Source organism: Convolutriloba macropyga, chromosome 5, assembly GCF_964194025.1.
Source record: "Convolutriloba macropyga chromosome 5, txConMacr16.3, whole genome shotgun sequence".
NCBI lineage: Eukaryota > Metazoa > Xenacoelomorpha > Acoela > Convolutidae > Convolutriloba > Convolutriloba macropyga.
This window is the reverse complement of record NC_134472.1, coordinates 53,752,949-53,825,037: the sequence shown is the minus strand read 5'-3', so window position 1 is coordinate 53,825,037 and position 72,089 is coordinate 53,752,949. Positions and strand designations below refer to the sequence as shown.

At 34.3% G+C, this 72,089-nt stretch overlaps 2 protein-coding genes and 1 non-coding gene across 8 annotated transcripts in view; 2 read left to right on the top strand and 1 right to left on the bottom strand.

Annotated features, from left to right (window-relative positions):
- The window catches only part of LOC142340093 (uncharacterized), a 5,210-nt gene extending 46 nt beyond the window's left edge, over positions 1–5,164 (bottom strand). The window contains exons 1-3 of the mRNA XM_075390512.1: positions 4,486–5,164; positions 3,425–4,152; positions 1–167 (exon numbers count right to left, since the gene is read on the bottom strand). The exon at positions 1–167 is cut by the window's left edge and continues 46 nt beyond it. Coding sequence (XP_075246627.1) covers positions 3,653–4,152; positions 4,486–5,101 — 1,116 coding nt within the window. The 5' untranslated portion in view covers positions 5,102–5,164 and the 3' untranslated portion in view covers positions 1–167; positions 3,425–3,652. The remainder of the gene's footprint in view (positions 168–3,424; positions 4,153–4,485) is intronic.
- Positions 5,165–20,604: 15,440 nt separating this feature from the next.
- On the top strand, positions 20,605–71,405 carry LOC142340092 (uncharacterized). Of its 6 annotated transcripts, none has more exons than XM_075390509.1 (5): positions 20,605–20,813; positions 53,437–54,836; positions 63,321–63,706; positions 64,225–64,388; positions 70,973–71,405. In XM_075390509.1, the coding sequence occupies exons 2-5, from the start codon at positions 54,309–54,311 to the stop codon at positions 71,167–71,169; spliced, it is 1,275 nt and encodes a 424-aa protein (XP_075246624.1). In that variant the 5' UTR covers positions 20,605–20,813; positions 53,437–54,308; the 3' UTR covers positions 71,170–71,405. The 6 variants fall into 6 exon arrangements, with proteins under 6 accessions (XP_075246624.1, XP_075246626.1, XP_075246621.1 ...); XM_075390511.1 differs by lacking the exon at positions 20,605–20,813 and adding an exon at positions 44,523–44,661; XM_075390506.1 differs by lacking the exon at positions 20,605–20,813 and adding an exon at positions 45,028–45,275.
- On the top strand, positions 40,848–40,919 carry Trnam-cau (transfer RNA methionine (anticodon CAU)). Its single transcript has one exon. It is a non-coding gene; the product is annotated as a tRNA-Met (tRNA).
- Positions 71,406–72,089: the final 684 nt, after the last annotated feature.

The following is a 72,089-nucleotide window of genomic DNA, read 5'->3' as shown; positions in this document are numbered from 1 at the left end:
TGCATTTGTTGTTCCCTCTCCTGGGCGAACAATTTCCCCAGCTGACAATCCCCCAATTGTGAAGAACCATCTGCCTCCGCCTATTCCGTAATCCGGAATGGCGGCTGAGGAGAAGAAGGTGGATGCGGCATTTACTGTGCCGGAGTCTGGGAGCTCAAAGTAAGATGCTGAAAAAATTACCAGATCTTTAAGCTAAATGGACGATATATGGTGCACCATTAAAGGAAACTATTTTTTTATAACGGATCATTTGTGGTGACCTGGAAAAATTGCTCAGACAATTAGAAATTTTAAAAAAAATTACCATAAAAGAACCCTAGTCAAGACCAGATGTTTATCTTGCAAGATCTTCCAAGATTCTTGCAAAAAATGGTTATCTTTTACGATCTTGCAAGAAAATGGTTATCTTGCAAGATCTTGCAAGACGATGGCTATCTTGCAAGATCTTGCAAGAAGAATGGTTATCTTGCAAGATTCTTGCAAGTTCTGCTATCATTGGTTGTTTTAAACGCATTATCTTTCATTTAGCGCAAATTATTACCAAAATATAGTGGAATAAGTTTTCAGAGATCATTTGAAACAAAATTTCTACCAGATATCTGTATTTTATTACAGCCGTTGGTATTAATACTGGTTAATCTCATTTGTTTACATTATTTCGTGCCTCAAACTTTTTGTTGTGCTACTATGGAAAACAATTTACTTTCTTATTCTAAAATGATTCAATTTTTAGTTTGAGCGGAAGAAAACAAAGTTGATGCTATTTTGGTTGTAATTATGTATCACAATGTAAAAAAATTGATGGGAAGCAATGTTCGCGTCTCATTTTGATCTTGTTCGATCATGTTCCATTTATTTGCATATTTGCAAGACGAATGGTTATCTTGCAAGATTCTTGCAAGACAAAGGGTTATCTTGCAAGATCTTGCAAGATAACCATTCGTTGACGTTTGGGAAAGCCACGCATGGTACTTTACCTATATGCTACCTGACTCTAAAGAGCTGACTGAGAAAATCTGTCACATGCTGAGAACCCTTTCAGGATGTAAATCTGAATTTCCACTCGGTGTTATCAAAGTCACGAAGTTTATATTCTATTCAAATTTTAGCCCTCTATTCCCATCTATTTGATTGTATTATCATTATGTTAGCTCTCGTTGTTTTTTCTTAAAATTTTTTAATCTTTAAACTATCTGAGATCCAACACGAAACATGCATTTGATTATTTATTGCTCCTACCCCCCTTGAGGGGGGAGGAACTATATATTCAAATGGGTTTTTTTTGTTCAGACAATTTTCGCCGAACGATATATTCATCGTAGAGAGTTGTGAGTGGCATCATTAGAAAGCTCATCCAGCGTAGAATATGGGATTTAAAAGATTTTTTTGTTTTCGTGTTTTACAGGGAGTTATCGAGGTTTAAACTTCTGAGAAAAGTAGAGTGAATTATGTTGTTTTTATTCACACTTTCCCGAATTTTTGCTTAAAATTTTGCCAATTTTGCTACGAATTTATTAAAATGTTGAATAATAGTGTTGTTGATTTTGTTTTTAAAGAGATAAAAAATGTCGACTATTTTGATATCAATTTTCTGTCAAAAATTCTGGCTATATATTTCAAAATTCAGCCTTTTTCATCAAAAACTGCACGAAATAAGCTTATTTGGTTCACTTTGATTGAATTTGCACAAAATACAACCAAAACACCGCTAATTAAATCTTTGTAGAATCAAAAGGGCGCTGTTCCTACTTCAACTTCCGTTGAGAGTGCTCTGTAACTAAAACTTTGCCGTTTTGCTAACTATACTCGTTGATTATCAAAGAAGCAGCATTTATTATTGATTTTTTAACGAACAAATTATCTATATCTATAACATTCGAAAAAAGAGTTTTTCCTAAGATTCGAAAAATTAAGTGCTCTTAACTAACAAATAACACTAGTAGGACTAGTTTTGGACTAACCTTGGACTGTTACAATCAAAAAAGAATTCGGATTGTAATCAGCCAGTTTTTTTTAAAAAAAATTGATCTACTTTATATTAATTAGAGAACGGTATCAATATACGTACCAATATAAAAAACTCTTCTTAATTTCGCAATGTCGTTCTTTTTATTGTCTATTTGTTACCTCGTCAGGTTGATTACAAGTCGAATATGACATTTTTGTTGTCAAAGGAAGGTGTGAAAAGGTATTGGTGTCACAAAATCTAATGTTTCCATAGAAATCGTTTTGAATTTACCTACTGGCTTCTACAAGATTGTTGTCACAAAAAAAAACTAAATTTTGAATTTTGTCAAAATTGACGTTCTTTTTATAGAAATGAAACATATTTTGGATAATTGCAAGTTTTATTGGCTTCCTGTGGACGAATAAACCATCCTATTTAATCATTACATTTAATAATTAATGGCTTTCATGACTTTGGAAGTAATTTTGTTTCGAAAAAAAAAAACTATTTAATTTTGCCCTTTTTTCTTTTTTGCCTATTTGTTACCTAATTTCGTTACTGAAACGTCACATCCTAAATTATCTGTGATTGAATAAGGCGCAACCAAACATATTGAACATTTGAGGTCAAAATATGGCTTTACGGCTCCGACAGCGTTTTCTGGTAATTTTAATTGATTTTTTGTTTGTCGTATTTTGTTGTTTTTTTAATCATATAAACAATTCAATAAGGACAGGTCTTAATGCCATTCTATAGAAGCGTTGGTAATCGTAAACCTATGAGATATTTTAGTTGATTTCTAATGGCTTTCATTATTTTGTAATTAATTGTCTTCCAAAAAGAACTAAGAGATTTTTTTTAACTTTACTGCTTTTGTTCTTTTTGTCTAAGTGCTACCAAAAATTATTATGTACTGATCCCATAGCTTTTCTGGTGAATTGCAAGTTCTTTTGTTTAGTGTCAGTTTCATCTGACACTACGTTGAAATCAATTTTAAGTTTTGTTTTTGAAATGGACATAAAGTTTTTGATACAATAAATGTTTGCTTTATTATTATTGGCATATCTCATCAATTGCATCATAATTTACTCCACTGAGTTGTTTGCCATTGAGGCCATCTTTTTTCATACACTTTTTTTTATAAAAAATACTTGAATTTTTAGGTTTTTCTATCTGTTCCTCATTTGGTAGACAATTATGGATGAGTGTGGTCGGAACTTTATGTGCAATCTCACATTGCCAAGCCTTCTTGTCCTGATTCTAGATACAATCCCACCAAATCCAATTCCGCTCATTTGGACAGTATTTATTAGGATTATTTTTGGTAAGTAGAAACCACACCTCAAAATTTTGGACTCCACGTGCTTTTTCATATTTCAATTTAAAAAATGGTCATTTATGAGGTTATAAATGCACTAACGAATGTAGCTAGTGATTTTGTAGCTAGAGGTGATTAAAAGGGTAAAGAAATCAAACCGTTGTTTGGGGTGTTAATGCCAGCTCTAACATATTGACCAGTTGCACTATCTTGGTTCAGTGGCACAGTTGCGTATTGGTAGTACAAAATAATCTTCACGTTGCCAGTTCCTGCATAGTTTTTGTCCATCGCCAGGGCAATTCTCATCCAGTTCTCTGGACCAGTGCCCCACAGGGTAGACCAAAAACCAACGAATTGATAGTCGTCGTTGAAAAAAGGATCTACAGCTAGGATCGTTCCCTCGTAGAGACCGTTCTCACTCTCAAAAATCCATGTCCCTGGGTGAATTGCCCAGCATAGTTATCGCCTTGTCTGATCAACAGAGGGGCTATGATAGCATTGGACTGCACTTTGAAAAAGTCATCGGGATGGATTAAAATTTCGGGAGCGTGGCAACCAAGACTCATGTAACCATTGGCACACATGTAGAGAGCTGAAAAGTTCTGCCCGAACATGGGCAAAGTCTCCAAAAGGTCAATTTTTTCAGAGCATTGATCTTTGCCGATGACTACATATTGGGGAAGGTTTGGGGTTGTGTACTGAGGCGCCGCAGATGTCGTTGTGGTTGTTGTGCCTTCCCCGGGTCGGACCATTGCACCTACGGTGAGACCTCCTTCGGTGAAGAACCATCTTCCGTACCCGATTCCGTATGGTGGAACTGTACTCTTTGAGAAGAACGTTGCGACAGCTTGCGAAGTGCCAGAGTATGGCAGTTCGAAACATTGTGCTGAAACAAACAAAAAACAGATTTTTAAGAAAATGGGAAAATTTTCCTCTCCCAATATGCAGTTCTAAATTATACTGAGTTCGATAAGCTTTGAAAAGATTATCAAAACGATTTTTGAAACTCTTCACCAAAAATTTAAGCTTGTGTGCAATGCATTTTAAATGGAACAATTCAAAGTATTTTTGACCTATTGGCTATATACTGAATTTTCTTGTCTAAACAAAACAAAAGTGCAACAATGAGATCTTAATAATTGTGTGCACAGGTAATATTTACAATTTCTATACCTGACTGGACTTGAAAATTGAGGAGAAAAGCAAAAAGCCAACTCACTGTTATTTGGTGCACTGACACCAGCTCTGGCATATTGACCTGTAGTCGCATCCTGGTTTATTGGCAACGTGCCATACTGATAAATCACGTGTATTTTTTCCTTGCCAGTTCCAGCGTAATCATTGTCTTTTGTCACAATCAATCTCATCCAGTCCCCTGACGGAGTTCCAGGCAAATTGCTCCAGAAAGCGATGAATTGATAATCATCATCAAAATATGGATCCACAACCTTAATGGTGCCATCGTAAAGCCCGTTTTCACTTTCGAAAAATCCAAAGCCCTGTGAAAACTGGACAGCCATGTTTGCGGGCTGTTGCATGAGCAAAATAGCCATAATTGTGGTGGTTTGATGGGTTGAAAACTCATCAGGCTCTACAAGAATGTCGGGAGCTGCGCTACCCAAGCTTATGTAACCATTCACGCACACGTACAGGGATGAGAAAGTCTCGCCAAACATTGTCAAATTAACCAACAGATCTAGTTTTTCCGAGCACTGGTCTGTTCCCACCACTTTGTAGTTGGGGTTGTTCGGTGGGAGGGTGTAAGTTGGGGTAGATTGCGCAAAATTTGCGATTATTAGCGCAACAGTGACTGCGCAGATCATTTTGCAGCTCATTTACGAGAACTGGTTCAAAGTTATGTAACCTGAAACATACAGAAAACCTGGATACGGGTTTTAAGATGACTTTCTTTAACGGTTCTGGAAAAAACCGGCGAAAAAAAAACCCAACAAAAATTAGATAGGAAAAAAACCCACGGAAAGAAACCCCCAAGGAAAAAACCCCCGCTTTACCGTCAAAAAGATATAACATCAATCAAATTGAATTAAATCAATTATATTACAACACAATTACAGTAAATTATCAGTTCTGTTAAAGAAAAGTTACGCAACTTTTCTTCTTGCTCTCCACAATAACTAGAAAATGTCTTCAAAAGATGTTTATCAGTTAAATTGGCTTTTATGTCATCAAGTCAGTTGCAAAAAATAAGCATTGAGTTTACCATTTTCAAAAATTTTTATGCAAACTGAATTCTTGCCCTTAATTGCGTCAAGTTATTGCGAAAATTATTCAGCGCGCCATCGAAAATGGAGCTTTCATAACTTGAATTTTTAAATTTTTTTTCATTATATCTCCAATAAAGCTTTCAATAGAAGAAATTGACAGATTTTCTACTAAAATTATAAATTTAAATTGACAAAACTTTCAAACAATTCTTAGTGAAGATCTCAAAAATTGATCTCATAAAAAATGATTTCTTTCGAACTTTTGATGAAAATATTGTCATTTCTTAAGGTTAGCAAATGATCAAATGTGGTAAGCAAAATAGGTTATACTTGCACTGCGATTATGTTTTGCGGCACAGTATTGTCAAAGAACAGCTTGATTTTTTTGCGGCATAAAATAAAAATTGGCATAAAATATGAGCATTTTAAAAGCTAAAAAAACTAGTTTAGGAAAAGACTGAAACGCACTGAAAAACGCTGGCAATATGTTCAAGAAATTTCGCTTTGAGAGGCGACCGGACCAGAAATTTCACAAATGAGTAAAAATTTAAAACTCTTTTTTTTAGAATTGCTGTACTATGTACTAATATCCGGGTAACTCCTTGTCAAAAAAGTAGAAAAAGGAAACTTACCGTAAATATCCAGTACGAAAATTATAAAACTGAAACTTTACCGAAATGCTAAGCACATTTATACCAATCTATTGAGATTACCAGGCCTTTTCGTTGATACTCTAATGAAACAACACATGCGAAGCTAGCTGTGTGACGCCTCTTTAATTATGAAGTCATAAATTTTAACAGCAATTTTCATTATTGTCCCGTATCCGTATTAAATCAATCTATTAAAACTCATTATCAAACAGCTTTTTATCACAAAGAAAAGCCCACCAAGTTTTTCGGAAAGAATATATGCTCTGCTTCGTTTTAGATATCGAGTTATATGTCAATCCATTTACTTATTTGTATCTTCAAACTTTAATCGGATGAATAATGTATAATGTTTGAGCTAATATTATTGAAACCGAATTTTTGGCGAGCAACGCCAGTAACATTGACCTGATAGATGAAAACGGAGCGGTAAAAGCAAATTCTCAAGCAGTTATAATATTCATAAAAGCTTGGATGATTTGAGGACATTTTTTGTTTCAAGTATCTTAAACCTTTTAGATAAAATATAATTTACTTGCTTCAAAAAAAAACATTTTTCAATAGATGAAGGATCTGTGATGTTTGACCGAAACTGTACTCGATGCCCTCACAATAACGTGTTACTCAAATAATTGGCATTTGATTTGACTCAAATTGACAGAGATATCAACATTACGAGCCAGCGCCCCTGCCATTAATCAATATTGCGCTAATTTGAAGTATTTGGCGACAAACGTGACATACATTGTGTAATTAGCAATCAATATCATTGTTCCTTTTTCGCCACACACTGTACGGCCTTTTAGATGCATCAACAGACGCTTTGTAGAAATACAGAGGTGAATGAACCAAATGGTCAATTTATTTTGCAGGTCTTAGGGTTGACGGAGAGGCTAGTTCGAACAATGTTAAAAGACATTCAGTTCATCATGAACGTGATTTTCTAAGAAGTGATTCACAGAGTCCTATAAAAATATTTAGCATCCATGTGGTGGCTAATACACTCGTTGACAAAAGTAATTGAACAAAATACAAGTGCACAGGATAAACTACCTATTTTAGAAGCCAATTTTGGTCAAGATATCTTTGGCAATTTCTTTTGATTTTAATATCAATCGACGTATAATCAATGGAAGTTTAACAGATCTGTTTTTGGATAAACTGCCAAGACTGCCTACAGATGTTGGCATAAGCAAAATGAGGAAAAGTTAGTACTGCAAATTTCTCGACTCTAAGTTGAAATTAATTGTTCTTCTTTGCTAGAATTTCAATCCGAAATGAGTTATCGTTTATCTTTCTTTTTCGGTTACAGCAAAAGATTTGACGCAAATTAGTTGGCTTCTCTTTTTTCTATGAACAGAAAAAAAACGATCCTTTGACCAATAAAATTTCTCTGGAGGATTTTTTGGGCCTGAAATGGTCACAATATTGTGTCCAATCCGGTTTCCGATAGAGCTGTTTCGTCCAACGTTTGGTTCTTAAGTTGTTTAATTTGTTTGGTACTGATTCCCACGTATTGTGATTAGAGTATGGCCACTCGCTATTTGCGACTGGCAACCGACTAAACGCTCTTCCTTCCATTGTGAAATTAAATATAAGAAAGAGCAAAGAATTTACATTTTCAAAAGTGATTGGACAGCTTGATAACTGCTTTACATGGCTGGTTACGAAAAAAAGTTCCATGATTTTGTATCTCAGCGCATAAGAACTGCAAAAGTTCTCTGAAGTGATATCTTTTGGCGCCTCTATCAAGGAATTTGTTTTGGCTTTTACCGTCGGTTTAATAACAAATCTTTGAATTTTTGTTGACTAACTGGCAACAGCTGAGCCCTTAATTCGTTAGAAGCAATATCCTGAAGTACTTATCCAATGGTCTGAATTACCTACCGAATCAGCAACTGAGAAGCACTCGAAGTTTAACTTCTCTCCCCACTTGAAAACCAAACTCTTTGACAAAAAACCTTTGAGGTGTCGCAGAACTTTTTTCCACCTAGACTCTCAAGAAACGAGTAAACAAAAAATCATTTGGAGGAGATTTAGGTTGGAACGATTAGCAAAGAAATGTCTTACACACGCAGACTAACTGTCTGGTCTATGTCATAACTCGTCACTGAGAAACGTCCAGACCACGTCCTTTCGAATCTCAACTTTTAAACAAGATTCTATTGGTTGGGGTTTAACTTTAGTGGATTTTAGATTGCAGTAGCTTCACCAACCTAAAGGAAATCACTACATGCATCGTTTCGAATAAACAGGATACTTTATTCAAATATATCTTAATTTCACAGTATGCTTAAAATGTTGTGGGGTAGTTTAAGACTTTTGCGGCGCACTAACAGTCTGTTAGAATGGCTCTTTTCAAAAAATCTGACCCTTCTAAAATTCAAACGGTGTTTCATAAAGTTTAATTTTGTCAAAAAATCCGAACCTTGTCTGAAAATTCAATCGCGTCACATCAACAAACAACTTTTTAGTAAGGTACCTTTCTTCAAATTTAGAACACATAATGCTTTCAATCTTGGTTTGGAATTTTGCCAGCACTCAAAAGATACTGTCAAAACAAGGGATGAAATTTCGCCCAATTGATCCCTGCTATTTGTGACTCGTTATGCGTTTTCTCACCTTTTATAAGACTCGTTTTCGTTTGCTCTTTTTTGGATTCTATATCGTACCTGTCCTACTCATCTGGCTTTTTTTCTTTTGGCCTTTTGTTCCTTTTTCCCTGGTTCCTCTCTTTGACGCTGTCAGTTTTTTTGTGTTTTTGTTTGGCCGCCTTGCAAAATTCTTTTGCAGCTGTTTGCTTGGCTGGGCACAGTATCTTGACGAATTGTGTTCTTCATATGGGGGACACGTACATTCAAAGTTCCTATTGGCGGCAAGAATTGTAACAAATAAGTGCTTTTATATAGCGTTAGGTTCCCACGATCATGGCGTAAAGTATATGGCATCAAACTGGAACTAGAACTTCTTCAAATCAAAAACCTGAAGTTCTCGGAAGTCATTCCTGAGTTCCATCAGCCTCTTTCCGTTAACGGTTCTGGTGCTATTTCTTTGTAAACAAGTTGTCCTTCTTTAGATCTTTTTAGAGATCTTGTCCTGGCACTTAGTAAATTCTGCTACGAACTTTTTTACTAGGTTTATCGAGTCTGTACTCGTCAGTGACGTCGTCTCCAACTTTCTTGCTTCCAATGTGTCGCAAGCGTTTCTTTGTTGGTCTTTTTCCACTGAGTGAAAATTGTTGTAGCAACAAAAATTTGGATCCCGAGCCTCTACTATCTATGATTCCTATTATCTACTTCTCCGTGTTTGTTCCCTCTTCCATGCGTTCGTTCTTCGTTTTGCTCTGGTTCTGTATAGTTTTCAGGGACGGCTTTGTGCTGTTTCAGAGACACTTTGTGTTGATTCTCGTTCTTGTATGAGAAAGTTGTTACCTACAAGACATCGCATTAATGATAGGTTATCCATTTGATGATACGTTTTGACCAGTTTAACTTTGTGCGTCAAGAAGCAATGTTTTCCCTCCAAACCTTTTTGTGGATTTTGCGTAGAAGATCTGAAAAACTTCCCAGGAAACGTTTTTGTGAGCTGGTGCTTTATTTTTTTTCAGTAGGTTTGCTTCCGTTGCACTATGATGCCCTTTACTGTAAGTATGCAAGCAGTTACGAAATAACAGTTGTGTTGTTTTCCTTATAAAATTGTTTTTATTTCATTTTAACACATCGGCCGTGATCAGTTGGAGTGTTTTGGGGTTTCCATTGACGGTTTTTATATCTTTATTGGATTATAGTATCTTCAAAAAATGGGGCCGTAGAAAAAAACACTTGTTATTCCAGATTGATGTCATAAAGGGGTTCCGTTTTTCATAACTCGGTTTTTCTACGCTTTTATGCGCAATATAATATTTTCCGCCTTCTTTTCGACATCCTGTTTCTTGATTGGCATGTATTTGACTTGGTTCTTTTTCTTTCATCTTTGTTGAACCCGATATTTGTACGGTAAAAGGTTGAGAGCATTGGAGGCTCTGTGGCAGCATTATCTGATCGCTGGCTACAGCTATTCCGAGTGCAGCTCATAACTTTCTCGTACTTTGTCTTAGGCATTGAGGACTATTTTGCAGTCGTGGTCAGTTGAGGTCTAGTGCGTAATCTTCATCAGACCTGTTAAGTAGATTGTCATAAACAATCGATGTCTGATTGTCCGATCAGATTATTGACCTGATTGTGCACAATTGAATAGTTCCTCGAAGCTTCTAGAGTTTCTCTTTTTATGTCAAGTTTCGAATAATGCAAGTTTATTTGAATTCTTGCATGTAGTGTAATGTCAGGGCTGTTTCCGGTTCAGAAAATTCATCACTTGCAAAAAATGATATCCAAGAGGTTACGGATCTAGTTTTGGACATTCCTGATTTTTCACTGTTTCTTTCACATACACTGTATCGAACGAACAAATTGCCCTTTTGCGGTTGTGGGAATTTTCGACTGCGAAAAATTTACTATATGTTAAAGATTTAACAATTATTCAAGGCGGCTAAAATCTGATATGTAGATGTTGGAACTTTAGGTTTCGTATCCTTAAATTCTTTTGAGTCAACTGAACTTTATGGAATTGGATTAAGGTAAAAAGCGTTACAAATTTGTATTTTTTGTCGCTTGCTCATTTTGGTGGCAATGCCTTGTTTCAGAGTTTTCTAATTGGCTGGATTGTCCACTTCAATGTCATTGTTTTTGGTTAATTATGTGCAGGGCTTTGTGTCGTAGAAGTTTTCATCTAATTCTTGTCTCAAAATTGTGCTACTTGTTATAAAAAATCAGCGTTTTTTTAATGAAAAATCGCTAGAAATAAGATTCTTTAGTCAACTTTCCTTAAATTTACAAAAAGGGAACACCTAAAAAATGCTGACACAATTTCTAAAAGTCAAAAGAAGGCTAATTTATCTCTCCACTCTCTTTGAAAGTTTTCGTGTGATCGTGGTCCTCTAAAAACAATAAACTATCCTGATTGTAATCAGTGGCTCTCTTTTGTAGAAAAAAAAATATTGACTTTTTTACGTTCATTACAGAACAGAACAATAAAATTCAAAGCTCATTATTGACAGGTCCAATTGGCTTCATGAACAATGGCCTTCATGAATAATTTCCTGATATAATTTAGTCGTAATTTTTGGTCGTTTGGACCTAAATTCATTTGTTTTAAAAACAAACAAGAGGCTATGGAGCTTCGACACTATTTTTCACCTATATTTTGTTGACCTTGCAGCTTAATTTCAACAGAATAAAATTTCAGTTCAATTAAAATTAAATCTTTATGGTGGCTTCACCCTTTAATTAAAAGTCAAATTATTAACTATTGATGGGGCACTTATCATTTTTGTGGTTTTCAAAAAATAGACAAAATCGAACTTAATTTTTTTAAGGAATAGGTTACGATTTTACTGCTTCGACACCGTTTTCGAGAAGATTTTATTTGAATTTATTTCAACTTTGTCTTTAATTGCATTTCTTTTTGCTGTCGTATGAGCATTTCTGATTAAAAAGAAATTTAAGGGGTATGCACTCTTATTAGGAAGCAACATGTGAGCCTGTTTACTGGTTTTATTTGTTTTATTATGGTTTTCATGACTTTAAAGGCCTTTTCTCAAGAAATGTAAAAGATTTTTTAAAATTTTTCACCTTCTGTTTTTTGCCTATTTTTAACCTAGCTTAAATAATGAGAATTCACTTATCACATTTTAAAGTCGAAAGCAGACGGAATTGGGGTTAATTTTCTAGTGAAATAATTTTTGCTTTAATAGCTTCGACAAATTTTTTCGCAAAAAAATTTGTTTTTTTTTATATTTTTGTCTGTGTATTAGGTTCTTTTTCGGACGTATGACTGCTTTGTGGCAGCTCTCCCTTGCTTCTGTTAGGAATAAGCTTGAAAGAATAGATATTTAGCATTTACAGATGATAAATGTTCAAGATTTTGAAATTAAATAATTTCATAAATTTATATATCTTTTTGCTGTGGACCTTTTGTTTTTGGTCTTTTTATTACCAGGTCTTAATAAATACAGTCTGAGGAAGAACCTTGTTTGACACAGTAAGAGGGCAAATTTGAATTTGTTTTTTTAATACTGAATTTATGGTTTTAATTAAAAACCATAAATTGCCAAAAAACCATTTTAATTAAAAGCCATAAATTGCCGGTTTTTTGCCAAAAAAAATTCTTAATTTTTTGTCATTATTTGAGTTATTTCTTTAAACCTCTAACATATTTGAAATAATGAAAAGTCTTAGTGTCTTCCGTTGGTGGAATAGGAACATCTTTAATCACTTGAGTTGATAGCTGATTGTTTTCATGACTCGGAAAATTAATATTTTCAAAAAATTTAAACATATCTCAAGTTTGCGTCTCTTGTTTTTTTGTCTATTTTCACTATTTACATACTTTGCCAGTTGTAAAACAACAGATACAATATTGTCGCTACAGAAGAGCAAACTTGAATAATATATCTAAGGTTTTCAGCGAATTGATGATGGTTTTAAAGTGTTTTACTTCGTTTTTTCGATTTTTTTTATATTTAGTTTTTTAAGTTATTTTTGATAAAATTCTGATGAAATCTTCAGTTGAAAAAATATTTGAACCTGTTCAAAAAGATTAATTTTTTGCTGAGTGTCTTAATGACCCAAAAAAAATTTTTTTAAAATTATTTTTAACTCTTCATCTCATGTTCTATTTTGTCTATTTTTTACCTAATCTCATTAATTACAGGTGACATATCTTGTTGCTGTAATAAAAAGAAGTCAAAAGTGTGCATATTTAGTGATTTGTGTTCAATATCGTTCTAACGGCTCCAAAACTCGTTTTTCAAGAAAACTTATTTTTATCTTTTTTGTTTTTGTCATATTTGACGTTCTTCTTTTAAGCTTTGTACTTATTCTAATCAAACAGGTCTCAATGGTTTCGTATAGGGTATTAGCTAAACATTATTGTTTTACTTCAAAGTATAACTTATCATTTTTGTGACCTTCAAATTAATTAATTTCAAAAAATACACAACGTTGTTTTTAACTTTGCTCTTTTCTTGCCTACATGTTACCTAGTCTCAATAATGAGTAGTCAAATATCAATTTCTTGGCATGCCAAAAACGTGCAATCAAACAATTTTTAATCTTAGGGAATAGATTACGGTTTTAACGGCTTCGACCCATTGTCTCGCAAAGTTGAGTTCAGTTTCTGATTTTCTTCTGTACTTGTTGTTTTCTCTTAGTCGTATGAAAAAATCCTATTAATGCCAGGTCCCAATATCTTATTTTATGGAGTTATAAATGATTTTATCACCAATTAAAGATTTCAGTTCATACCTAACTGTTCTTTTTACTTTGAATATTTTCAAAAAAATATAAGCGTAGTTTTTCTGTTAGCCGCTTTTGTTGTTTTCTGTCTACTTGTCACCGAGTCGCGTTAAGGATGGGTTCCAATTTGTTTCTGCTGGAGAACAATGAACTAGTTATTTTGTTGAGCTTAGGTTTTAAATGCCTCTATTTATACTTTGTTATTAAGTTTTTCGGCAGATAGTCATCGAGTTTTGGATGTTTGCTGTTGTTATTTGATTTTGTTTTTCGTCTTGTCTGGTATAATCTTAATAAAGGCAAACCTCCTAAGCCTTCTAAAACGGCATTTTTTAAACACACTGGGTGATTTGAGTTGGACGCTTTTTTCAAGCAGTAGTTTTCCGAAATTTTTTTGAATTTTCAAAAGTTTTCTATTCCATCAGAAGACAATTCAGCCGAAGTGTGGATGACCAAGAATCCTCGTTGCCATTAAGTGACCCAATGAATATTCAATTTCAAATTCTTAATTGAATAATTCTTCTTTCCAACTATCGATCGAGTAAAATCTTATCTTGTTAGCCCGCTAATTAATGTATTTTGATCAGACTCTAGGTTGATTTTTTTGACATAAGAGATAGTAATTGAAAACTACTCTAATCCGTTCGCTGTTCCAGTAACTCGCTCATTTCGATTTATTTGCTGGCGTATTTGTCCTCTGCTTTTTTTCCAATTAACGGTATCGTAATTTAGTTGGTTCTCAACTGCTGCTGTGGTCGACATGCCAAAGTGCGGCGCCCATGTCGTGGGTGATTTTCTTTTTTGATCTATTCTAAGAATGTTTGTTTTCTCGGTCTTTGGCTTCATCTTGTTTTCGTTAACATAATATCCCAATAAATTGATTATTAGCTATCAAGCTGATTCAATCTCAGTCTCTGTTCTCAGATCTGTTTACTAAATTTTTGGCGGTTATATTGTCTTTGTTACACGTTTCTCGGCTGTTTTTCTTCAATTCGGTTGTGTCTACGGTAAACTTTACAGAGCCGTCTTTTCTGGGTGTTTACTACCGGTCTAGAAATGATTTCCCCTCTATACCTGCCTTTCCAAGATGAGTTTATCTTTTTGTTTTCTGTTCCTTTTATGTTCAATGTTGTAGTTAATTTGTGGCATAGCAGGTTTGCGTTTAATTTTTTTTGTGCTCATATTGTTTTGCTATCACAATTTGTGGATTTTGAGCAATTATTTGCTGTGTGTTAGTTTTACATGTCTGATACTATAAACATTAGTGCTTTGTTTCTTGTTCTAAACCATTTTATGGTGTTTTCTGAGTCTTAAAGTTTTGTTTAATATCTGCTGTGAATTTTGTTTGTTTGTTGATTCTGTTCACCTTCGAGTTTTTAGATTACGTTGATTTATTTGCAGTGAATTAAAAATACTGCGTGGTATAATTGATATCTGGCGTACCGTATCCAGATAGACGTTGAGTAGTATCCGTTCAAATTAAGTACAAGTTCTTTGATCATACCATTTTTCTCGATATCGAAATTTTCGATTAGGTTTGTTATTTTGTAGTTAGTGTTCTCCGTCTGGTACTTGTTGTAGAATACGGTTTAGTTAACTTCGTTTTGTTTCGTAGGTTTTTTCAAGACCTTCTACTTCAGATTTGTAAATTTGGGATAGCAAATCTTTGCGGTTGTTTTAAGTATTGGTTTTTATCTGACTATGGTCATTTTTTTAGGAAATCTTATTGTTGTTTCACTTGGATTTGTTTCGGGTTTCGCTTTTAGGTGATTGTTTCAAGATGCGCAAAATCCAGAAAATTTAGAAGCTGATATTAAAGATTCTCTGATACAGGACTGTTTCACCCTCGCGAATCCAAAGTTTTTTATTTTTTAAAAACTTATTCTATTTTCTTTTTCAAAAGTTTACTGGGTTTTCAAAATTTGTGTTTGTGATATCGAACAAAACTGGCACATTACCTGAACTTGATTCAAACAATTTTTGTGTTATCTATAAAAGTTCTTTAGGCCTCAGTTTGTAATATAAATTCTAAGTTTTTCTCGGCTTCCCTAGTTTAGGCCTCAACTTATGACAAAATCATGCTCGAACCAAAAGTGCTATGAAATGTTCATGCTCGACCAAATTTTTCAATAAAAATAGTTCAACTCACCTTTTGTTATCATCTCAACTGTAGCTCCACCCAGGTTGTTGCTGCTGGACTTTAGCTCAACCCTACTGTAATGCTGGACTTAAGCTCATCCGAAAACTTTTATGCTGAAATCAAAACTTTCACATGCACTATAAAAATTTGCTATTGAGTGTAGCGTACTCAACGTGCATAACCCTTCATAGTGTCCAATTTTAAAGACTATAAAGTTAATCAAGGAATATCGCTAATATTATTTCATTTATTGCTCATTGTTTGCGAAATGACGTTTATTAGAACGATACTAACTAGTTCATTTCAGCCAAATAAAAATTTGAGCCGGTCATGCTTTGAATGCGTGCGCGGTCATAGAAATGCGAACAAATCATTAAAAGTGGTGAATCAACTTTTCCCCGACCAAAGATTCTTTTGTTTTAAAGCCGGTCCAAAACGACGATGTAAGTTCAAAAAAAGCAACTTGTTGGAAAAAGAGTTCCGATTATATGGGTTTAACAAACCGTCTTCTAAAAACAATTAATCCTGTCATTAGTGGATACCTCACAGATATTTTCAACAAAATCATAGATGAATCACATTATCCCAAAAGCTTAAAAATTAGAGTTGCTCCAATTTTCAAGGATGAAGATCCAAATGAGCCTAACAATTACAGATCAATTTCTCTAATACCAATGTTCGGTAAATATTTTAAAAAAACTATTAGACGAAGACTGATGTCATTTCTGCTGAAAAACAAAGTTCTCGAGAAAATTTTTTTGGTGTTCTGAGAAAGGGATCAACGGTCGATGCCTTAACAAAAATGCTGGAAAACATTCAGAGATTGAACGAGAAAAACGTTCCGGCTCATCGTATTTTGTCTTTCGCTTGACCTCTCAAAAGCGCTTGATAATGTTGACCACAGCATATTGCTAGAAAAATGTTACAAATATGGTTTGAGAGGCAAAATCGAAGATTTACTCAAGTCTAATCTTAAAGATTGCAAACAATTCGTTCGATATAAAGGAGAATCTTCCTCAACTAAAAAAATTAAGTGCGGAGTCCCCCAAGGATCAGTATTAGGACCAGTTCTGCTGTTTCTGATATATATAAACGCTATCGTAGACATACCAGACCACAATAACATTCTGTTATACTCAGATGACGCAAACATATTTGGCAAGTATGAGCAAATTGATCATACAAATGATCTGAAATTGATCTCCAGATGGCTAGAGAGTAACAAATTGGAATCAAATAATGAAAAAAAGACACAATTACTTCTGCTAGGAGGCATAACTTTATCAGACAAAGAACCTAATTGGAAAGGGAACAAGTGGAGGAGAGCAAATGTGTTTAATATTAAGGTGTTAAAAATGACGACAAGTTCACATTTGAAGAGCAGATAGACTATGTTCAAGTGAAATATAACCAATACATTTCGATTTTATATCAAACAGAGAAATATCTGCAAAGAGAATTACTTCTGAAAATTTAAAAACAATACCATCAACAGTATCAAGAGTTCTAATATATGGCCCGGCAAACAAAAGTGTTCTTGAAGGACTACAACATCAACAAAATGTCCTAATCAGAATAGTTTTGGGCTCCCAAAACATAGAGAAGTTCGTAGTTGTAAATCAAAAAACAAAAATTCATCAGTATTTGAGCTGCACGTGTACGAACTTCTGAAACTTTTATCGAAAGTAATCAGAAGAGAACATCCAAGTGAATCTATTAACTGGTTTATGTCTGACAAGGAAGTCGACAGATCTTTCGACACTGAACGGAGAATCAAAACAATACCTCTCATAGAAAAATGAACACGCAAGAAACATAAACTAATCTCGTTGAGATTGAGAAAATTGTACAATAGCCTATCCACTCTTGGCTTTGGTATAATAAAAAGTTTGAGAATCTGCAAAGAGAAGAATCTGAAAAAACTGCTACACTCTTTTCTGGATAATTATATAATCGATTCCAATTTGGAAACTTGTACTGGTCGTATGCTCGATAACAAAGAAAGTTTTTTTCTTTAAAAAAGAAAAAATATTAAGTTAAAAACAATTATATAGTTGGGGCGTGAAATTGGCTTTTTAAGCACACTTTTTTCCTGTTCCTCTGGAATGGTCTCAATATAAGTAACTAAATGAGTTTCGAACATATAATTTAATTTTGAATAGCTCTTTAACGGCGCTGAGACAGGCAAATTTTCTCCTAGCATTCGTTCAGTACAACGCTTTCTACTCTTATCTGGTTTAATTTTTCGAAGCTTGCGTTTTTGGTGCTGAAAACAACTTTATTATTACTAAGAACATGCTCCACCTTATCATATCCTGCTATGAAAAAACGCTGGTTGTTTCCATGAAAAAAAAGATTTGACATGGACTTTAACTATGTTCTGAATCGTGCAATTCTGGTCAATATTGGACATCCTCACAAGAACATTTTTACCACTTGACAAATAATGCTGAAGCGTGTTTTGTAATGATGATTTCAAGCGTTTATCTTCAAAGAAATTTTGATTTAATTTAATCACTCCTTAAAGCAATTGACACTTGCCTGTCTTCAAATATTGTTAATCTTAACTAAACATAATTAAAATTAGTGCTCTTGAACAAGTCATAGCCCATATATTTTAGCTCAATGTTCTCTACCGAAACGCTTCCTTTAATTTGCATGAAAGGTTTCAAAAAGCGTTTATGAGGTCATTTGTCGCAAAGTGATTTTAAAATCGCACAGAGTTTTTTAAAATCACTTTGCGACAAACGGCCTCATAAACGCTTTTTGAAACTTTTCATTTCTTTTCTTTATGGATTGTACTTTTATTTGGTTTTAATTCAAAAAAGTGTTGAATTACTTTGTACAACAACCCAAGATCAATTTTTATTAATATCAAATTTTAGCCCCTTTTTCAGTTTTCTTGGTTATTTTTGGCAATGTTCACGGCAAAGTGAATTCAGAATAATGTCTGTCGAATGAAAAATGACGAGAAAAAGACAATATTTGTCATCATAATGACTTTTTTGATAATAGTGCAACACCGTTGTTTAGCCAAAATGTAAATCGAGAAAGCAATCGTAAAACAAATTTGGCTATATCGTTTTAGAATACTTTTTGATTTTTTATTTATCTATTAGATAAAAGTTTATGCTGAAGCTCATTTTTACGGTGAAATAGTTTAGAAATGATCTTTAGAAAACGTTGAAAAATGTTGCCATCATACTTCCTGTGGTTTCCTAAATTTTTTGGTTGTGTTTTCTGAGCTAAAATGTAAAATCTGTTTCTAGTCGTAAGTTTATCTTTTTTAGGTTCTGGTTTTCCCAGGATTGTTTTCAAATCAAGGTATCCAGGTCTCAAAATTTTTGTAGGCTGAAAAAAAATCTGCCTCCTGAGTAAACACATTTTCCTTTAGTTTGAGATAGTTGAAAAGATTTATGAGAAAATCTAGAAGCGTTGAGGATGAATTAGGGTGCCTGTGGTTTGAATATCATGTGGTTTATCTTTAAAAATTAAAATATGTTCCAGAATTTTCATTTCTGAAGACGTCGAAGTCGTAGAACCCTCCTTCTTGCTTAAATTGAATTTAAACTTATGATAAAGTTGAAAGCCTACCAGTTTCGTACAATTGCTACAGTTTTATCTATGACCTTAAGGATCCGTAACAGGAAAGTTCTAGGATGACATTTTTTTTGTTTCAACCAGTTTCTGATTTTTCTCGACACCAAGAGAAAACTTTTGGCAGAGTACAACGCGATTTTGAAATGATTTCCTGATTTTCAACTACGTTTTTATTGGTTCTTTGTCCAACAATTCTTTGTTTGATTAACATTAATACTGGAAAATGCAACAAATTTATTTGTTTTTTCAATATTTGTTTTGAGCTATTGTTAAATGTTGCTTCGTTTCGTCTTGAGGAACTTCAGAAGGTCTCTAAGAAAATTGTGTTTTGGTGGATTTCATTGAAATTCATTCTCAATGAATTGAATACAAAACAAGTTAATTAAAGTGCGTTGGTTGTAGCACTACAGCTCTCTTAACTACTTTGGTAGTTTTTTTGTTTTTTGTTGTTTGATATCAATTTTACTTGACTGTCTATTTCAGCTTTGTTATTTAGCTTTGTTATAAAGGAAAATTTTAGTCGCTCCAAATCTCAATTTTTTCGGAGTTGGCAACAATATGCAATCCTTATTCTGGTGATAGCAATTTTGAACCGTAAATATATTTTTTGAGGGATACAAAATGCATTAAAATCTTTTTAAAAAATTGAATCTGTTCTTGAATAGACATTTTCGGTTCTTTGTTTGATGACCAAAATATTGAATAGTTTTCACTCTCTTTAACTTTACACACCATAATATCACTCAAATTTTTCCAGATCTTTGACAATATCTTCTGTACTTCTGTTTAAACTTTTTCTATACAAAAGTGTTTGGCTACTTAACTTGTTTTTGAAGAATATCAACAGAAATCTTGCTCGAAATACTCTATCTTATCACAAAAACATCCTCTTGAAATTTTTTTTGAAAAAATAATACAAGAATTTTTCTACACCGATATATTCTGGTTATACCGATATATTATTGTCCGTAGCTCGAAATTTGAAATGATATTTCTGGACTCATGAAAAGACCAAAATGTACATGAAATTAGTTTTACTAGACCCATGAAAAGTTTTCCTTGGCTTTAAGTAGAAAGCTGGACTGTAATTTTAGCCAATAAAGCCCCTCAAAAATTTCTGATTCTTTTCATTAGTCGAATTCTGAACTCGGGTAGCCATTATTTTCGTACATTTTATTTATTCTTTCTCCATCCCGAAAGCACATGAAATTCTTTTTATGCATTGCGCGTACTTTTTATTGCCTTTGAAATGTCAATAATAATTTTGGATCCTAAAAATTTTCACTTTTCTAGTGGAATAATGCAAAGAAAACAAACGATAAAAGTTAGGAAAGAACTCTAAACAAGAATTATGTTGTTTTGCACACGACAAGCTGCCTTTTGCAACGCATAAAAAGTGGAATTATTTATAAATAGCGTTTTTACTTCATTATGTACACAAATACATCCCTTTTTGTATACTCTGTGTTAGTGGTATACCACTCGAAAACAATATGTGTTAAAACTGTTCCCTACTTTGTTCAATTGGTAACTACTAGTTCTGGTGGAAAATTGTTTTTATGTTTACTACTTGCCGTCATAGACCCGTGGCTCTCTGCTGGGTACAGTATAATATTTTCTAGTACACTATAACTAAACATAATTTACTCTAATGCATCTCAAAAAACAAAAAACCTACTTGTTTGCAGCTGTCTGTCTGTTTGATATTTTGCTTCTGAGTTGTAGTCAAATATGTATCCGAAAAAACCGACCACTTTGCTAGATATTTTTTTGCAAGATTCAAACAGGAATCTCCTGAAAATATATAAAATTCTGGAATTGTTTTGCATTTCCTGACAGTTTTTGCACTCTTGCAAAAAAACATCTCACGATTTTGCAAACAACCTAGATAGTTTTGTGGAACAACGTGTTGCACACACTAAACAAAAACATGTAATATAATTAACACATCCTAAAAGAATGAATTAATTTTCACAATGTATCTAACTATGATATACGAAAGAGTAGGTCATATTCAGTTCAATTATCAACAGAGTTGTTGTTATGAAATATGAGGAATCATTTGAGAACCAGTGGGCACGTCGATCTACTATATGTAACTCCTCCCATCTTTTTCGAGACAATAGTGGGTATGACAAATAGTCCGAATTTGCTTGGAAAAAATATGTAAGAAACACCAGATTTGAAAAAAAAACTCATTTTTGTAAAGTGTAAATAGAAATAAAACATTGTTAACTATTCAAGACCTGATTCAGTTTCTGTAGCCAAAAATGCTTTAAAAACGGGAAAAATATGAACTGAATAAATAAGGCAGATTGAATTTAGCTAAAATTGCCGTAATCTGGAAGCGTTCAATAGTTTGAATTGTTGATAAATTTGAAATAATTAAGATAACGGTGATTTTTAAGACACTGAAACGATCAATCTTCTGCGAAACCTCAACTCACTTAAAATCTTACTCTTTAGTTCATTGATCATTTCTCCAACAAAAAAAAACAACTTTATTGCAACGCTTGCTAAAGTCCCGGCAAGTTTTATTCGTCAGGTCACATTAACAAACTTTGACAAGCACTCATAGTTTTATCCACCTGCCTCATTTTGCCAATGAAAAAACATAGCCGGAAGAATTCCGGAAACGAATTGACGTAAAAAATAAAAACAACCTCTTCAAAAAAAATTGTGCCTACTCAAAACCCTCATCAGAACTTTAAAGAAATCTTTGAAATCAACTCATGAAAAAAACTCCTAAAATCAATTTAGCTAAAAGAAGTAAAATGTTTTTACATTAAAAAGGCTATTGAAAGCCAACGAAAAGTTTCTTGAAGCAATAAGAGTATCTAAAGATTCGTAAAACAAAAGGCAAGTCATAATTTGTCTACGATTATTTAAAAAATCTAAAAACTGGAAAAATTATCAAAACAGTGAAATATTTACCAATTTTTTGTCATATTTCTGGACAAAAAAATTGTAACAATAAAAGTGTACCCATTCGGCATCTAGAAGTTCTGCAATTTTAAGCGTCGTTTTAAATTCCAAACAAGACCATTAGAAAACGCTAATGAGCAAAAATTGTTTCAAAATCGAACAAATTTGGCAAGATAGATGAAAAAATCTCCCTATTAGCTTGAGACACATATTACTCAACAGAAACGTTCACAGTACTATCAAAACAACCCTCAAGTTGAAACCATATTAAAATCAAATCTCTCAACCAACAAAAAATATAGAAAAAAGCCGGACGTGATTAAAACGTTTGCTGGCTCCACACACAAATTTCTTGCGCTCTTGAAAACAGCAGAAAAAACAAAATACACTCTCTTTTGATGCTCTCGTTTCCGTTTTTTTTCGGTTTTACTCAGCAGTAGCAATATAGTGAGCTACACTCCCGGGGGGGGGGGGGTGAGGTCCCCCATGTATTAAGATAGGGTATAGCGTATTTTTCGGGATTTGGGTCCTCCCTAACGTATTAAGATAGGGAATGAATTAGCATGTATTAAGATTAGGTATAGCGATCTTAATGTATTAAGATTAGGTATAGGTTGCATGTATTAAGATTAGGGTCCATGCATTAGGATTGGGTATAGCCGCCATGTATTAAGATTAGTAATAGCCGCCGACATGTATTGAGATTAGTTATAGCCGCGGACATGTATTGATTAGGTGCCGCCATGTATTAAGATAGGGTATAGGTTTTGTGTATGTATTTGTGCATGTACATTTTCTAGTAGTATAGTCGGTGCAAATGTGGGGGGTAGGTTCGGAGACGCTCCTGATAGGCTGAAATTTTGAGGGGAAAATATCAATGTTTGTGTAGTTATTAAGTGTTTACTTGAGAACAATAGAATTGGCTTGGGTAATTAATTGCTGTAATTATGTGAGGGGTAATTATGTGACAGGTTGAATTTTGTTTACAAATTTTATGTTATTAAATTGTGAAATTAATTGGTGGGTGTTTTCAATTACCCTAATTATCTGAGGGGTAATTATGTGACATGTTGAATTTTTGTTTACAAATTTTAGGTCAATTGCAAAGATTGTTCCCCTAATTGTTTGAATCAATTGTGTAACAAATGTCTTTTGCGCGCTCATTAATTGGAAAAAATTCAATGATAGAAAAAAATGAATTAAAATTGTATAAAATTACAGACACAGTATAAATGTAATAGAGAATACTAAAGAATTGTGCTATAGTAAAAGCATTTAAGTTATATGTTGAGTGGTGCTGTATGAATACCGTCAGACTGAACAATGCGCTTAGGGTAGAAATAGGACAGTCCCTTCTTTGTCTGCTCATACGTAGCAACACAATGGTTTATTGTTCTGAACCCTCTATTTGTTGAAGTAAGATTGATAATTTCATCCATCACACGTCGATATTTCTCCATCGGTCCATCTCCGTTCTCTTCTAGTGTTCTTTTATTGAGACCTTTACTGCTCAACTTGTATTTGTCAGACTGTGCATCGTAGCAACAATAAGTTTTGCTACAAAGACAAATCATTTCCGTACATCTGAATTCTTCCTTGAAAAGTCCTGGTTCCCGTTTATCATGCTTCTTATGCTTAGAACAACATGTTCTAGGGAAGAAATTTTGAATAGCATCTGCTTGGAAAGAGTCGTTACAGTCCTGCTTTCTCAATGCTTCCCATTCTTGTTTTTTAGCAGGTCGAATACAATCATACAAATTCTCATGAGCTAAGGCTAAATAGAGGGAACCTGTATCCATCTCTAACTCCTCGAATTTATCCACGTCGCAAAATCTGTCAAAGAAGTTATAGTAGAGCTCCAACATACGTAATTTAGCGTACTGAAGTATGAAGAATCCAACTATTATAGGTTCGCGGTGTTCAATTTTTGATTTTGCTAGCTCAACTTCGTAAAGCTCTTTTGAGACATTGTTCAACCGCTTAAACATTTTCCCATTGATTGCTTTGTGCGTCTTCTCATCGTTCAAATATTTGGTTTCTGTATGTTTGCTTCTGTCCATAATCTGATAACCGTAAGAGCTATTACCCAATAATTTCATAGTCTCAGCAACAACGCTGGAATCAGGATTTTCATCTCCACCTCTTCTAGCGTCTACCACTGACTGTACAAAGGTGTTGAAACATTTGCGCGGCGTGTACTGTACAAATCTATAAATTCTTGTACATTTCAGACCGAGGCTGATGTAGAAATTTAGTAGGGGTGTAATAATTGTTCCATTTTCCAGATTGAAACTTGAAATTAGCATTCGCTGAGGTTGCTTCAGTAAGTTGTTTTCGACAGCGTAATCTCTCATATAATCCCCAATATCAGCTCGACTAACGTTGAAATTTTTAAAAATAGGCGGGAAATTCGAAAACTTGTATTTCAAACCTGTGGGAACTTCCAAATCACATTGTACGTATCCAAACATCTCCCCATCTCTTATTTTAGCTAGTAAAGACTCTTGCTTCAAAGGTAATTTGAAAGGAAAGTTCTTTCTCACGAGATTTCTGACATTTTCTTCTTCTTTAACACTTTCCCACCATTTACACTCCCAGATTTCAACAATCTTGTATCCTTTACTTTTTAAGTAATCTCTTCTCAATTCATCATGTTCTCTTTTTCTAATCCCTCTCTGTGTTTCCTCTTCCGAGAGACTTGCTTGCTTTAGCTTCCTGACAAGGACAGAAATGAAAGTAACAACCCATGGCTTCAAACACCGTATTACAATGTGTGCAAAATCCGTCTAAGCAAAAACAATCAATCTTCTTCTGTTTTCCGGTTGTGTAGTAGCTCTCAATTTTACATTCGGAACGTTGTGATTGAAGATATGACATAACCATGTTCTCAAATGTTCGAGATCTGTTTGTTTGAGCCCTGAATTTTTGAGAATCTGTATCAAATTCCCATCGAGTGTAAAGTCCAGTGGGCATTTCTTGACACATTGAAAAGGGATAGAGTTGGCTAGCGTCAATACCTACGATAGACTTGCAAAGGATTTCAGAGTTTCGTATGAAGGTCTGATCAACTACTGCTTTTCTAGTAAAAACAATAGATGGACCACCAGTCATATCCTCACGTATTTTGTCATGTAAATCTTTGTCAGCTTCAACAAATGGAAAAAACTTGTGGTTTGTTGACTTGTGAAGACAGATATTAGCCAAGTTCGGAAGTGTACATCCGAGTTTTAACATATCGATACCCTTGTTGTGATAAAACTCCATCATTTTTTGCATTGCCTCCAGTGTTGGAACAACATCCTTGTTGTTGTACCACTTGACAAAATCTCTGAATGTAGCCATTTTTTCTTGATCCCAGACCACTTTCAGGTAATTGTAATTGTCAATTCCAGATGGAGGAACATTTTTCAACCTCAACTTTTTTAATGACTCTTGTTGAGAAAATCCACTGTTAAGCAATTTAGTGAAATCAGTAAATTCCTTCTCCAGTGGATTATAGTTTCTCAGTTTGCTAAAGAAACGGTCGTAAGGAGGGAGAAAAGTTGCATCGAGCTTTTCGGGAGAGTCAAACCACTCATAGGGGAAGAATCCTTTGGTCTCATTTGTCTTGTATGCTTTAAGGAAAGAATCAAGTGATGTAGCTCCACCGAGAAAGTTGAGGATATCGAGAAATTGTACATCACCAAACTTAAGAGAAACAAAGTGATTTGCTTTTTTAATAACAGTAGGTTGAATGTCGCGCTCATGAATAAGATAGGGTAGGAGATAGGACTTAATGAGATTTAAATCATATTATCCACTATTGAATCCGAACACAGGTAAAGTGTTCACATAACGCTCAAAGTGCTGCTGTAAGTCCAAAAGCTGGTTTTTCTGCATTTGGAGAAATTGCTTAGACATATCAGCTTCATCATCTTCTTCGGTACGTTCATCTTCACACTCAAATGTTGAAGCGTTTTGATCCTTTCTTTTAATTAAATTTTCGCCAATTGCGTTAACTCGTGCTCTGATTACTGCTTCAATAGAGGAAAACTTTGTTCCAATTTCAGTTTTACTTTTACTTGCTAAGTCTTCAATAGCTTCAACAAAAGATATAATGAGAGCTTTCGGATCTTTATCGCATAGGAAGACAGGTTCATCAATTAGATTGGAGGAAATAGAGACAGAGATTGGTTCATGCTTTCCAATCCAAGTGGTTGTGTTTGTGTCTTTTAATTGGTCGGAGGGTACACATATCGATTCAAAGTCAAAAATAGCCAAGTTCTTGAACAATTTTTCATCTTCGTTGTAGGAAATTCCAAATCCGTCAAGCTTATCAAATAAGGTCTCGCGCAATGTATACACACTCTTTGGGTAAATATGCTGTACTCTATCTTTACACGTTTTAACATGGCGGTTGAAATTTCCCGCTTTCTGAATGAACGTATCGCAACTGGGACAACGGAATCGTTTAAAGAATGTGTTGATATCATCTACATAGCATATGTGGTTGTTGTAACGTAATAAATTAATATTTTTCTCATACATTTCAATACTTCTCCTCGCAAGTTCACCAACAAAATCTCCATCTACAATGTCAATATCGTAAATAAATATGTTGTGCTTTATCGCATTTTCAACAAATACAAGATGATCGATCGATACCCCTCTGAAATTGATTGCGTCTTGTCCAGATTCGTGGAGGAATGCACTAAACAAAATTTTTGCATTGATCTCAAGCTCCGATGATCCATATAAGTGAACAGCTATAGCTCGGAATAAGCAAAGATAATCTTTGTAAGTCTCACCATAGCCATTCGATACGAGACAATTCACATCTGGTCGTCTGAGTAACTGTTCAGGAAGAACAGCATCGATACATCCCATTGGAATGGATTTTAGGAGAGCGCAAAATATTGTTACATTTGTAGTCAGAGCAAATCGCCATTTTCTATTCTCCCGCTCCTGAGCACACGTCTCCACTAAATCCATCTTTTCAATCCTGTCCTGAAGAGAGACTAAGTCTTCTTTGGAACAGAGTAGATGAGATTTCTCGAAGAAAGTGTTGTTCTCGTGAGCGTAGAAGTGTCGATACTCGTCCGGATCCACATTTCTTAATATAAATCCTAGAGCTAAGTTGACTTTGGCTGCACAGTTGAGTTTTTCGAATACTTCTTTCAACTTTTTATTAATTTCATGAGGATCGAGCTTGGACAGCTTGAAGTTGAACACTTGATGTCTTCCATTTTCCATCTCAGTATCGTTAAAAAAGTGCTGGCAAGCACTAAGTTCTTGTTGAAGCTGCTCGTTGTCCTTTTCCAGCTCCTCTGATTCTAGAACTTCTTTAAGCTTTTCACTCGATTTTGTTCCAACTTTTGTTGAAGTTCCATGCTTTCTCCTCTTGTGTTGTTGAAGAGAATAGAAACTCGGAAACTCCTCCAAGCATACAGTACACATCGTGCTTAGCTTTGTATCCTTAGGAGCGTGATGCTTAGCAATGTGGTAATTCATGTCTTCTTTCTTCTTTGTACTGAAATGTGGACATTTGGGACAAAATAGAGTCCCACTATCACAAGACTGCTTGTGTCTTGCCATATTCTTCTTCACCATCATTTTGTTGCACTTTGTGCATTTCACTGGGAGATTTCTATCGAGAGAAGGCATTGTTTTGGTACAAGATGAAACAAATTCGGGTATTGTGACGAGCAACTAATTGTGAAAATAACAAAGTGAGAATGAAAGAAATTATTTTTGTACATTTAGCGAACGCAGCTATGACGCATCACTCCATATATGGAAATTTATCATTTCCATTTTAAGAAGCTTGTTGTCATAACCGAACATTCTAGAACATAATGAATAAACCAATCAGATTCTTTCATTTTCAAATACCTTTAATAATTAAGAACACTCTTTTTAAATATGTGAATTCATTCCTTGGAGTAAACTCAAAAATAGCAAATCATTCTTATATATCTTCTTAATCATTTCTTTTACATTTTATATAAGTTTTCATATTTCATCCAGCCATAATCCAAAAACAGACTCACAACAAATTCAAACAAATTGTTCCAATCTTAACAAACTCTGTGATTCAAATTTGTGTCTATCCGCAACTGACAGAATTCGGTGCTTGCAAACAAATCTAGTCCTATTGAAAATTGAAATTAGCACATGAATGTGCTTTTACAACAATGTTAAAGATGTCGAAAACAAATATTCATCCATACTTCACGAACAAATATATACTTTACAACTTAACGTTATTGTCTTGGAACCTCTCAACCAATCAAAATCCCGTGTTAAAGAAATTATTCTGAAGATTAACGATTTTATTTTGTGTAATTGTTTCTTAATTTTAATTTTCTTTTACATAAACAGAGTATTGCGTGAAATTTTGCTCATTTGCGAAAAATGTTAATCAAAAATCATTTACAGTTGTTGGAAAAAATATGTAAGAGGAAAGAAGGAATTGCCGATGCTTACAAAATTGACGAGATTGATGTTGATTCCTATTTTTCCTACAATTTTTGGACATTTGCGTTCAGAATGACAGAATAATCCGATTTAGTAAAGGATTCGAATATGCAACATTTTCCATTAAAAAATTCAAATATGATGACTATATAACGAAACAATCATTTGATTTATCGTCAGAGCTACACATTAACAAGTACGAAATTTTATTTATTTTGAATTCTGTTCCCGAAATTTTAGAACAGTACAGAAATCTAGCACAAGCGAACTGTATTCCAATTCCTGACCCCATAGCAATCACTTCATCTGTACAAAGCGCGTTGTTTTTTCATTATTATACAGATTACAATTCTGAAGCAGTAAAAATTCGATTTGGAAATCGGCTCCCAAATATACATATAAAAAAGTTCTGTTCCAAAAATGGAATACTTTCCGAGATTGATTTAAAATTTAACGAAGTTGAACAAATTTATCAGAGCTTAACATTTTTGGTAAATTATGTCACTTCGTTCCCAATGAGCTATCCTTATTTAGTAAACAAGTAGTCGTATCATGTGATACATGTATTATTCAAAAACCATATTTGGTTTCTATTCACGCATTGATGTTCCTGCTTCGTATACGAGCATCATTTTATAACAACTTCTTCCATATTTGGATACATTAAATGAATTCCATTTCCTGTTTCGGTTACTAACGTCAGTTTTTCTACAAAATATTTCCTTCTTTGGTTACTTTGTTCTTATTGGACGGAATTCATTATAAATAGGAGCGACAAAGTTAGAATTCATCATTCTCTTTCATTTCCTCAAAATTAATTTCACCTCTGTTCCTCATCGTCCTGCTAACTATTCTTCAAAACTTTATACAATTGAGTTCCTACATTCACATTCTTTTTATCTACAGATCTTACTTCAGTTGTAACGTTTATCTGTTTCTAACTTAGATATTCTTTTTGTCCTACTATAAAGTGAAATTTGTTGTTTTCTAACTGACTCTCTACTTGACGGTTTTCAATACGTTCATTTACAAACTGCTTTTGTTTCTAAAAAATCCACTTCTATCAACTCATCTGAACAAAATGGAGTTTACTGTGCAAAACAACAGTCTTCTGTACTCATTTTCCTTCACTGAGGAGACTGCTCGGATAAGTATTAAAGACTTATCAAACGGATTATATGAGTCTGTAATGACTTTACCCATCACTGTGTGGCATATTATTGAACACCAGCGACAACAGTTCGACACCTATCATCAGGGTCAGGTTCCAATTACGGAGAATCAGCTTGGAACTCAAGCGATGGGACACGAGGTTGCTGTTATTAGTGGGCACCACTATCCCCACGTTGCTGGGACAGAATTTCCACCTACCTACGTCGCTGGCAACATTCAATCTACTTTCCCTTGGGAAGAAGGGCAAATTCCCAACTCTTGGTTCTCTAGCCCGGATGTAAATCAAGTTTTGAGTTCAGTGGAGGAGTCAGGGAATTTGCTTCAAACTGTGTCAAGCTTTGATGGGAGCGAGCTAAGTGTTGATACTAGCACTTGGACAGCAAATGAACAGCAGAACTTTGATCCGGCACAGTACTATGGTTCTACTGATATGTCGACTACTCCATCAATGACAACACCTTCCATAGAGGATGGAACGGCGCACAATCCAATTTTGCTGACTGATGAAAATTCAACAACTTCAATCAGCGATCAACCAACTGATCCTCCAGTAATATTTGAACGTTCTAGACCTTTTGGGAATGAGATTCAAAACTTACCAGAGTATGTTGTGAGAACTCTGTTTGAATAGATTCGAGTTGGTACAATTTTGCAGCTTCATTTGTAATCGTTCTTAACGGAAAAGTTGTATGTTGATTTATACATTTTCCTGGTGATGTATTTAAACATTCTTTATAATATAATTTTTCTCATGTGAGCTTTCTTTTCTAAACCAGTTCACAAGGATATAATCAATCAAAAATTTGAATTTTGAAACTTCGTTACAAAACTTGATATTTAACGGAAATAGCATTATCAAAACTCGACATTTAACAAAAGTTTTTGATAGAAAATTTGATATTTAAGAAAAAAAACTGAGCAGAAATTTGATTTCTAAGAAAAAAACCTGTATGAAAACTCGATTTTTAAGTTGTTATAGAAAAAGAAAACTTGTCATTTTACAAATTAAAAATTTCTTCCTTTTTTGCGTTAAATTATACCGTAAACTGGTGAAAATCAGGAAAAAATTTGCGCTTTATTGTATCCAATTGGAAACTGTTTTTTGATATTTAAACAAAAAGATTGAATGAAAACTCGACATTTAACAAAAATTTCGTTGAGAAAACTCGACTTTTATTAAAATAAATTGTTCCAAAACCCAACAGTTAACAAAAATTTTTGTGAGAAAACTCGACTTTTAAAAGAATAATTTGTTACAAAACTTGACATTTAACAGATTAGAGGTATCAATTTAAACATTTAAGAAAAAGATTGTATAAAATGAGAAATTGAATTTTCTTGATTTATAAACCAAATATAAAACTGATACTATGTAAATAATTGTGATGCAATTACAAATTTATTACTTTCTAATTTCAAGATATAACAGAGAATTATCAATTAAGCCATGGCCGTCTAACAAACAGTCAACAATTTTTATCAATTCACCCTCATATTTTGAGTTTTTAAGAGATTGAATTCTGTCCAGAAAAGAAGATCCCATTGTTTGTGTGCTTACATTTCTTTGTTCAGCGCGCAGTAGATGTCTCTTGAACTTCTTTCTACTCAATCTTTTTTTAGACACACTAGGTAACTTCTCAACATATTTGTTCTCATAATTGTGTTGTACTGCTCTGTCTAACTGAGTAAAGACAAGTCCCGATTCTTCCAAAATATTGCCAAAAAATTGATGTTTATATAATGTATATAAACAATCAACTGTCTGATATGAATAGGAGAGATCTTCCAGTTTTTGAAGCAAGTCTCCGATGGAGAAAGAAATGAGAACAATGTGATATCGACAGGTTTTCAGGGGACAGAAACTGTTGTGTGAAGCAACAACATATTCACTTGTAAGAATGTATGGTCTATAATCTTTGGCAGATACAGATATAAACAACGCCTTTTCACAGAATTTTTTGTAAAAGTGTGGTAAAACCTGACACATAACTGCTGCCATTCTGTAATATTATTTAGTTCTAAAGAAATTGATTTCCTTATTTGAACTTAAATTCCAAATAAGGAAACTAATTTATTTATTATAAATAAAACCAAATTCCAAATAAGGAAATCAACTTATAAATTATAAAGGAATTCAAATTCCAAATAAGGAAACCAATGAAATTGTTATGTGCAATTTAAAATCTCATTTGAACTATGAATCAACTCAAGAAACAGCGGATTAAGAAATTTCGATGTTTTACTTGTTCAAAATATTTTCGTCACTACTTCTCTCTAATGCAACACAGACGTGCTAAACACAAAGACTCTTTTTCTATAATGATTCAAAAGTTTTCTTTATCGAAAATTTCTGATTAGAAATCCTTTCAAGGAAGAATTCTAAATAGACACATTTTTCTCTTCCTTTTTAGGAAATTGTGCGAAAACAATGATGTCATTAGCATAAAAGGAAATTCTGCGTTGTAGAGGCCCTTAATTTTTTAAGCAAATCATTTAATCAACTTCTCGCAGCTTACTCAAGTTACGTAAATGTCTCTCTCCAAAGTATCTCCTGGTTACTCGAGCGCTCCATCAATGTTTACAGATTCACAACCTAAATTGGGTACTGATTCCGTCCCATTTTATATTGACTTTGGTTCTCATCCAAACAGATTTGGGAGATTTACTGTGTCCCAAATATTTAGAAATGGACAAAATTACTCGGAACCAACTTTTCAAGTCTTTAATAAAGATAAATGTGGAACATTTGAAAAGTACCAACAACTGAGAATTGGAGATTACGAACTCAAGAAATTTTGTCTTTTGAAGAACGATCTGCTGAATGGAGACTGGGAAATTCGAGAAAATCCAGCTCAATTTGAGAAGAACCCAAAAATGGAAGACGTGCTGCAACAATGTCACAAAGCAAGAGAGATCAGCATTGGAAAAAATCGAAGACTCTACGTTACCTTTATACAGTACGTTCAGGACAATCCAGCTTCAGTTTATGTCCAGATCCGACTATTTTGTCGCAAAATGAGCAATGAGTTCACGCAAGTGACTTACGTCAGCTATAAAATGGAAGAATTCAAGGAACTCATTGAAAATCTTAAAGACTTCTCTAATATTGAACAATGTACATTTCAAATACTACTGCTGCGCAATATTATGATGTTTTTTATATTGAATGATGAATATTTGGTGATAATATGTATTTGAATTTCAGTAAACATTTTTTCATTTGAAACTTTTTTCTTCTTAGAATGAGTTGGGATATTGGATGCTCTAGAAACATTTTCTTAAGTCTCAGAGATAAATCAAAAGTTTTTCACGTCAGGTTACATCACGAGCTTAAAAGGTATTCATATACAGTTCTTGAAGCGCAAAATTTTCCCAATTTGGACAATTTAGACGTAGAGTCCCAAATTTCTGAATTCAAGTGGGTTATTCATAATGGGCTGCGCAGAACAACTCTAACATATCGTTCTGACAAACAAGAAATTTCCATTTCTCAACATCGCTGGAACGGATATCAGTGGAGTTTTCTTACAAAGATTGATTTGAAAAAAGAGGAGTATAAAAATCTAGTAGATCATCTACCATCACTTCTTTCCTATATAGAAAATTACAAAAAGACTTGCATTATTTTGGACGAAACAACTCAGAGTTAATGAATATTGTTACTCTGGTAAACATTTTCAATTGTTACGGAAGCATACTTTCAATGTTCCCTACGAACGAAAAACGTAAAACTGTTTTCTCGCAGCGTGTAAAATTTGGGACCGAAATGTCGATTTGGACGAAATTGATCAAAAGTTTCCTCACGGAGGAAGAATTGGATATGGAAACTCTCTTTTGGACTTTTTCTTAGCTAGATCAAAAATTTTTCGTCTACATGCAATTTTACATGATTCTGCTGGAGCTGTGAAAACAACAACAGACGAAGGACCAGGTTATTGTTACATGCTGCCGCAATTACCCAGCTCCTGTCTTCTAGGTCATATAACTGGATTATTCTTTTGTCTCTACATCAAAGTTTGTCATCCTCATATTTTTAAAATACTAGATTGTTAATCATTTGTCAATTATCTCAGCTAAAAAGAGGATGACTCTCGTTGTGTTTGATATTGAGTGCTTGGAGGGAACAGTTGTCAAGGAGCTGGGAATTTTCAAGGACGGAATTGTGTTAGGATATACATTCCTCCCACCGAATGACTACAAGCCAACATTTCAAGCAAAGTGGAACACAAAGAATTTACATGGAATAAACTGGAATAATGGAAAAGTTGATTACTCAGATCTTCCAACCATAATTCATCAACATTGTTCTCCTACAAGCGAATACTTTGCCAAAGGATTGGAGAAATGTAAAATCCTATCCAATTATTTGTCTAAGGAGGTGGAAAATTTGGACGATTTTGGATGTCCAAAAGCCTCTAAGTTGATTTCCAACGAAGATACAATCTGGGAATGTAGTAACTACCCCTACCGACACAAGAAAACATTGCACTGTGCAGAGAAGAAAACTTATGCTTATGGAACTTGGGTTCTTAATTTTTTTGACAAAATTTAATATTTGTAAAAATTTTTATATACTTTGATTGTAATGTATCATATTGTCTTTTAATTAATTTTTAAAATCATTTTTTTCGCCTACAAAACAAAGAAAAGTTGCTTCAAAAATGAGAAAGTTGAACAAATTTTGTCCTAGCGTTACACAGTTATTCTTCATTTCAATTCTGTCGTTTTTCTTTATTTTGAATTTATTCTCCTTTTTTATGCTTTCTGTTATTAATTCCTGTGAAGAGACAGTGTTTTGGCTGTCGCTGTTGTTTGTTTCTTTTTTATGTTTAGAAGCTTATCTCATTTTTTTATTTATTTACATCACAATTCAGTTGAAACCTTTTCTCTATCGTCTCAATGATTACGTTTAAATGACTGAGCATACAGATAAAGGATTAAATTTGGGTAATTTTGTCTTTGATGATAATAATCAGGAACGACAATCATGGAAATGTTTTGGACAGACTTGTAATAGGTCTCTAGTCGTTTTTCTGTCCCAATTTTTTGTTATACTCGTAATTCTGGTCTGTTGTATAGTACGAATAACATTGGCTACAACGTGTGAAGAAACAACAGTTTGGATTGCAATCCTTTCTAGTACAGTTGGTTATATTTTACCTTCACCTAAATTATGAACAAGATAATTTCCACAAAAGAACGAATTTTTATTTCATTGGTTGGTCCAAGCGGATCTGGGAAATCTCATCTTATACATGAATGGTTAACAATTGGAACTTTTCAACCAGAGTTTGACAAAATTTACTACTTCTATCAACATTATCAATCTCTTTATGGTTTAATGTCTAAAGATGTTAAAAAAATTGAGTTCATAGAAGGAGTTGACTTTGAGTTTATTCAAAACCTCCCAAATAACGGAACAAAGTATCTGTTAATTTTTGACGACTCTTGTGAGGAGATTTCCAGCTCTAAAGATTTCGTTAAAATTGCAACAGCTGGAAGACATAAAGGACTCAGCACAATATACATCAAACACAATTTATTTCATCAGAGTAGATTAGGAAGAGATATAGAGTTACAAAATACTCATATCGTCTTGTTCAAATCTCCTAGAGATGTACTGCAAATAAACACTCTGAGCCAACAGTTGGGATTAGGTTCACAATTAAAAGATTGGTATACCAAGGCAACTTCTATTCCTTATGGTCATTTACTTATTGATTTAACTCCCAAAACAGTCGACTCTCTTCGATTTTGTACAAATAGTGGATCGATTCCTTCAATTTTTTTCCTTCCACAAAATAAACAGCAGACCACACTTTTGAGTGATGAGCACACAACATCTCTCTACTCTGACAACGTTCCAAAGTTATTCCCGGAACTTCAGAAGAACTTACCTAAAAAATTGTCCGAAAGAATTTATTCAGTTCCTAAACGAGTGCATCGTAAACATGCTCAGAGGAGAACTGCAAGATATTCAAAAACGAGACGTAAAAAAGTATCAAGACGAAATTCATCAGCTTATTCTAAAAAGAACTGGAATAAATAAAAGGAGAGCAATTTTAAGTTCAAGGAAAGGAATAAAAGTTATATCAATTCTAACTCCGTCTATCATTAACCGTCTTTCTTGAAATGGAACAGTTTGTTTTGATTCCTCAACAGCTTTACGAACAAAAATTCAAATTACATGTGTATAAATTGGACGAGAGTGAGGAAAAAGTTAACTTCGTTCCACAAAATTTAGATTCTCTTCACAAGGACATCACCACTAACACAAAATCATTCAAAAACGAGTCAGTTGTAGATCAAATACTCAAATGTCCTCGAATCAAGCTGTCCCTCAGTGACTCCATTTTACTGGATGGAAGAGATACAAATGTAGCATTTACCGATTTTATTTACGCATTGAAGAGAAAAAATATTGCCTTTCCTGATATATATTACACAATACTTGATGCTACAGGGATAAGTCCGAGCAAAATTGTAAACAAGGATGCCAAAAGCAAAGACAGAGGGAGTTGGATCCCTTTCAAAATCTGAAAAAGCGAAACTTCAACGATTATACAAAGAAGGAAAAGCTGCATTTGGATCGGTTATAAATCTTCAAAAAGCGAGCGGTTTATCAAGAGGCAAGGTTATTTCCTTTCTCCACACTAAAAATTCCTATACAAAATACCGTCAAGCAAATCGACATTTTAGACGATTACCTGCGTTTGCAAAGCGGATAAATGAAATTTGGTGTCTTGATTTAGCTTTTATGGACAAATTGTCAGAGTTTAATAACGGAGTAAAGTATCTATTAATCTGCGTTGATGTATTTTCTCGTTTTGTCCGTGTTCAACCAATGAAATCAATGAATTCTACAGATGCTGTAGCAGCTTTCAAAAAAATGCTACGAAAAAACAACATCCCACAAAAAGTATGGGTTGATCAAGGAACAGAGTTTGGTGGCGAATTTCGTAAAATTTTGTGGAGAAAAGAAAATTAAAATTTATTCAACGAGAAGTGAAACAAAAGCTGCCGTAGCTGAGAGAGCTATCAGATCTTTGAAAAACATTATTTATCGCTTCATGGAAGAAAACGGGCATAAGTACCTTGTGAAAATGGGATCTCTTCTAAATACAATGAATAGTAGAGTAAATAGATCTACAGGTAAAGCTCCAAAGGAGGTAAAAAACAAAGACTTTTTATCAATTTTTTTTACAAAAATCCGATCAGACAATACAAAAAACCTCGGTTTAAAGTAGGGGATAAAGTACGAATTTCGAAATACGATATTCCTTTTAGAAAAGGATACAAGTCATAGTTCACGAGTGAAATTTTTGAAATTGTTAAGATTGCTACGTACAAACCTCCAACATACAACCTCAAGGGAGAGCAGGGTGATGAAATACTAGGAAAGTTTTATGAACAAGAGCTCTCAAAGTGTATCATTTAGTGATGAACTCTTTTACGGTAGAGCTGGTTTCCAACGCATCCTTTGATTGTTATCCAAATAAAACATTGAGTTCTTTTACCAATTTCCTTCCCGAACAGATTAACCTTGAAGGAGAATGGGAGGTGGCAACAACCGAACTATCATATCCATCTTTGTACCAGAATATTACAGATGGAAAATTTTTCTATCTAGATGCTGCAACTCCAGATACAAAACCTTCCGATTATTATACAATTGATGCAGGACTATATCCATCAATATCTGATATGGTGAACGAAATGAACAAACAAATTCAGGAAAGAGAAAAGTATGAGAAAACCCCAATCAAATTAAAAGTCAACAGAATTACACAGAGAATATCCCTAAGCCTTCCTAATGAAAACTCGTTACTAGTTATCTTCAGTACTGATCTCTGTCACGTAGTTGGGTGTGAGGAAGCTGTTTACGGAATGGGTGTTTTTATGAGCGGTGCTGGACCACATTTTCCTAAATTTCCCTATGATATTGTTCAAATTCATACTCTCATGATATACAGTGATATTGTTGAATACAATATTGTAGGTGATACAAAAGCCGCGCTTTTGAGATGTATTCCGTTTATTTCTAAAATTAAGAATGGAGACATAATATCTACTGGACAATATATGAATTATCAAAACTTCCCAAATCTACAATTTAAAAAAATTCTTAAAAATTCTTTCCACAGCATTAAACTTGAGCTCCGCGACTCATACGGTGAAAAAGTTCCCTTCAATTCAGTAGGTGTAACAAGAGCTGTATTGATGTTCAGAAGAGCTTCAGACAATCATTTTTAAAATTAAGTTTACAAAAAATGGTTGCAGACAGTGATTTACCGTATTTTCGTGGTTATTCAAGACAAAGGGGAAGAGGATTTGGAGCTTTAGCACAAACAATTGGGAGAACTGCAATTCCTTTTTTGAGACGATATGTTGTACCAGCAGCTAAAAAAGTTGGTGCTGACTTGATTGAATTAGCCGCGCCAGAAATTGGAAATGTATTAGCTGGAAGGAAAAAGTTCAAATCTGCAGCCACAGATGTTGGAAAGAAAACTTTACGTAAACAACTAGGAGGAGTAAAACCTAGAAAACGACGTATTATTCGAAAACGCTCGCCAAAAATCAGTCGACGTCGTCGAACTAGGAGGGATATTTTTACCAAACTAAAATGAATACCAGATCAATAAATGACAGTAATTTCGTTATGGACACTTTACAAATTCTTGCTTGGAGATTTTTGACAAAATTCCGGTTTTGGAACCAATTGAATCATCCCATATTCAAGAAGTTTATCCCAGCACTTCATTGGATGAAAGCAGCATTGAATTTGAATTTGAAACAGATAGAAGTATTTATCTCGATTTGAGAGATATTCATTTACAAATTAAAGTTGGATTACAAAAGGGAAGATTATTTGACGATTTCATGAAAAAAGAGGAGCATGGAAAACCAGATATGGGTATGACTTTCACTGATGATGATTTACAATATTTGACTCATGTCAACAACTTGTTACACTCTGTTTTCTCCAACTGCGAAGTGTATTTAAACAATCAACAAGTGTACAACTCTAACGGACTCTATGGCCACAAAGCTCTGATATCCAATGAATTCAATGCTTCTACAATGAATAATGAAGGAATTTTGGCTTGTCATGGATACGAATTTGAGAAAGATCCTAGTGATTATGAAAAAAGTCCGTTCATAGATAGGGAAGAAGAGCTTTTGTTGAAAGATGGGGTTACCTTATATGGTAAACTTGCAATCGACTTATTTCAATGTGAAAAATTATTACTTCCAAATACAAAAATTAGACTCAAATTGATTCGAGCGAGACCAAATTTTTACATGATTTCCTACAATCCACATGTTTCCCTTAGAGTTCTTGACTGTTCACTTTTTACGAGACGTGTTGTCGTTAATGAGGTCTATCACCAGACAATCAAGTATCAACTAACACATCAACCAGCTTGCTATAATTTTATGGAGACAATTGCGCGAACATTTATTATTCCTTCTGGACAAAATCAATTTATTTAGGAAAATGTTTTCAATAATGCCCCAATCAGACGAATTGCAATAGCAATGAACACTAATTCAGCATTCACCGGACATTTTCAAGAAAATCGTTTTCATTATCGAAAGTTTGGACTGCGGGAGTTGAGAATTGTTCGAGGGGGGGGGGAGCTGTTGTCTCAATTGATACAACCAACAATTGTAGAGCTTATGTTACAACAATGAAGGCAATGAACTTCAACGAAGAAATTCCTGCGTTACCGAATGATTTCTTCACAGATCATTATGTGCTTGTATTCGATCTCACATCACTCCAAGATGCTGGTGAAAATGTTCATTATCCTGAACTCAGTGGGGAAAGTCTTCGTTTAGAAATGTTCTTTGAACGTCCGCTAACCAATGTTACCGAGTTAATTGTTCTCGGGGAACGAATCTCAACAGTTAAAATTGATCAGTTTGGAACAGTTGCTAAGAATGTCTGAAGAACTCTGCATTAATCAAGATTTTTTAATTTTCTTCTCAATTTTTTATGGTTTTTATATTATTGCCTTCTGCGTTGGAACATTTGTTGGATATGTACTTTCATCGCCCAGTTGCAACCCTTTCCACACTATAATATCAAGATAGGGAATGGATGAAAAATGGGGTAGACCTACTCCAAACTTATATGTATACCTTATTTGTGCAGTATTCCTGGGACTTTTAATCATCATTATTATCTTTCATCCCGATGTCACAGGTAATAGTGAAGACAGAGTAAGTAAATCTACAGGAGATCTGATACGTAATATTCCCCAATCTAAAGATTGTTGCTTTATTGAAAAGAACGAATCATTTCAACTTGATTGTAATGTGAGAAATCCCTGTTCAAACGGAGCTTGCGAATTGAAACAGAAGATTATTTGTCATGGATAATCAATCTCTTCAACAAATTTTTGAACGCATTCCTGAGCTAAAATTCAAATACATAGGATCGTTTCCAGCAGATTTCATTCCAAATTTACCCAAATTCAGCTTTGCAATCATTAACACTGCTTCGAGTAAAGAAGTCGGTGAACATTGGATATTGATTGCTCGACTCAACAGAAGTTACTATTATGCGGATTCTCTGGCTCGATCAGTAACACAATACAAATTTTTAGGTAAAAAGTACCAAAAAATAATACATCGACCACTTCAGAAGATGCAAAATTTGTCTGGATTCTACGCAATTTTTGCAGCATTTCAACTATTTAAGTTTTTCCAAACCAACTTGAACAATATTCATGATGTACACGTGTTAAATTTTATAAGTAACTATATGTAGTAGTGTTCATTTTGGTATTTAGTAAGCTGAAGTTAATAAAGTCGATAGTATATCTTTCTCGTAACTGTTTCTCGTGAGTTTTCTAAACTTTTTTTATCGAACTTTATTAACCACTCGGCTAAGTGTACCTTGATGTTCAATGAAATTTATACAATTTATTGTAAATGATTGAGTAATTTTGTATTTTCATGCTCATAATTTGTACTGTGTCTGTCATTTTATACTATTTTAATTCATTTTTTTCTTTTATTTAACATCTTTTTTCAAATAATGTACAAAAAATAATGCATATATGCATGTAATTAGCAAGATGGCGCAGTGGGAGCGCGCTGGGCCCATAACCCAGAGGACGGTAGATCAAAACTACCTCTTGCTATCTTGACTTTTTCCAATTAATGAGCGCGCAAAAGACATTTGTTACACAATTGATTCAAACAATTAGGGGAACAATCTTTGCAATTGACCTAAAATTTGTAAACAAAAATTCAACATGTCACATAATTACCCCTCAGATAACTAGGGTAATTGAAAACCCCCAACAATTAATTTATCAATTTAATAACATAAAATTTGTAAACAAAATTCAACCTGTCACATAATTACCCTCACATAATTACAGCAATTAATTACCCACGCCAATTCTATTGTTCTCAAGTAAACATTTAATAACTACACAAACATTGATATTTTCCCCTCAAAATTTCAGCCTATCAGGAGCGTCTCCGAACCTGATTGGCTGAATTTCAGCCAATCAGGAGCGTCTCCGAACCTACCCCCCACATTTGCACCGACTATACTACTAGAAATGTACATGCACAAATACATACACAAAACCTATACCCTATCTTAATACATGGCGGCACCTAATCAATACAGGTCCGCGGCTATAACTAATCTCAATACATGTCGGCGGCTATTACTAATCTTAATACATGGCGGCTATACCCAATCCTAATATATGGACCCTAATCTTAATACATGCAACCTATACCTAATCTTAATACATTAAGACCGCTATACCTAATCTTAATACATGTTAATTCATTCCCTATCTTAATACGTTAGGGAGGACCCAAATCCCGAAAAATACGCTATAACCTATCTTAATACATGGGGGACCTCACCCCCCCCCCCCCGGGAGTGTAGCTCACTATATTACTACTCTCAGCACCAAAACGATTTTAGTATTTTAATGCTTTTAACTTCCTGCTTCAAAAAGCACTCCATTAAAGCTGATTCAGAAGAACTCCGAAAAACAGAAGAACTCCGAAAACAAATTTAAAAAAAGCACAGTTTCATTACAAAGTTAATACCTTAATTTAGTAACTTTTTATTGAGAATTAAGAATTATTTTAAGTATTTTAAAGATAAAAAAGGGTCTTAAACTGAACTCAACTTAAAAAAAATGAAAAAGAAACGCACATTCCTCAAAACACAAGGGCATATAAAGCCAAAAAAAAATCATATAGGCAAATACTAGTACAAAGATGCTTTGAAAGCATAGACAAGTTGGAGTACTCTAAGAAAATTGTCAAAGATAATATAAAAACAAAAAACAGCAAAAAATTAAGTAAGGTATTATTTTTCTCAACATTAGAAACATTTAACAACACCATAATTGCAAGAAATTGATATCCACGATCTCCGTAAGAAATTAAGCCTCTCTTCAAATCATACTTAAATCAATATAGCAAAAGATAAATCGAAAAACGGCTAAAACTTTGCCTAACATTAGCAAAACAGCCTAAAAACCTGAAAGTTAGTCTAAACTTATGATAAGTAACAGAAACCTTCAAACCACTATCAAGACAGCCATAAAGTTATTGAATTTTTGTAATCGAAACTCTAAAAAAGTTTAAAAATTGTTTGAAAAAACACTACAGGAACAAAAAAATTTCTCTCACTTAAAGAAATTTGTTTCAAACCTCAAGTTCTCTTTCTCTCAAAAGCTGCGGTATGAACAAAAACCCACTTTTTTTTCCAGTACTCTCTAATATTATTCAGCAACCCATTTCAAAGTTCTTCACGCTTTTCAGTTCATGCTTCGAAAATCATTCCGATAAAAGTGATTAAAAATGACACTTCTCCATTACTCCTCTTCGAGTCATGAATATGCTGAAAAAAGTGTTGTCAAATAACGTTCAAAAATAAGGACAATTCATGGAGTAAGGCCTCCACTTCCATCGAAATGGAACTCTTTAAGAAGGTTCACCTTTTCACAATAATCGTACACCAGTGCAATGTCTTTTGTGAAGTTGATGGATGATGGCATCCCTAATTCTTCAATGCGTAGATTATTCTAATCAACGTGCATTATTAAAAAACATGGTTTAGCCGAAAGTTTTGCAAATGAAGAAAACATTAAGATTTGAACTAGCTTTGAAAACCTTACAATACACATGGCGCAAAATTTTTTGCGGACAAACGAAGGCAAGGCTTGTGAGGACTGTTCTTTAAGCGTACTATATCAAAACAAAGCCAAACGCAAACATAAATATAATGACGGTTTTGGAATTGGCTGTACTACCACAACCTCTCACAATTTAATCTGTTTCAACTCAAAGTATGTACGAGGAAGGTGAATCTTTTTTACAAAAATGCAAATTATGATAAAGCCAAAAACAAAAGCTCCAATAGAACATTTACAAGACCCTTGCAATTTTTCTGATTCTTTGTAGCACTTTTTAAAAATCGTAGTCTCCTCGAAGTTTGTACACTATATATTTTTTTAAAAGAATTGATCAGAGTTAACATGAGTGTAATCATAATGAAATGGAGATCAAAGTTCTTTTCATGTGGGCCTTCAGTTTGCGTTTAAGAGACTCAGAGAACAATTTGAATGAAAAACAGGAGTTTCTTCTGCATTAAAACAGGAGATAGTTTTTGATGAAGCCATTTTATATAAAATTTGCTGAAAAGGTACGTAACGAAGATGTGATTCAAGTGGCTTTTCATAACAATCCTTTAGAAAACAGGCAATTTAAAATGTAAGCTGTTTTGCTCAATGATTTTTGTCAATTGTTCTTCATTTTGACGGCCAGGCTAGTAGCAATACTGACTTTAATTGAGAATTAAAAGTTATCGGACAAAAAGTTTCCGCTGTTTTTTCAACAAATTTTGACGACTTTTGGATTATGTTGTTTTGTTTTCGTACCCTGCAATTGTGCTGATGCATGAAAAAAAACTGAACGCAGATTTTCGTCGTTTCAACGATGATAATTTAATCGTATTAGTCAGATTTTGTTATAATGGCATGCATGCTTTTTTCGATTTATTTTGCTGAAATTTCTGTTTTCGTAGAATTTTACCTTTGTACATTAGACTATATATAAACTCAGGTCCTCTTTAATTAAACTTCAACAATTCATCACCATGACAATGTCAGTCAGCCACTCAGTACAATAAATCAATTATAAAACAAACAGTAATGTACCCTGCACAATTTTGCTTCTTATTTGTCTGCCCTCCGAAATTTCCATTGCCCAAGAAAACAAAAAATACATGTTACCTTTTCAAAACAGTTTATTTAAGTGCCATTTTTAGCACAGTTGGCTGCAAAAAAGGTGGTGATTTTGCAAAAATAGACCTTTCAAGTCAATCTCAAGGCCATAAATTTGGGCCAAAAGGATCAATTTTATCACCTGCATTTCCCGCTTAGGGCAAACTGTTTAATCAGTCATTTTTGACCCCCCAAGCAATAACAATCAATACCTTTTCTGACCTGGTCTTCTATTTTAAGTCCTAACTCAATCATTCAATGTCTAATTTCTGGCGTTTTCGAATTCATCAGACCATTGCAAACTCGGTTGAATACTTTTCGCATCTGATTAAATAAGAACTCTGTTTATAAAGCTGATTAGAACAGTTATTGACACGTCAGATTGAAAATTTTCTTTGAAAAATTTCGCCAACATGTTTATTTCTTATCAAATTTATCGAATATGTAAACACAAGTTTTAAAGGATACGACTTGAAAAGAAATTTGTTCACGCTTATTTTTCATTTTGACGTCTGTTTGTTCATGTATTCTCGTATCTTCTGTTCTTGCTTCACGCACCAAATTTCGACCGAATTGAAATTACGGTCATTCTGAAATCCCAGTTGTTATTATGAAAAAGGTGGGATAAATCGCAGACGTGTTTGATTATTTGACTTCAAAATTTAACATAACAATTCTTTAAGCGTTCGAATAATAAGGCGGAATAAATTATACAGCAACAGGAAACTTCGTTCGATTACGAGCTTTGAAGATTTTTCCCACCTTCGCACCCACATAAATTAACCACGTGACGTAACTGTTTGTTTGTTCATATGAAAGTGCATTATTTGTTCATATGAATATCACTATTTGTTCACGTGAAACTGCACTCACGCCTACAGAATTGTGGGAAAAACATATTTTCAATGCTTCCTTTAATTAATCAACCGTTTATTACAAGTTTAGTCCAGATAGTTCAGCTGTGATATAAATACTAATTCTTAGGTGCTATTTTCTTAGATACGAAAGTGCCACATTAAACTTGTGGGGTAACTTTTTATTACTCATTGTTACTGTTTTTACTGGTTATTTTTCAGTAAAAAGTTTCTTAAAGGTCACTATTTCAGATCTCTTTTATATCTCATTTGTCCCCACAAAATTACTTCGAGAAATCAAAAAAATGCCTGGAAATCAAAAGTAATAACCATCGCAGCCAGTTTCTTTAAAGAAATTTGTTCGTATTTGTCAAATTTGGTATGATTGCGTACATGCTTTTTCTATTTATATTGCTGAAACAACTGTCTTCGTAGAATTTTACATTTGTACCTTTGTACCTAGAACTTTACCTTTGTACCTTTAAGAAATAAATTATGTTGAAAAAAAAAACTACTAGGTTACACAGTTTTGCTTAATTCCAAAAGAGTTAAAGTTTCGTTAACTTAACTTCATGAAATATTCAGGGGACAAAATAAAACAAAAACAAATTTCTAAAAAAGCCTTGACTCCCTTATAGTTCTTCCTTGCCTCTTAGTACTAATTTAATTTTTTGAGCCCAAACTGAAAACGTGTAAAAAGAACATAGAAGTCGTAAAAATTTGAAAAAAAAAAACAAAAATTTTCTTCAAAAGTTAATTCCTTGCGTTTGTTTTGAACTGTTATATAGAATTTTTGATTTATAGTGACGTGTAGTTAATTTCTCTAATTTTACTTGCCTAAAAAGGTATCGAAATGAAAAAATCATAGTCCTGATTTCCAGAGAGCCAGAAGAAACGAAACTTGAAGCAATTCCCTTAATATTTTGCTGGTTATTTAACCAACTTTTTCGGGTACATAAAAAGTTCTATGCTTTACACAACTAAATTCAATCCAAAACCTCTAGGAACATTACAGCGTTTCGGAGTTACATGAGTTAAAAATCAACATCCTTTTCAAAAATCTGATTTTGCAATATTCGGAGGAAATTTACGCTAAACAAATTATACACGTCCTTTAGTGATTTTTTTTTAAAAAATGACTAATTTTGAGTAATCAGATTTTATACAACTTAGGATAGATAGAAAAGAACTGTAGATTGTTTCATCATTGACAAAATAGTGAAAAATATGTTTTTTCCTTCTAAATTCTGATCAATTTTTCTGATGCTTCCCTTGGCTCTCAAACTTACGCTCTGGCCTGGCTTTTGGTTGACTAAGCATTTCAATGAGATGGAAAAGTTCGCTAAGATATCTGTCTAATTTCGTTCCAGATGGAAAAAGTAAAAAAAAGTAGATCAGAAAAACAATTTTGAAATATCATTTTTTTCTTGTAAATTTCTGCGCAAAATTATACTCTATATTTTCAACTGGACACTAAATTTTCGAGAGTTTAAATTGTAATCAAAACTAAATATGTTGTTTTGTAAGCGACACTGAAAAACTTGTCACAGAGTGCATGATGAAAGAACAAAAAATGCTTTTGAGCTACTTTCTTTTTAGTCATCTGAAATGATTCTGGCCCTTCTGCTCTTTTTTGTTTGTACCATATTGATCAGCATTTAACTTACAAAAATTGATCCGAGCTGATTGAATAATCAAAATACAGAACCTAGCAGCTAGAGCCATTTATATACAAAATTTCACTAAATGAAAAAAAAATAAAGAAGAGCGAATATTTACTTTTGCTTGTAGAAAAAGAAAGGGAAGAATTTTTTTGATTTAAATTGTGATATTTTCTCAATATGGAAAAGTCACTTCTTGCTTGATTTTTTTTTTAATTTGAAGCAAACTTCTGGCCGTTGAGACAAATGGAAACATAATCTTCAACTCTACTTTATATTATTTATTTTGTTTCGCACGAGCTTTCTTGTAAGTTGCTCTCAAAGAGAAGCAGTTATTGTTAACGTGTGCGTTTTGTCTGCAAAATTTTCGCCTTACCGATTTTTTACTTTATGAGTGACTTTTATACCTTTGACTTTCTGCGTTTTGCGTGATGTAAAGTTCTCTTTCATTCACAATTTCAAGCAGCTGAACTCAATTGGCGGCAATTTAAAACTAAAATTCAAATGATAAATGCGCCAAAATGTGCCATTTTTTCACTTCATATCCTATTAAGGGTATAAATTAACGCTAATGAGGTTTTTTGACGCCCCTAGCGAATTTCTCAATCCATTCCATTCAGGCTCCTCCGCTTCTCCCCGATTGAAGAAGGCAATTGATTAGAGCTCTCACTAGTTGTTCGAGAGCAATTCTTCCCACGTTAGTCGGTTACGTTTTTTCCCGTGTGCTTCAGTATTTTGTTCATTGGTTGAAATTGTTTCTGATTTTGTGTTTTGTCACTTGAAAACCAAATTCAGACAAAAGAAACAATATAAATGAAAAATTTAAATTTAAAATAAAATTTTCCATTACAATATAGCCACAATTTTGAGATTTTGTGAAAAACAGCTAACTTTATTATTTCATTAAACATGATTTTTGTACTATCGATTTTTTCAGTCACGTTTTTCTGCATACTCAATTTTGCTACCCCACTGTCGTTAAGCGTTCATTATTTTTCAAAGTTTTTTCCGACCGAAATTTTAGCTTTTGAGAAACCGTTCTTGTTATTTTCTTATATGATTTTATGCAGCACTTATGTCCTAGTTGAGTCATTGTTTATTTACATAAGAGTAGTTGTCTAGACTAGAAAATCATAAAATAATGCAAGAGCTATAGCAAAGTTGAACTAGATGCGTTAAATGTGTCTGAAAAATGTTGTAAAAGTGACAACTTCTCAAGAATCGAATATAAAATTATGTTTACTTAGATATGAATGCGAAACCTAACGATACTGCCAGTTGGATAACTTTTTCAACAACCAAAAACCGGTTAAATGACTATTAGACACGAGAAAACTTGATGTTCCAGCTTTGTTTTGTTTCTTCAGCTTTGTTTTGTAGATTTTTCTTCAAAATTTCAGCTTTGGTAGAGGAGTGGCTATTCCACAGCGTCTTTTGACGGACATTTTAATTAAGGGTGATAAAAAGAAGACAAATGGTCGATTCCCCCCAAATAGGGTTGTATAAATGACATTTCATATCGTCTACGATTGAAGACCTCCATTTAATTACCTCGTTATCTCATTTACAATGGAAGGAAATTTTTTTGTTGATTTTCACCGCAGTTGATACACAAACAAACAAACAAACAAACATTTTTTGAAATAAAAGATTGATTGAAGTAGCTCTGGTTACATTTCCTGTAAGTATTCAGGGTCATAACAATAACTGCATAATTAACTCTTAATAAAAACGGTTACAACACCTGCTTTTATTTCAATCGTTCGTTATTGATAGTTAGAACAACTTTTCAGGCGTTATGGTCATAGTTCAGTATCACATATTTTCACTCCCACGTTTTTTTTCTGAAAATTTAAATTCAAAATGTGAAAAGGCGGGTGAAAATGCGGAATACTAGGGTCCTATTCATGTTCCCTTCATTATTTTTTAAAAAGAAGACTGCATTTTTCTCTGCGAAATAACTAATACTGATTATGTCATAATAAATTAACAAGATTAAGATGACAAGATTCCTTTGTTCAAGTTTTGTTTTGTTTGTACTTTAAGGTCGTGTACTTAAACTGAATTGTTTTTGAACGAAACGTTTGTTCACATCCTCACCCGCAAACGAAAAATATTTATTCATTTTCTTTACCACAACTAATAGGAAATGTTGACCCTACCCTGATTTTGCCAACGACCTGTAATCTACCGCCCAACTTTATACACCCAGACTTTGTTAAAACCGCTCTCCGCAGAGACGAATCAGAGAAAAGCCTTGAATAAATAAGAGGCAGATTTACTTTAGGGCCACAGTTTTATTTTTCTGGTTGAAATATTGGGGGGTGGGTTAATTCCTATGGGAGGACCGCGGGATAAAAGTGTTTGATTTGATATTTTCGGGTATAAATATTTCACGTGCGCGATGCAAACTTTACTTCTATTTTGGGAAATCTGCGTCCTTTTATTTCACACTTTCGGGGATATCTTTGACTCATAAGCTATCTTTCCCAACATAATGCATATGTTCTTCCTTCAGGCGTTCTACTTCACTTTTCCGCTCCTATAATTACATACTAAACCTTATCAATGCAAAAATTTGCTCTTTTAAAATTGAAAATACCTTCACCTCGTGGCCGAAGTCTGTTTTGACCGAAATGGTGCCCGCAAAGCTGCAGATAAAGAAAATGGCCCAAACTTTACACTTTCATACATTGAGAAAGTAAATTTTCAGTGAGTTCAAATTTGAATTCGCTAAGTATATTAACATTATAAAAACTTAACTTTCTAAAGACCGTGATTAACAAAAACTTTTTGTCTGACTTAAATTGTCAACGTAAAATGTCAATGTTAAATTGTCTCAAACTTTCTTTTTTGTTGCATTCGACTTGGTCAAAATCTGGTCTTTTCTTGATCAAAAATTTCATGCAAACTTTTGACAGTCTCTTATCTACTCGGAACTTGTTTCTACTCAAATTTTCCATTCTCTGGTAATGTTGACAGCAGAAATTTTTCAACACTTGGTGTCGTGAATCTAAAGAATCAAAATATCTTGTTCCTGCAAAAAGTTGTAGGGTAGGTACTTTGGCTTATAGTTTAGAATTGTCCTATAAAGTTTCCGTTATCCAGTGGAGATCATATATTTGAGGCTTGAATTAAATTTTGTCCAGCACTGGTTAACTGGTTTTCACATCCGAAGTTGTGGCGTTCAAGTTTATCTGCAAAGTGTTTTGCAGTCGTTTTTGTTCTTCGTTCCATGACGCAGAGTTTTGTCTTCTTTGTTCCAGAACTAAATTTGATGGTTAGCTGAAACTGGATTGGTACCAGGGTTGGTGCACAGGGGAAACTGGTTTGGTACCATTAACAAGTGATTAATAGTTCATTAGAAGACTTAAATAAGTCAGGAATAGCTGCCCAACTCTGCAAGCACCGCCAACGAGAAGTCAGGGCCCTGGCTTTTCTGAACCTATCACCAGCAAAATAACAGCCTTAACAGCTGCAACGGGAGCTACTGACACGTTCCCATAAAATGCGGTGATAAAATTTCAGATAGGTGGCAGGTTCGTGTACTCAAAATTTTGTTGCAAATTTTTCCAATCGCCCCAATTGTGACAAATTTTGCGCTCTAAAACTAGTTATCAATTACTTTTATGGACAAAAACTGCTTACAGTGTCACAGTCAGTGATTGAAACAACGAATTGAAACGAATTGTTTGTTTCGTTGGCACGATTTCTGGCCTGTAGAATCATGTGGGGGTACCTTGTTCCAAAGAGAAATGAACTAAGTCACCAATAATATCAACGCCAGTTTTCGCAAACGGGAGAAGAGCACAGAGGACATTATTCTGATCAAAGTTTAGAACTTCAAAAGAAACATATTTTTGAAACAAAAAATTGGATATTTTCTTGCAACAGAAGTTAATTTGGGAGCATCGTTTTAGCAACGATGGTGACATATGAAATAAGTTTATTGAATACCAAAATTGTTACTCCAAAAGATTTTGAGCAGTAGGATTTAGATTTTTTAGCATAAAATAATGGCAATAAAATGAGAATGCCCTTTAGATATAGTTTATTACAACTCTTAAATGCTATGAGCGAGAGCGCAAGACAGTCTTCAGTGGTCTGCACCATTAGCAGCAAAACGTACACTGAACCAGCAAATTTTCGTGATTCTGTTGGTGTTTTCGGCAGCCCATGTTTTAAGATTAGAGTTTAAAAAGAGCGTGAAAAACAATGAGAGCAAGGCGAATTCAAATTTGAGAAATTTTTGAAATATTCGTAACCTTTTTCCATGATTTGTGTTTTTGATCTATCGGCGAACAAAAACTGCTAACAAAAAGCCAAATAAGCAGAAATCGAAGAAAGCCTAATATAGTTTTAATTAGACAAAAGTTCTTCATTTTACTAACTGCGGATTAAGTAATCAAATCGCTGGTCTGAGCGTACTCAAAATATTTATTTTTTGAACTGTATCTTAGGTAGGGCAATATTGATATAATCGAGAACTCTAGCTGTAGTTTATTTTAATGCAAAAACGCTGTGGAAAGTAGGGTCATAATTCGTGGGAATAGGTGACGAGTTATTGTGTCAATTGAATCCCTGATTAAATCAAATTTGCCGAACCCTGTCAAATTTACGTCTTGCGGCGTAACGATTGGTTTAGTTTTCCATAGAATAGGCTTTCAACTCTTTCTAATGGAAATGGAATCACTGCTTTCGTGGAGGCTTTGTCCTCACTTCGAAACAAAAATGCTTAGTTTTTATAGGACTGACTGGGCATTTCAACTTTCCGAAATTTGCAACAATTTAATAGATCTTTATATGTTCTGCAAAACGTATTTTAACTGTTCCGAATTTTTTTTTATAATTACAATTCACGGAAAGGTGTGGGATGCTAAAATGTTTGCTTTTCTAACACTGTTGTCAGCAGGTACAATGCTGATTTTAAGAAATAGGGATTACATCGAAAAAACTCAACCCTGACTTAGCAGGATGGTACTTTGGTTATCATCCCTTTTTAACCAAAGCAGACGTAACCGAATTTTTTGTCCGATTGAAGTTGCCAACGTGCGGCCATTCTTTTTTATCGGGTTTGCAATTTGATCAGGGGTTGCATCCGTTCTCGCCATATTTCAAGAAACGTCAACTATTTGTTCTGTTGACAAAATAACGGCTTAAATCATTAAGGTATTTGATGATTCGTCACTATATCATGGTGTCGACACGGAATTTAGTGCCATAGTAATTCATTGCCGAAATATTGGACCTCAATTTTATATCGTCGGCGCAGTACTGTATCAGTGCATCCTAAGGGTATCTTTCAACTCACGATGCGCACTATAAGTCCCATAGAAACTTTTTCGGGAAATAGACTGAGCATTCTTGGTTCTGATTCTCATGATGTTCATAGCAAAATCATGATAAATTGTGAAAATTTTGACATAAATTTGATTTTTTGGGGGTTGCACTGGCTGCTAACTTGGTACAGCAGAGCAACTTGTTTTTGAGCACAATTTGGGGATATCGGTACAAGAGCTCTCGAGCAATAAAGCGCAAAGACTTTAGTGATAATCCGCGATCTTTTTGAGCCAAATTGTGGTAGTTATATTCATATGAGTGCACTTATTTTGTCTGTGTTCGTGGAATTTATAGCAAATTGGTGAAAGTCTTGCAAAGACATGGCTATTTTTACGTCTTTCAGTTTTCTTAATTGAAATTGATGCCTGTCTGGTTTGTTTTCTTAAAAGACCTCAGAATTTTAATAAGTAGTAGATTAGCAATAACTTAAGGTTTTTGTCATCAATAACGGTGGTTATTGTGGCACAAGTAAGGCATTAAAATCAGTTTTTTTCGACGTATTTTTAGTCAATTTTTGCACTGTGAATAGCATTTTCAGACTGTACTTTTTATCATGCTGCAGTCTAATTTCAGACATTTTTCTTGTTCTGAATTTTGTCATGAAAAGTCTAAATTATGACATGATCACAGTACTGGTCAGAGTAAAAATACAGAATTGAAATACTATGTTTCAGTACTTATTTTGTCTGAGAGCCCAGTCCAAGGAGTGCCTAGAAAAGCGCTTTCTCTTAAAAATGAAATTATATTGGAAAATATGAACCTCCTCATTTAATAAAATTGTGTATCTTATTGTAAGAGGTAGCTCGAAAAATCTACCTGCGCGTCGTTGAAAAAAGTCAGATCAGGTTTTTCAATCTTTTCTTAGGGATATTCCATCGTGATCCATTTTTATAACGGCTCCTTTTTTTGCCGGTTTTAATTGCCAGGTCAATATTTGTGATGATCAAACAATAGCCTTTAATATGAAGATTAAGTATTATAGAACAACAGATTCAGTGTTTCTCTAACTTGTTTTTATTACTTTAATTTTTTGAGCATACTTATCCATTTATTTGGAAAACGATGGGTTTTGAAAACGTTACTAATTATCTTGTCTTTCAAGAATCAAGGGTGGCCAATAATCAGAAATATTGGTCAAAAATCAGAAAAAGAGGTGCAACTCCTATGATCAAACAATGGCTCAGTAACTATAAGACTTTGACTCGTTACGGGTCAGATTAAGACTGGTTGCTGATCATTATTTGTGATCAAAAACATATTCACCTTTCTGATCGCTTTCAGTTCTGTGAGCATTATCTACGCACGTTTCGAACCGGAATCCTCTCTACAAATTTTTTGCTTAGATTTTTTGTGAACTGGAGTGACAGTCGGCATTTATTTCTTTCTGTTTTTATAATTATTCTAACCTCGTATATTTTAGATTATTGTGACTAAAGTATGCAACAAAAAATTTCGTTTTTTAGCACTTGTAGTTAATTATATGATCGCAAATCTGCCGATTGATCCATCCTTGGTTTGAACACTCTTCTCTGATTTTAGTGAAGGTGTTCACTTGTGATAAACCACTTCTTTCAAATGATAACACGCTTACTTTGAATCAAATTACCTTTCACACAGAGCAGCGGATATTAGAAACAAAAGATTTCATACTTTTTCCCCAATTTTGATTTATTGTATGACATTTCGGAGAGAGTTCACGTTTCCTTTTTAATAAACAGCCTTCGTATTCTGCATCTCTTTTTATTTTTACACTCTAAAGAAGTATCACGCGTTAAGTAGCATCTTTTCAGCTTTGTTGACCGCGCATTCATTCTCCAATAGTATTGCGTTTATTATTTATAATTAATCGGCGCCTAATTTTATTTGATTCTATTTCATTTCAAGCCTGCATCATTTCACCCCGGAAAACTATTCACCCTAAAATTATTTCCCCTAACTCTACGAAAACGGGGATGCCATTTTATTTATTACCGATTTATCAAAGCGGAAACTTGTTTGCAATTTTTATTTTGTAGATATAGTGAAGCAGTCAAAGATATCTTGCATTGTTTAGAAAGTTGTACATTTCTATCAAAAAAATTTTCCATCGCCAAAATATTCACTTTGTACCATTACTCGTTTCCCTAAAAAAATTGGTGGAAATTATGGTGAAAGCACTCAACCTACAAAGAATTTTAAAATGTGCTCTCTCAGTCATAACTCTTTAAATTCTAGTTAGACGTTTACAATTAGTAAAAAAATAACTGCCTGACGTTTGCACAGTTTAGGATAACAATTTTTCGCCATTAAAAACTGATTGATCCCTTTTATTACCTCGGAACCAAATTATTACCTCTTTGGCCTAATTTCCGTCTGCTATTATTGCAATATTAATTTTGGGTAATATTATTAACCTAAAAAGTGCCCTCAAAATGGTGAGGTCGAGGACCGAAGTTTTTTACGGCACTATTGACTGCTTCGCCATTGCCATGAATCTGCTGAGTTTTATCGCCCTTAAAAAGTTTAGCCGAATGTTCAGCAGCGAATTAATAATTCTTATCGGCTCAATAACCATCCTATCTTTATCTGGTTGCACGTTATTTGTGACCAAAATGTTGAAAAACTTTGACGGTCCGGGAAACTTAGCCAGTTTAGCTTCTCTAGCAGTGCCAATATCCTACAATTTATTTCTGCCAGCTATTTTATCAAAAGGATTCAACCAACTACACCCTGAAGACAAACACCATGTTTCATGCAGTTATTTATACGCTATTGTTTGTTGCTCGCTTGTTGTGTTTTTCGTGATGGTCATTTCACCCATGCCAGGAATGGATTACCATAAATTCCAACAACCCGTTCACGCTCCCCATCCCGGTCTTCATACAAGTGTAGCCACGCCTCTGCTGATGATTTGTGGAGCTGTTCCTCAATTGTTCGCTGCATTCCTCTCATTAATACAGGTACTAGTTTCAAACTGCAATTCTAGACGATGCTTTCCTAGTGTTCAATTGTTGTCGGATAAATTTCATCAAGCCATTATCTTGGTGCTTGACTTCTTGCGTAGGACTGTGTGACAAAGTTAACTCACTATTAGCGCCCTGAAATCCAGAATATGAGCTCTTGCTCGACCCATGAGAGGCCTAGCTCGAGTCATGTGTATGAAAAGACTTCACCTCGACACATGCAGTGACTTCACCCAGGTCGAGGTTATCGTTTGTGCTCGTTTATGACGCAGACCGTTTTTGAACGCACACAGGGGGTATGGTGCGTTCAAACATACACAGGCGAGGAATTTTTTTGAACGAGCAACATAAACGCACCAAGTACTTACGGTCGAGCCAAAGTCTGCCCCATAGACGAGCCAAAAACTGCCCCATAGACGCACCAACTCTGCAACATAGACGAGCCAAAAACTGTCCCATAGACGCACCACTTCTGCAACATAGACGAGCTAGAAACTTTATCATAGGCGAGCTAAAGTCTGCACCATACACTTTTTAAAAATCTTTTTATAGCAGTACTGTCGGAAAATTGTCGCTGCAGCTACATTACGCGTTATTCGACCCTAAGCGAATTTTGCTACCCTACGGGGCGTCACGAACAAAGCTTCCGCGATTGTGAAATCTACTTGCTATTTTTTGTAAGTAGAATTCACGTGGAATCTGCCTTCATTTTGAGCTGGACGTTTTAAAACGTAGCTTAGTAAGTACTTTTAAGAAATTAGAGTAAAAAAATTCACAATGTAAGCAGAGTTTACGAGCATGAAAACTGATCCACTTAGTTGGACAAAACTTAATCTAATAACAAAATTTAATCTCTTTAGTTTGATAAGACTAATTTGATACAAGTAATTCCACATATTTCCCTCATTAAAGAGATTTTTAGTTTTGCTGAACCTTTTTCTAATAGAATACATGTCAGACTATACTTAGTATACCGTTTAAATCAAGCGCAAACAGAAAAGGTCCGATAGTAGAGCTGTCAGATTTTTGCCATTGTGCCCCAACTTCCCCCCCCCCCCGGCTTAGTGTCACTTGCCATACTTTTAAATAAAGATTCGTCCCACGACAAGAGTAAACTTTATTACTGTACATTTGATTGATTTTCCAGCCAAAACTCATTCAATGAAGACTACAGGTTGTTTTTATTGTCACACTTAAGTGCTGCGTCTAGAAAAAAAACAGTTATTGATGTTGGTAAAAAAATAACCCTGTAAATGATCATTCAAAATGATGGAATTCTGTTTAATTTGTCGTTTTTTGTAACATTCATTTATTTTGAAACGTTGACTATGACTTTAATTTTTGTCTGTATCAATTGTTTGTCTCGTTTTTTTGATAAAATCTGTCTTTCCTCATTTTTCACTACATACGACAAAATATCCAAAGACTGAGGGTTAATTGTGGAAGAAATTTATTTAATAACTCATCAGTCATTGAGAAGTGGAGGCTTGACAGATTGAAATAATTGTCGAGAACTTTTTGTGAATATTAAACAAAATTTTTTGATCAATATTTCACTCAATATCGATCTCAGCTCATTTATAGTCAATAAGTGTTTGAAGAAGCTGAAATCGGGGCGCATATTATAGAACTTGACAATTAGCGACTTTAAAAATCTACTAAAACATGGTTATTCAAAAAAGTTGAAACGATGATGAAATTGGTTATTGTAATAGGCAATTTTCTATGCTTTCTGCACCTAACAAGTGGATACTACTAAGTTGGAAAAGCATGCATCAACATTGAGGGATTTAAAAAAATCAATCAATTTATATATTGGATAATTATTTCCATCAAAAATTGAGAAATTGTGAAAGAATCGTTCCGAGGGATATTCAATGAACTGTTATCTTCATAATAGCAGACTAGACAACTGAAAACTTTAATTAAAAATTCAATTGTGGAGTCCGATGACTTAAGTAATAGCTGAGTGATAGTTGTGAAAAAATTTTCGACTCTTAAGAACCTCATCAAACTTAAACTCTTTATTTTTGTTAATTCTAGTAACAATGTCACATCAGAAAGTTGGTGGTAGTTCAATAATGACATGTTTGGTTTTGCTGACTTCCCAATGTTGTTCGTTGCGTTTGTTTGATTGATTCTGAAACATTGAAAAAAATTTTTCCAAAAAACTTTCAATAAACTTTTTATTTTTTCGAACCCATTTCAAATTAATAACAACTATCCAACTCCCAAGGATTGGTAGAAGGGTTTAAGAGCTGAAATTAAAGTAAACTTGAAAATCAATCGCAAAGCGTGTGAAATTTGGTTGCGGAACTTGTGAAATTGAACTAACTTAATTTTCAAAAATCTGCTGAATTAAAAGCTCTAAATATCGAAGGCATGGACATTAATCACATTAAACTTGAATTTGATTTTTTTAAGTGTGGTTTCTGCGCGTGGAATCTGTTGACCTTGATTCTTTAAAAGTACCTACGTTGATAGCATTAAATCACCTTGCAACTTTTCGTAAGTTTTTTTTCAAAAAATTCATTTTGTTGTGAACTCTGATTATTGTTTCTGGCTGATATTTTTCAAAATCCAAAGAAAAAGTTTAAAGTAAGCGTTGTTCACAAGTGGCAATTCGGAATACATGTATACAGGTTGTTTGCGAATTCCAGTTATAAATGAATGCAAGTTTGCTCGCAGGATTTAGAGTGTTAAAAACACAATGTATAATTTAATGGTAGATTGGACTGTGTATGATAGTCAACAAGAAGTCTCGCTTGATTCCGAAACGAAATTACAGATAAGTTAACCGTAGCAATATTTTTTGTGTTTTAGTGAGCTTTTGCAAAAATGACAACTGTTTCTCATCTCGAACCTCAAAAAAAGGTTAAAAAAGCACCAATTAATCGAGTTTTCTGAGGAACCAAACATTTCTGAGTAATATCCAATAAAGAAGTAATTCTAAGCATATTGCTTTGATGCCTACCAAAACCACTTAATATCAAAATTTTGAGATTGCAGATTTTCTTTTTGCTTCATCAATTCAATGAATCATCGAACCTTAAGTGAAATTTCAGAAATTTTTATCTCTTCAAACGTGTTTCTATCGTATCAACCTAACGCAAAAACGGCAACTGTTTCATATTTGTTTCTTATCAAGTTTGCAAACAAAGGATTTGGCTGTTCCGAGAAATCGAAAATGTTTGAGCACTCTTCAATTAAAAAGCGATAATTATTTACGCCAAAAATATAAACAAAAGAATGTTCCTTTGATGCCAGCCAAACCGAATTAAATCTTAGTTTTTTTAAATTGTTTTTGATGATAGAGATTTTGCTTCACAGCTCATCTGGTATTTTTTTATAGCTCTTCAATTATACTCTTTAATACTTTTAACCATTTTGAGGTAACTCTTACGGTCTCCCGAATCACATTTAACTGTGTTTGATGATGTTTTTTCACGTGAAATGTATCGTTTTAAAGAACAGCAATTTTGATTTTAGTTTTTCTATAAGATCAAATAATTTCTATACTTGAGAGAAGAGTACACCAACCTAAATACATGAACAAGAAAGCAGCTGCTAGATAATTAGCTGTGAGTTGTATTCAGTGAAGTGATCTAAGAACGCTTTGTTTGCACCATCAAGACTTTGATTCACCAACACTCCATTGCTTTTTTACAGAAGCAAACTGATTTTGTTCTTGAGGATTATGCTCGCAGATAAAATATACAACTAGACGAAATCTTTCTAGCTGTTTGCTGAGAAACGGCTATTGAAATGCTTTTTAAAAAGAACAAACGAATGCAACTAGTCTGCGAGGAAGTAAAAATTATGTAAACCAAAACATAGCGCTAAAGTAAAATAATATTGACAGAAAACATGAATTGGAATTAGATCTCGAATGTTGGGAAAATTTCAAACCTAACTACTTGATTGATTTGAATACAAGCCTCTTTTTTGGTTGTTTTTTGAAAAGCCAACAAAATTATGATGGGAAAAACATACTGAGAATTTTTAAAGTTCTAAAAAGTTATTAAAATTTTTTTAGAGATGTCAAATTGTCAGTTTGATTTTGCAGACTACAGGTTTTGAAACACTTCACGATCAAGTAATAATGCTGACATGAAAGGCGAGCATACTAGCAGTTTTTATTTCAGTTTTTTTACGAATATGTTCAGAGAAAACAACTCATTTTTGATTTGCTCCCCATAAAAAAAAACTTGAAAAATTTAAAAAGCGAAGAAAACTTACCTTGTAACTAACATCAGTCAAAAAACATTTTGATAGAAATTCGGAGCTAAGCTCATAAGTCAAAAGCACTTCCGAGAATAGAAGTGGAGAAAGTGATTCACTGTTCAAAGTCGAGTATCTTTGGTATTCGACGTTGTCCGCAGCCACTGCCGTTTGGTCTTAAAATTTTTGGCCGCTGAAACTTCTTTAAAAATATCAAGATTGAAAAGAAAAGTATTTTGTTCCATAATGAATATTACAACCGAAAATCAGAAAATAAACAGTAGATGCCGATTGTTCTGCGTGCGTTCAAATGCATTAAAGCGTTCCCACAGCAGTCCTCTTTGTTTATTTAGATACTGTACACTGAATCGCTCGTTTTTGTCTTACTTAATCCTAATTTTTGTTAGTGTGCTTACCAAACTGTTATTGAGCAACCTCTATTTAAATGCATGCTAACTAGAGTAAATGAAAAAACATAGCAGGACAAGTCCTGAAATACAACTCAAAGAATTGAATGAAAATTTCAAAAGTACTCTCCCTGACCAGCAGATCAATTGAACAAAGCCAGCCAAAACACAAACAAAATCATCTCAAAAATTGAGAAACTGAAACAATCAAACAAGCTAAACAAAAATAACCTCATTACTAAAACTATTGAAGCTTTTTTCCCTTAGGCAGAAATTCATCCCTTTGAAAATACATATTTCAAAAATATGTTCAAGATCATTTTTTGTTTTTGAAATCGGTCTAGTATCATATCTGCATGACCTGAAAAAATTCACTGGCCCTTGAATATCGATTAACTCAAAAATGACCGAAAAATATAAAAAATGAAATCAATTGCAAAATTTAAAAATTTTGCTGAAAATTGGAGATATTAATATCTTCAGCATCATTTCTGTGTCTCTAGAGGCTATTCATTAACCCAATTCCGAACATTAATAAATTCATTGGCTCAAAGATCGATAGGCAATAATTTTTAGAAAAAATCTCAAATTTCAAAAAATAGAAATTTGTTCTATTAAAATGTTGAAAACGATTCAGTTGCCCCCTAGCAGCTATCTAATAACATATTATCACAACTTGGATGAGGCTAGCTGGCTACTGGGGCAAGAAAAACTGAATATGAGACAAATGCTTTGAAAAAACTTTAAAAAAATTGCAAATTTTATCAAACAATTTCTAAATTTCGAAAAGCTAAATTGTTGATAACAAATCCACTGAAGCCAACAACCATGCAATAACTTGTCATCAGACTGTGGATTAGGCTTTCTGGCACTTGAGAATGGACAAATATCAAAAAATGTCAAAAATTTTAGGAATCCTTGAAAAAATTGCAGTTTTTGTATAAAAAATGCCAAAATTCGCGACAATAAAATGTTGAAAACCAATCCATTATTACTACAAATCATGCAGTGCTCTATTTTCAAACCGAAAAGGACATTTACTGGCCCCTGAAGCTGGGAAAACTCACAAAATGACAAAAATTTTCAACAAACTTGAAAAAAATTGCAAAAATTAATATCATTTTGCATGGTTGTATTAGTAGTACCAACACATATAGCTTATAAAATGGTCCTAACAAGTTATTTTGTCTCGCAGAAAGCCTTCATCATTTTTCAAAAACTTCAACGTGAGACTAAAATTAAAGAAAAATGAAAAAAACACAAAAAACATGAAAAATAGCAACAATTTGAGCCCAAAAACTCCTAAAAATGACCTTTTAACCTTTAATTAAGGCCATCCCAGCAGCTGCACCACTCTAAGCACTTGAAGGACCACTGAAGTTCACTTTGGTCCTCTAATGAAACTTAATGCCCGCTGGGCTTTACCTGTTTATCCCGTTTTGAAAGATCAAAGTCATTGAAAAATGTGTGAACACATCTTAATAAAAACACACAGCGCCCCAATACAATTCAAATTCTTTGAATTGTAAAAAAACAGTTCTATAGAATTGAAAATTGTTGCGGGCAAAATATTGAAGTAGGGGATGGGTCAATAAAACGCAAAAAATCTGGAAGACGAAACAAAATAAACAGCGAAACAACTCTCTAGGAAAATTGTTTCCGATTTTGGAAAGTAAACAAGGAGGCTCGTTAATGTGCGTTCCCACATGAAGTTCAGACCCCCAGCTGATCAACATTTTTGACTTAATTGTCAATCAAATGAAGAGATAACTAAAAATAGATGTTTGAGTTTTTAAAACTCGTTTCACACCTCAACTACTAATTGAAATACATAATACCATGCCTCATTACAGTGCTCACAAGAACAACCAAAAAAAGAAAACGAGAAAACAAACGAACAAAACAAGCAAAACTAAAAATAATTAACGGCAAAAACTCAATATCTAAATGTAAAAGCACGTAGTAAAGAACGTCAAAATGCAATCAGATAGAACTTTAACTGCACAAACTTTCTTTCACCTGAACAATGCAGCAGATGGGAAATTTCCTTAATGAGACTAGGTAACAAGTAGACAGATAAAACAATTAGGCGAAATTCAAAAATCTCTCAACATTTTCAAACCAAATAATTTCAAACGTCTTTTAACAAAACTATTCTGGATAAATTATATAAAAAGTCATTACGAAAATGATAGGACCTGTTTTTCGTAAGAATAAGCCATAGAAAAGGACTAAGATTGCAGAAAAGTTCAAGAAATTACCAACAATCTGCGAAAACACAAATTAATTTGCGAAAACACAAAATAATGAAGCCATTTAAACATTACCTTTTATCTAAATTTTTTTATTTCAAATTGTTAACTGTACTAATTGAGCTTAAGTTATACTGAACGATTATATTAAATCACTTGGTATTCATTTTAAAGTAATTGGGCTGGAAAGTAATTGAGCCTGTTATTACGCGAATGTGATAAAAGAAGGGAAAAACACAAATATTGACAACTCAGAAAAGATTTATGAAAACGCATATTGCCCCACAAACAAAACATCAGTGACGACAAATTATCAATAGAAAGTTTACTTTTTGAATTACAAGGAGTTGGATGGGACCTCTCGATGATGAGAATAAGTTACATGTTGCCGAAAAGAACAACAAAAACTATAGAAAAAACTATGCAAATAACAAATAAAAGGAAGAAAAAAATTGAAAACGAATAACACCATAAACTTTAAGATTATTCGCTATGAACTGACTGCAAAGAATAAATTCAATCCTCCATTGGGGGCATATGAGACTTTTCAGCATTTTACGACAACATAAAGAATAAAAAAACAGCAAGTTTTTAAAAAATGAGACTTAAGTGTCGAAACCATTAAAAAAATGAAGTTTTCAGTACAAATATTTCTATTTTCAATTTATTTTTTAACAACATTAGGATTCTCCTTGCTTTAATTATAAATTTTGACTTCAAAAAATCAACAAATATTTTATAACCACGAAATCTTTGAGGAAACCCGTAGCATCAACGACATTAAATTTAATAGATTTCAACAAGGTTAATAGCTTTGGACAAAATTACGCCTAAAATCTGTTAGTTTTTATTTAGTTTTAAAAGTTTGGCTAAGTTCTCTTCAAATTTTTCCGATTTTTCTCACCAAAAAATGAGCAGACGTTGCTAGTTATCTAAATCAGTCGAAATAGAACTATTTAAGGAAAAATTAGATCAAAACATGGAGTGAATTGCAATGGATTGCTGCCAAAACTTCTGGGTTGCCATCGAAAACGCGGTAACTTGTCTTAAATCGTCCGAACGGCTATTGTTTTTGATCACTTTAATAGAACTGAATTGAAATGCTGCCTAAAATTGTTCAAAAAATTTTTTTCAAGTACATCTTTTATATCTTTTTTTAATTAAAATTATGGACACAAACAAGCTGTAAATGGTGCCACATATGTTAACTTTGGCTGCCCTCAAAAAAGTCAAAAAATGTTTGAAAAGTAAAAAGTGGGGCTAGCATAAAGTTCTCAAGTTTTTTTCCAAAATGTGTGAATAATCATGACCTCCCGATAAATTGTTCGATATGGTCTTATATATGGTATGGTTTTAAAACCATACCGATACGGTTTTATTTGCGCTTGGTTTTCTATATATGGTTTTATATATGGAGTTGATATGGTTTTGTTTATGCTTGAAGGTTGCAGGACAACGCATAAACATATCAAAAAACATTAAAACTACATATTGGGCAGATTAGAAGCGCTGTTTAAACATGCGACAGCTATCTTGTAATAGATTTACAACAATCTTGCAAAGTAATCATCGGTTTTGAACAGGCGTAGTGTTTGCTTCAGGTCAACCGAATCAGCGGCTCTATGAGTTGTTGCAGACGAAACACAGCCATAAAACACTCGACATTCGAAGACGAACTGGTGAAGAAATACCTCCGGAGGTGGGGTCTGGCCTCAATCTGTCTAGTCCTACCATCAGCAATAATAAGTGTTCTCGGATTCATTCTTTGGAAGTTTGGCCAAAAACTACCAGACACTGTCGGGTTTTGCCACGCGTTGTGCGATAGTTTGCTCTTTTTGACTCAACCTACAGCACTGCTTGTTTTGTGGCTGACGTACAAACTTCATGAGCTGAATACTCGTCTGGATAAGAAGTTATACGAGCGGAGTTTAGCCAAACAGACTAACGAGGGAGGTGTAACATCCAGTGCTGGATATATTTTACCTGGGTACAGTTGAAAGCTTTCATTTGGTAGACTAATTGAGCGAAAACCCTGGTCAGACTAAAAATTTTAGCAAACCATCAGGCCAGACAGTATTATAGAGCAAACTTGAGCCTATGTCTACAATATTTGTGGTTCTTATCAGCCCCAGCCTCTATCCAAAATTGAGATAATGCTAAACCCGTCGGCAAAATCTTTTTGAGACTACTAAAATATTATAACCAAATGTTAAACACGCAGAAATTACAATTATTATTATACTTGCAACAAAAAATACCATTTACAATTCATTTAAGCATTTATTTGACCAGGAAATATCATTATTAAACTAATGAAAATTAATGAACAAATTTGTTACGTTCTTCCTAAAAGTATGAATATCTATTGAAAGCTCCTTAGCTGTTATTTGATACTGGGATACTAAGCGCACGTTGAGAGACCAAATAAATAATAATAATAGTAATATTATATCTGAAATGCAAAACATGTGTTCGGCGCAAATGAAAGTTTTGTCCATTGAATAGTCCGGTGGTTACCGAGGTAGTGAGCCATGCACAACAACCTCAAATTAGTCAGCAGAACTCATTGGAACAGACACAGTTCCTTCTTCAGCAACCAAACATTCAACCAATTGTGCAGTCCTATTCCAATGGAATCATACCCCCTGCAACTAATGGAATGATACCCGGTACAAACATTTCACTCTTTTTCTTCCATAATTATTGCTGCCAGACTAAGATGATAGACGGAGAGATACAAAAGTGGTATCAGTGAAAATAAAAACAGAATCAGTCAGTGATAGTTTGGTTTAAAGAAAAATTATATTAGCAGACGGTTTGCATCATTCTCTCGAAATTAATTTAAAAAATTGGCTTCGTCTCGGAGTTTTTAAACTTTCCGCGTGTGATCTACGGTTACGGAAATGCGATCTATGGTCACCTAAAGCAGTAGAAACATAACAGAGGCAAAACTTTTAACGAGAGCAAAAATTTATTGAATAGGCTCCTGCATCAAAAAACTTTAAGCATTTACTCCTTTTATTATTTTAGTCAATTTTTAGTCAACATGAAGTATCTGAGAACTTTAATATCAAGCTGTTTTTGTTAATGGTAGAACAAAATTCCCCTTGATTTTGTGATTTTTGCTTTTTATGGCGTCTTCATCTCATCACGCCCTCCTTTGCCTCTAATGACTAAATATCAATTATTCAAAAGAGAGCAAATTTCTATCTCAACAATGTACGCTACAGATAAAAAATCACAAATGAATACAAAACGAGTCAATAATTTTAGATTCGTTTCTTTTTTCAATATTTATTTTTCAATAGCCGCGAAGCGATAGCTGAGGCTATTATTGGCCTTCTCTTGGCTTTTTTTTATTTATTTTGTCGTCAAGATTTTTGTTACGACCATATGACGTCACAACCACTTCAAATCTGCTTTTTGCTCATTCGTTCAAGCAATTTCAACTGAATTGCGTGCGTGATGCCATTTTTCACTCTTAGTGGAGCTAGTTTTTTGTTCATTCGCGTGATTAAATGTTTGATCACACGTGACTTACCTCACTCTTAAAAATGACTTCCTTGTGATGGTTTCAAAGAAACATTAAGAAACTTAGAAGTTTTCTTTATTAAAGTTTCAAAGAACGAAAGAAGAACTTACCTGACAAACTTTATTGCTAAGTAATGGTGTAAAACTAAACTCAATTCTAATTTTGTTTTTGCGCTATCATTATCTTGTTGAATTATCAATCATATGTCAGAAGTAAATTCTCCCACCAACAGAAACCTGATTATAACATCCACCGACCTCCAACTAATGAACTCGATTGTACCCAAGCCATATATGATTCTCAAGAAATGTTGATGAAGAAAAAAATCATCACTTCCAGGATTCAGAGATAAGATCTATTGACATGCCAGTCAAGTAAAAGTTTTTTAGCTAATCTAAGTTTTTTCTGTATATTTTTGCATAGATAACTACTATAAATACAAGCTAATTTTTGGTATACTTTCAGTTCAAATATTAATTTAAAATTCAACTTATTGAATTCTTTGACCTGTGTTATCGACCACAACAATGGAGTCCGGACCAGCTATAGAGCGACAAATTTTGGATCTACAGAATGCATAATCAGCTACAGCGTGGATTATGTCTTTTGTGGCGAAATGTCGCGCAGAGAAGAAAGAGGACAAGGTCAACACCGATGGTACTGTACAGGACCTACAGGTAACCAATCTCTTCCTTAGTATGTGCGGGCAAGATGCAATTTTTATACTTAGGAGCCTAATGAGTCCTTGGAATTTGATAGACACTCCTTATAAAGACATCAGATTGGCGATTCAAAATTATATTTCTCCTAAAGATAGAGTAGTAACGGCAGAAAGGGCTAAATTTCTGTCCGTTATACAAGGTGTAGGGGAGTCAGACGATGACTTCCTAGCACGTCTTAGAGAAGAAGCACGCTATTGTGACTTCGAAAAATTGAAAACAGCGGCCAAACCCGAAGAGGAGTTGGTAAAAATAACGTTTATCTCAGGTTTGAGGCACCCTGAAGCAAAACTTAGACTACTAGACGGTATTAAAGCAAAACCAGCAATGTCGGTTACTTAAATGACCGAGAGCTTACAGTTCAGAAGTCAAGCAGTGGCTTTTGCAAGTTCTTCATCAGGTAATAAGCCCTTTACTGTGAAAGAAGAAGTTGGGTTCAAGTTCAAAAAGACCTTTCAAAAACCAAATGAAAAAATTGCGGCTAATAAAAGCAACAACATGTGCACTGGGTGTGGAGGTAAGCCACACTCTAGCAGACCCTGTCCAGCGCTAAGAAAAAAATGCAATACCTGTGAAAAGGTGGGACACTTCTCAAAAATGTTTAGAAGCAATCCCCAAACAAATTCAGGTAAATACAATAAACGGAATAACTTTTGCTAAGAAGAAAACGTTTCTTCAGAGCAAGCATCTCCAGCATCGGAGAAGGGAATGTTTTATACTAAAGAACAAATCTTTAGCATGTCTATGACATGGGAATATATCTCAATAAAATTACGGGTAGACAGAGGTGCAGATAGCACAGTGATATCCTCAAAAAATGGACTGAGCTTGGTAAACCTCAGTTGGATGGTAAGATAAGACATCTCGAAGCTTATGATGGTCAACAATTAACGCTTCTGGGATCACTTAACTGTGACGTTGAGTGCAACGGAAGCAGGCTCACGCAAAAACAACTAGCAGTTGTGCAGTCTGATAAAGATTTTGGACTACTTGGTAGAGACCTTCTACACAAGCACGGTGTGAACAACATCACAGCCGAGCACCTACCTGCTGTGAAGGGTTACAAAGCTCACGTGAAGCTGATACCAAGAACACAGCCAATTTTCTGCAAAGCCAGAAAAATACCTCTACCTCTTCGAGACAAGGTCACATAGAAGCTGGAACAAATGGTCAGACAAGGCATCCTTGAACCGGTACAGCCAGGAGGAGTCACTAATGCATCTGCAGTAGTGTGGCAGGGAAAGAAGAGTGGAGAACCGAGACTTTGCGTGGGTTTGAAGGTGCACATCAGTTGCAAGGTCACTGGTGAGGACTACCCAACTCCAGACATGGAGACGATCTTCCACAACCTACATGGGGCCTCATATGTTGGCAAAATTGACCTCTCAGATGCCTAATACCAAATTGAACTTGACGAAGAAGCAAAAGAAATGAGCACAATCAACACATCTCAGGGACTGTTCAAGATGTGCCGACTACCTCAGTGATTGAAAAACTCTTCAATCTTCCAGAATTGCATCGAATCAACACTCAAAGGAATCAAAGGTGTTGTGATCTTTCAAGACGATGTATTGGTGTATGGAACTACCAAGGAGCAGTTTGACAAGAGAATGCTTGCAGTCAAGTGTCGACTACGTGAGAAAAATTTTACTAATAATGAGAAAAACCTAACTCAAAACCAGTCGATAGCGTTAGCTTTTTGGGATACTCCATTTCAAAAAAGGGAATAGCACCAGATCCCAAACATGTTGAAAAAATAAAAAATGTAAAAGCACCAACTAACAACAAACAACTCGAATCGTTTGTTGGGCTGGCTAATTTGTACGGAAGAATGATTCCTGATTTTGCAACAAAAATGCTACCCTTAAATAAAATGAGAAGTAGCGATTTCTCATGGGGCAAAATGCAACAAAAAGCCTTTGAAGACATAAAAAATGAATTATGTGCTAACCCACTAGTACAGCCATATAGTCTACAAAAAGAAGCAACAGTTACTACTAACGCCTCTGAAAAGGCCATTGGCGGGGATCTTTCGCAAGAAGGACATCTAGTCATATATGTATCGAGAAAATTGACTCCAGCTGAGCAAAAGTACTCGAACATAGAGCGGGAACCACTGGAAATTGTGTTTGTGGTCACAAGACTTAAGCAATTCCTTCTTGGAAGACGATTTACCCTACAGACTGACCACAAACCACTCAAATATCTCTTTGCACCAGACGAGGAGATCCCTAAGACAGCCTCAGCGAGAATCACAAGATGGGCAATAGCTCAAATGGGTTTCGACTATGAGTTGAAGTACACACCACGAGAGCAGATACCCCATGCAGATGCTTTGAGCAGAATGGATTTCGACGAAGACGAATCGAACAACGATCGAGTGTGCTTCGCAATCAATAACATCCACTTCGCCCAGAGTGATTTAGTGGCCAAAGCAGAAATCAAAACTGAACTTGGAACAAACAGACTCTTCCAGGACATAATGAAACAAATCAAAAGCAGCAATTGGAAACAATGTTCAGAAGCGGAAAAAGGATTCGAACAACAGAAAGATGCACTTACTTTACATAATGGAATCATCTTCAGAGGTGTTGTTCCTTTCATTCCACCCAAACTACGACACTTGGTTTTCGCAAAAGCGCATGAGACATATCCCGGGAAGAATGCAACTGAGGCATCAGTCAGATTGATAGTATGGTTGCCTGGCATTACCCAAGACGTTCAACACTTTGTCATTAAATGTAAGAATTGTCAAATTAACAGGCCTAGCCTGAGAAAAACAGTCTCTACGTGGCCAGAATCCGACGTTTGGGAACGGCTCCACATGAACTGGGGTTATGTTAAGGACCAAGGCAGTATCTTAGTGATTGTTGATTCGAGTTCTGGTTGGATAGAAGCTTTCCCCGCGGGAAATAGAGCATCAGAAACAGTTAAAATATATCTTAGTCAAATCTTTGCAAGGTTCGGAATACCAAAAACTTTAGTATCTGATAATGGTCCTGAATATGTAAGTGGTGACCTTAAACAGTGATGTGAATCACTGGGAATTAAGAAAATGGAATCACTCGTCTATCATCCAAGAGCTAATGGACTAGCTGAAAGAGCAGTTCAGACAGCGAAGCGGGCACTTCAAGCGTGGATTCCCAACCTTAATGTGTCATTTGGAGCATTCCTGCAAAGGGCACTGATGACACATCGCAATACTTCAAAGACGAGGGGCAAAACTCAAGTTGAAATCTTGTTGCGACGCAGAGTGAGACTACCAGCAATAGCAGATTTCGACTTGTGCGAACCCATTCTATTCAAGGCCGACGAAAAGACAAAGACAGTTCCTGCTACCTTCATCATCAGGAAAGGCTTGAACACATCTTTCAAACAGCCCGAAAACTCAGCTCGGAATATTCTAGTGAGTGACAACCAAATTGCGAGATTGGACGAGGACAATGTGAAAACTGAAACAGCAGTGGAGGAGACCATTTCTCAATCAGAACAACAACTTCAGAACACAGATGTGGGACTTTCACTTCAAGATGAAGCTTCTGCAGCCACATCATCTGCAGAGCACCAACAACCCGAAACCTCAGAGCCTACACGAACATCAACAAGAAACAGAAAACAACCGGACAGATTTGGAGAACCTATGACCACAAACTTGCTTAAAAAAGGACGGAGGATGTGATGGTTTCAAAGAAACATCAAGAAACTTAGAAGTTTTCTTTATTAAAGTTTCAAAAAACGAAAGAAGAACTTACCTGACGAACTTTATGTCTGTGACGATAAGTAATAGCCACAAAATAAACTCAATTCTAATTTTGTATTGGCGCTATTATTATCTTGTTGAGCTATCAATCATATGTCAGAAGTAAATTCTCCCACCAACAGAAACCTGATTCTAACATCCACCGACCTCCAACTAATGAACTCGATTGTACCCGAGCCATATATGATTCTCATGATATGTTGATGAAAATAGAAAATCACTTCCGGGATTAGGAGTTAAGGTCTATTCACATGCCAATCATGTAAAATATTTTTTAGCTAATCTAAATTTTCTCTGTATATTTTTGCAGAGATAACTACTATAAATACAAGCTAATTTTTGCATATTTTCAGTGCAAAATTTAATTTATAATTCAACTTATTGAATTCTTTGAGCCCTGTTATCGACCACGATATTCCTCACTCTGAAATTGACTTTTCTTTACTATAATTCAAAGAAATAAGGTCAAGTGAGTGTATATCACACTAATTGAAGAGTATTTAAGAGCAGCTATTAGAAACAGCAATAAGTTATACAGATTCTTAATCAAAATTTAACATCTCAGCTCTTAATAAAAAGAATAAGTTTCTTTTTTAGTCTGTCTTTGTTTACCTTCTTTTGAGACTACAGATCTATGAAGCTATTGCGGCTATTTTCTGGCAATTTGCCAGCTATGTTTTTAAATTTCTGTTTCCTCTATTTTTGTCCTGATATTGCTGGCTCAATCTTATTTAGATATTTGCAATTTGACTTTCAAAGTGATTCTTAACCTCATATTCCAACAACAGAGAATATCTGTACAGAGACGGAAAATTGTTGCCTGTTTGTCATGTCAATTGTAATAATTCCCAATTATTCTTTTTTTGCTTATTTCAAACTGAAAGCCCAATACTGAGAGAGACCATAAGATGAATTTCCGCTGTGTCTTTGTCAATTCGTACATTGTTCGAAATTTTTATCTTAAATATTGCTGCTTTGGTTTCTTTTTTAAAAGTCATTTATTAGTTTTTAAACTTTTTCTTGGTTTGAAAGGCTTCAACTTTTAATCAAAAGGAAAGCAGTAGACAGTAGGATACGGATAAGCGCAAAAACCTAAGTTTCAGCGCATTACTATGTAATTTTCGCGCTGAAGTTTGCAATTGTTTTTCCGATTTGGTATCTTTTCTCAACCAAGTGGTTATTTATATCGATTTGTTAAGGGAGCTAGCTGGCTCGTCGTGAAACAATTCAATTTTATTACAGTGCACAGAAGTCTGGACCAAGTGGCTGCCACAAGCAGGAACTCAGTTGCAATTGGCGAGTTCGATTCCAGTCCCAAAAAGCTGATTAACAAAGCAGATATCCTCCACCACCAACATCAACAGCTGCTCAAGAGCCACTCCTTTTCAGCTAACTCGTCACCCTCCGCCTCCGTGTCCTACATTCAGAGCGAAGTCTGATATACGATTTACACTTTACAGAGCTCAAAATTTACCAAGACAAAAGTAATTGAAAAGGAACATTACACCAAAGACGGCAAATAGTACGCAAAATATAATAATATGCAGATATCCTTGAATTCATATTAAGATATCCTTGACACATTACGTAGACTGTACAAGCTGTTGCTGGATAGTTGAGTTATTGGACACTTTTTCTCCAGTATATTCTGTAAATTAAATTTATTAGACTACTGCTTTTTAGCTTATCGAGTTGTTAATAGATTCACTTGGCGTTCGGCCTCACTTCAATTCATTTTAACTCGATACGTTAAAAAGCAGTAGCCTAATAGCAATTGATGCCAGGAACTAGAATCATTTCGTTCAAGTTCTCAGGAAATGTGAAGATACTGTACTTAGCTGCCAGAGGGACTTAAAGAGCCAAGGGTAAAATTACCGAGCCCCGATGATAATGTGACTCAACTATTTTTATTTGTTTCTATAATGCTAACGACAGTAGTGGTTCAGCAAGCCAATAGGAAACCAAGTAAAAAATACAAAATGAGGTCAGTCAAGTCAAAAGCTTTTGCGATCGAATTATTTTAAGTTGTCCGAGGCTGTCGTTTACGCGCTTGGCCACTGAAAATCACAACCAATGAATGACTTAAAAACGACAGCTTGTTCTTCGATGGACACATCTGAGGAATGGCTAAATGACAATCTACCCAATGCCATTACACCCAATGCCAAAATACCCAATGCCATTATACCCAATGCCAAAATACCCATTGCCACTATACCCAATGCCATTATACCCAATGCCATTATAACCAATGTACTTTGATATTTTCGTTCCATAATCCGAGTACTAATTAGCAGAAAATAGCTCTTATGATTTAACAAGCGGATAATTTAATCCCATGTTCGTATCTGATAGTTTC

Coding starts and splice junctions, on each gene's coding strand:
- LOC142340092 (XM_075390509.1), top strand. CDS start 54,309: ATGGTGAGGTCGAGGACCGAAGTTTTTTACGGCACTATTGACTGCTTC. Junction 54,837..63,320: donor CATTCCTCTCATTAATACAG/GTACTAGTTTCA, acceptor TGTTTGCTTCAG/GTCAACCGAATCAGCGGCTC. Junction 64,389..70,972: donor AACTAATGGAATGATACCCG/GTACAAACATTT, acceptor ATTTTATTACAG/TGCACAGAAGTCTGGACCAA.